Genomic DNA, 60,948 nt, shown 5'->3' with positions numbered 1-60,948 from the left:
TAGCACAATTTCCTTTACACTGTCTCCAATCTTTTGTAAATATCTTTGATTACTTTCTGCAAACGACCTCCTGAATGAGAGGATCACACTGGTATTTCGTTTCAGGCTTAAATGACATTTTATGATGCTGTTAATCCCGTCCATCAATTTGAATATTTAGCTGAATGGTTTGAACTCTACTTGGTGATCTGGGATCCTTCAAGCCAATCTGCACTCTCACTTTCTCCTGATTTGCTTTTAATCCCACTTTGGCTTTGCACCATATAATGGCAGAGGAGTTCAGGCTTTGGGCTAGGCCAGATCCGCCTCCAGCCCTTTAGGGGTTAATGCCATATGTTCAGCATCCTGGATCAGGGAGTCAGAAGTCTATTATGGGATAGGAAGGGAGAAGCTTCCCAGGGATGCTGCTCCTTTGAGAGGCTTCCAAGCAGAAGGGTGGCAGGCGCTGTCCATGGTCCTGGGTCTTTTTGCCAGCATGGCTCCCTCGGCTGTTGATCTGCAGATTTTGTGGTCGCAGGTAGGCGCAAAAGCGACGGACACGTGGCAGAGAAATGAGGAATCATGGGGAAGGTTATCCAGGAACAGACTCTGCCTGTTCAGAAATGCCCTCAGGGAAGAGACGAGGGAATGAGGAACAGAGGACAACCCCCCCCCATTTACATTAAGCAAGGAAAGTAGAAAGGGTTAAATATCTCAGCCAGATTCTGCTTCCATAAATCAGCTGTTCCTCAGAGAAGGGATTATAATACAATACAATAGCAGAGTTGGAAGGGACCTTGAAGGTCTTCTAGTCCAACCCCCTGCCTAGGCAAGAAACCCTATACCATTTCAGACAAATGGCTATCCAACATCTTCTTAAAGACTTCCAGTGTTGGGGCATTCACAACTTCTGGAGGCAACTTCTGTTCCACTGATTAATTGTTCTAACTGTCAGGAAGTTTCTCCTCAGTTCTATGTTGCTTCTCTCCTTGATTAGTTTCCACCCATTGCTTCTTGTTCTACCCTCGGGTGCTTTGGAGAATAGTTTGACTCCCTCTTCCTTGTGGCAACCCCTGAGATATCGGAAGACTGCTATCATGTGTACCAATATCCAACATATGTGGATTTTGAATGCTGAGCATGGCCTGGTCCAAGACTACGCTAAGTGATGGTTTGGCTGCCCAAATTCGGCTTTATTCCCCAGGAAATGTAAGTGGATAGAGAAAGCTTTAGGGTAATTTCATTGCATTTTGGTTACGACCCTCCCGAGTGAAGGGACCCGTGTCAGGTGCAGGAAGGATGCAAGGGGAAGGCTGCGCTGCTCCCAGCCTTTGCCACCCGCCGCGCTTCTGAATGACAGAGAGAGCCAGAAATATTTCCTGCTTAATCCAGGCTCCCATTGTCAAATATTGATTCAATGCAACCCCTTAGCAACCCTTGCTGTCTAAATAGAAGGGCAGGATCAGTGTCAATGCTCAATCGGATATGAAAAATGGTGACGTGGGCATAAGAGGAAATAATGTGATTTTTGCAAGGAGACAAACTCAGCGGTACGGCCACTATTTTTCATATCCCAAAACAAATCGTATCTAAACTGAACTCTGTGTTCCAACTCTCTTATTTAGAATTTGCACAGTCCTCGCCCCTTGGAAAAACACACTCAGGAAAATGCTTTTCTAGGAAATATTGACGAAGAAAAGAATATCACTTTTTCTACTGGCTGTCGAGTGAAGCTCAAATGGGAAATTCAATCTCAGGGCTTCTACCCTTATAAATCTCTTTTTGTTGTGATTCAAAAATGTAATTATGGATCTTGAGTTCAGGGAATCTATGATCTGGAGTGCAGTGAGCTATCATGAGATTTATATATTAGTATAATGTGTGAATCATAATAATGGAGGTTCATTAAAAACAGTTAAACTAATCAAAGGTTAATATCTACAACACACCACAACATCAGTCAAAATTATGTGGCTTTTAGCAATAATCTCAATCAATTAATGCTTACTTTTGGGGGTGACAAAGCATATTTTTGATAGGATTCACACATATTGTAAAGACATGTCTTGCTAACCTAGATTATTTAATAAATATGATGGCTGGATTGGCATAGCACCATTCCTTTTTTGCTTGAGTTGCATTTGATTGTTGCATTTTGAAAAGTTTTTGATCTTGAAAGTTGATATAAAAACATATTAAAGAAAATAAAGACATAAACTATGGCTTACAAACCACAATGTCAAGGTTCATTAAAAAACACACACACAGCCTACGACTAGTACATTATGTGAATCAGGCTTAATCTATCTAGTTCAACATTGACACTGAATGATAATCATTTAGTGACACTTAACCCTGTTTTAATTAGCCATTTAATTGAAAGATTTGTTGACAAGCTTGTGTTTCTGGCAGGGAAGCTCATTTTTCATGCTGCCCTGCTTTCGAACCCACAATTCATTTGTCTTGTTGTTATAAAGATAGTTGCATTAGCCTCAGATAAAAAGCCCCTTAGCCATTTTACAGGTGGGAAGAGGCAACCAGAAGCCATTTTTCCTGGGTTTAATCAGCTTTGAAGGGACCACCAGGTGTTTGGCTGTGCAGCTCTCACCTATGATCCGGGGAGGGGGGGGGGGAGCTGGCCTGTGAGTGTTTTTCCCGAGCGATGCTTACCGTACAGGGCAGCCCCTTCAAAACATACATGTTTAAACAGATGTTTCCCGTCTTTGAAAGCCAAAGCAATTCCTGCCACCGAACACGGTGAACAGATGGAGCTGCCTGCGCTCGACGGCCAGCCAAGAGTGACCTTTTGCATCTCCATCAGCAGAACTGGAATCCTCCGGCCCCGCCAAAGGCTGCTGGGAATGAGCGGAGGTGGAAGGCAGAGATTGGACAAATGAGCCGTCATTTCACGAGGTGGCTTTGGAGAGGCCTCTCTGAGCCTGCAAGTGGGCAAGCAGGAGAGCGGAAGCAGGAAAGTGGCCACTGGATAGGAAAGAAAGGAGGAAGAGGATTGAACAGCTTCTGCTCCTCTGGAGGCAGCACTGCTCTTATTGCAACGCTCTCCCTCAGGAGCCCAGGAAGGGGAGTGTGAGGAAGTTGCAAGAGGAGCATGCATGGCCACCCTCTGGGAGCGCTGGTCAAGGAATGGGATCCAGACCCCAAACGGGCCCTCCGACTTAGTAACGCAGAGGCCCACGAGGCTTTTGCTTTTCCACTGAAGAAAAAGAAGATCAGAACGAGACTCAATAGCAAGAAGGATGAACCGAAAACAAAAGAGAAAAAAGTTTTCACTCCAGATTTCTATCCAGAACATTTGTACAAAGACAACTGATGAAGGTCACTAATAAATGATCCGGTTTGAATTATTTTATCCTTCGTGCAGATAAACCACTGTGTGATCAAGCATGAATCACAGTGTACAGACCACGGTGGCTGTGTTTGCACATTATACCAATTTCCACTTATCTCTGGGGGAGAAGGGTATAAACTGCAACATTTAGTTCCAGAGGCAGCCTGTCCCTAATTTATTGCTCTTGAGCAACAGATCAGCTTTGCCAAAAGGCATCAAGTGATGCGCTTTATATTGCTTTCAAACAGGCAACCCTCCTTATGACCTCTGGAAAGGAGCTCAGGGAGCGGCGGGTGGGGTGGGGGGAGCGAGCCCTCCAAGCATCATCCCTTTTCCCCTGAGTTTCTGAAAGCAGCTTTTCTGGAAACAAGCCGTCTGTTCAAGGAATGCCATGCAGTGTGCTGTGCTGTGGACGAACAGAGTGACTGCATCGGCCACTGATAAAGCCAGCTAACTCACCACGCGGGAGCAGCGGAGAAAGGGAGACAAACAGAACGTTCTCTAGCGTCATCGGCAAGGACAGGGAAAGGAAACCTGCAGGTAGGCAGCCTTTAGGGATAAAAGGCCTGTCTTGTCCATAGTAGAGTCGTCTCTTAAAAATGGATGGCATTTGTTCAAATTCCTCATGATTTCCAGAAGAGAAATTCCAAATTATTTCAAATAAGAAAGGGTTCGTTTTTTCAGTCACAGTACTATTAGGATTGTCTGTGTATTTTGATGGGCAGACAAGTCTAGGTAATTATTCTAGATATTTATCCTCGCTCACAAAACATGCGATTTCTTGAAACAAACACCCTGGGACAGCAGGTGTTTAGGAGCATGGTGAAAGCTCTCACTTAGCCTCCTGGCCTGGGTTCAGATGAGATGTTTAGCCATCACACAGCTCTGGGATTTTTAACCACACTTTCTCTCCATACCCAACCCGTTCATTTGCGCATGTCATCCTTCTCTTTCGGGAGGCCATTCCTTGCCTCTGAAGGAGGAGACCACGATCCCCCAAACTTTATGCAAGGACAAATTGGCTTGACGTTAAGGTCTCATCTGAACGGTCTTCCATTTGTACGTATCTGCTGCAAAAACCAGCCCTTTGGGAAGGGCAGCACCGAAGATTACCCAAACTCTGATCTGCCCCAAGGTGCAAAAGACACGACAATAACCAACAAGGACAGAATTTTGGACGGATGGATTCATTCACAAGCGTCATGGAGCAATTGCTCCTCTGTGTGGACCAGGGTTGGATGGGCTACCCAGGACCAATGCAGGGCCCCCAACTTTGGGTCCGTCTCTTTGTTGCCTTCGTTTCTCCTAAAGACAGGTTCCCCCCAGAGTCCCTGGGAGTGGGGTAGCCTGTTCATTTGAAATAACACTATTATCTTCCCTCCGTGGGGGGGGGGGAGTGTAACTGCCAAACACCCTGGCTGAGAGGCCAGCTGCCGGGATGCCATTCAAGCCACCCTCCCCGGCCCTGTTTGAAAACAAAGTGGCTCTGAAGTAAAAATAGCCCTAAGACGTCAATGGGTTTTCCTCCCCTTTCATCCAGACAGCCGCTGCTCTCATGCCAGGCTCTGAAGGCCAAAGGTCGTCGGAAACGGCTCCCAGACACACGAGGGCCCTCTCAGGTGGGGAGGCTGCTGGGGTCTTGCGAAAGGGACTGGCTCCGGGCAGAGGGCCAGCTTCCTTGCTTTGCCGGCTCTTGCCAGGCCCACATCTGTGAGGCGCTCGGGCATACTGCCCACCCTGGGCGACCCAGAAGGCAGTGCCCGGGCCCAGCCAGGCTAGGAGGGGCTGGGCTGCTTCGGCTTCTGCTGCAGCGGCTGGAGCTCAGGAGCAGCCTCCGCGCAGAGGCGGCAGCGAGGGAGTCCTCCACGTGGGAACGCCTTGCGGGTCGGGCTCCCTTCTTGACCGCCTTGGCGTCGCCGGGCTGCATTTCGGGGCCGCCATCCCCGCCTCGACCTCCCGGGCCCTTCCGAGGCTGACTCGCAGCCCCCAAACTCCCGCGTCTCCAACCTACCCCACCCCCGCCCGCGTTTGACAACCGCGAGTCAGTGCGTTCAGACGACGCGCGTTCCACGTCGGCTGACAGAACCGCCTCCCGGGCGCCCGGGCGAGCCCAAGCCAATCAGGGCGCGGGGAGGGTCGCGCGCCGCCTCGCGCTCTCTGGCGGTGGAATAGGGGGACGCCTGGGCGGGGCAGGACAGCCTGGCCACGCCCAGCCCGTGGATCTCTCTCTCCCCCTCCTTAGGCGCTCGGCCAAAGCGCGAGGTGGGGGGGGGGGTTTCCGTCCTCCCCCCCCCCGCCTTGAAAGCGGGGGCGAGAAAAGGGAGGGAAAACCCGCCGCTTGGGCCGAGAGTGCGCATGCGCGGGAGCGCCGCCATCTGAAGGCGGAGTGGCGTGGCGCGCGCGCGCCTCCTCCCCCTCCCCACTCCAGCCTTCTCGGGCGCGCGCCCAGCTGTCCTTTCCCTCCCGCCCTGCGAGGAAGGCCCGCCGCCGCCGCCGCCGCCTTCGCCATGGTGCTGGAGTCGGTGGTGGCCGACCTGCTGAACCGCTTCCTGGGCTGCTACGTGGAGAACCTGAACAAGTCCCAGCTCAAGCTGGGCATCTGGGGGGGTAAGAGGCCAGGCTCCCGGAGGGGAGGGGCTTGGGAGGCCAGGTGCAGCCCCCGCCCAGGGGCCTCGCAGGCAGCGGGTCGGGAGGGGGGGCAGCCCCGGGGACGCCCCCGCCCCAAGGGAGCCCCTTCTCCCCCCCCTTCTCCAGCTGCCCTTTGGAAGCGCTTCCCCTCCATGCCCCCCTGCAGAAGGAGAGGCGTTTGGCAGACCCCCCCCCCCTTTGCTTTTATCTATTTCAATGCATTCAGTCTGGGCAGGGGGGGTGTTCTATAAAACTGGGGGGGGGACCCCAAAATGAAAACAAAACCAGCTAAAACCTAAAGTCGAACAGACAATAAACCTATGGCTTACTCTTTGGCAACCTGCATCTGATTGCCAAGTCTCGCTTTGTGGCGACAACAGATTCTTGTGACTCCTGGCTGTGTCGCAAGGAGCCGCCTTTCCCTCCTGCAAAAGGCCGTTTCCTTTTCTGGAGGGGAACCATTTGGGCATTTCTGTTTTGGTTGCCCTTTGGGCTTTGACCAAAAGCGGAGTTCCTCCCACTCCAGCAATAATAGCAAACAGAGTACAATACACAACCCCTTATGCCCTATTTCTCACTCCTGTTCTCAAAACTTGGCCCTTTTTCTTGGTTTGTGTTCTTTGAACAATCTGTCGGCCTTAAGTTGTGCTATGTGAGAAGAGTGACGTAGCTTTGCTTTTGAAAATACATGTAGGTCAGTGTTTTGCTCTCATGCTAGATTTCTTCCAAACACTCTGGCTTAAAAGTTAAAAGAATGTTATTATGACATTTACATTTGACTAAAAAAAGAAAGGACATTTTAATGTCATTTGTGTTAGTCAGAAGAGCCTTAGGAGGAAGACTTCTGGCATTTACAGAACTAAAACCAAAGTTGTTGCTTTACTTGAGATACATTTCTCAATGACTGGACAATCCAGTTTTCCCAGTTGCAGTATAATCGGAAACATTTTCTCCACAAGTCACATTGTTGTTTTGCGATTGTTTGCATTGGAAAGTCTCCAATTAGAATACTTATACCTGGAAGGTGGATTTCAGTTGTACTGCATTTACATCACTTCTGAAAAATGAGCCAGGCATTCCTTATTGACTGTTGCTTCTATTTCCTCTTTTGAAAACGGACTCCTGAAAAAAGCCCCTTAAAGTTTCCTTAGGCTCTTGTAAAAAGGATTCTTGCTTTTGTGGAGTCAATTTTGCAGAAAGTGTATTTACTTTCTGGATTGGATTGAAACTTCATTTGGGTTGAAGCCAGACCAGGGGAGGGGCAGGGAAGGGCAAGGAAGAATTGAAGGTTGCCTTGAAAAATCATCTGGCCTGTGGCAACTAAGAACAATGTGCTCAAGTTTGCACACCATGAGGCAGGCAGCCACGAGATAGCAGAGTTATGAAACGATAGGGACCTCGCAGGCTTGAAATCACAATGGATTCTTTCAAGGTTGGCTGGAGGCTTTTCGTGGAGATGTTTTTTTACTTTTGCTTTTAAAATCTGTTTGCCATTGGTTTGAAAATGGTATTAAAAAGATAGGATGTGTTTTGTTACGAAATGGCAGTTTTTCAGGAATGAGACATCCTCTTAATTCTTCCTGTGGGTTTGCGATAAGAGCTAAATACAGAGTGCATGGACAGAGTGCTCCAGAGTTTGCCCTTTCCTTGTAGCTTCCCCTAACTTTTAGCGTGATTAATCAGCATATATAGTTTTCCCCAAAAAAGTTCATCCAGTATTTAATCAAGATAAGCGGCTGATAGCTTTCTCTGCTCTTTGTGGCTGTAGCCTTGATTTAACCTTGCATCTGTGTTGCCTGGCTTCTCTCTTCACCAAAACACATAGAAAGCCCTCCTCTGGGTAGAGATAACTGATACGGGGAGAGCTGTACGCATCGCCTTCTGATTCAGGCTGTCAGAACGAGGGGTAGCGCATAAAATGGAAACATTTTCAGCTCCTTTCTGATCTTCAAGCCAAAAAAGAAAGTATTTTGAGTATGCAGCAGTTTGGTTGCAAGACCCTAACTTTGTGTCTAACTTGTAACTAAGATTAAAAATTGCATTGCTGCTTTTTTGCTTTAAAACCCATGGTGGGTTCCAGAGAACTGCAGCCATTTAAGAAGGAGGGGGGGTTGCCCCTCACCTGCAAGACCACTTTGCTCTGTTCCTCCTTCTATATAATGTTCCTTCTTCCGTTTGGAGAAGCTGAGGCAAGAATTATTTTTAAGCTTGGTAGTGGCAACCTGTGTACTAATGGATCAAGGGATCTGGCAAATAAAATTTGATTTGTGAACAAAAATAAAAATAAAACCCATGGCGGGTATAGCAGGAAGTTGCAGCAAAGCGCATTTCTAGAGATTGGCGCCGAGTCAAATACTACAATAAAATTAAGTGTTAGTCTTTCACAGTAAAATTCTGGTGTTTCTTTCCTGCTCAGATTGGGGAAGTTCTCAACCTATGTAAAAGAGTCTATTCATGCTCTACGTAACTTTCATTTTGCAGATGTGTCTGCATTTTCTCTACAAGATTAAAAACTAAGTAACTGATTAACGTTAACTTTGTTTTTCCTCTGGGTCAATTATTTATTTGTCACTGCTCGTTGATGGCGCCTTCCAAATTTTGTTAGTGTTGCTGCTATTGAAATTAGCATGAGAAAGTTAACACAATTCTTACACTGCCTTGTTCCTTTCATAGTTTTACAACAAGAATGAACAAGGCTGGAAATCAATTGTGTCCAGCACTGCCTATTTCATTCTCTTTCTGTTGCAATCTTTTTTTTTTACACTTGTTTTAGTATTTTAGTTTTTATGTTGTCTCCTAAGACTGACAAGAAGAGAGCAGGCCACAAATATTGACAAATGCACAAATAAGCCAATATTCCATAGTCACTAAATATGCTCAACACTTAGCTGGGGAGGCATTCCACTCCCCTGACTTTTTTTAAACAATGCCTTGCTTTTATTTGTGGATGTTGTCGCTGTGGCTGTGTAAGCATCAGCTTTTCTGATTAGGCAGATATGGTGGGAATGTGGCTCACAGATACCTTGTTTTCTTTCATAGGCAATGTGGCCCTTGATAACCTCCTAATCAAGGAAAATGCTCTGGTAAGCAACCTGGAAGTTATCTTTTTGTTACCTCCATGGATCCAAACTATGATTTACAAACTTGATAAGCACAAGGTCCAATCTGGGTCAGTTCACCAGGACCAGTTCAGTTTTTCCAAGCTTTTGGATTTCTGCTGGAGCCCATCCTCGGGGAAATACTCTCTACCACCAAAATATGTGCTTTGGGCTATGCTAATCTTATATTAATAAGTGTAGTTAACACAGTTTTGATTGGTTTAAGAATCCTGGATTTTGGGGGTCATGCTGTAAGTTTCGTGGTGTTGAAGAGATGCCCCATCCAGATAGTCCTCTTCCCGAGAAGAGCTCCTAGCGCTTTCTTTAGCTTCCCACGTTAGAGGAGCATCCCCCACCCCCACCCCCGTTCATCTTCACCCTGGCCTAATTGATGATCTCTCATCTGTAACGAGACGAGCCAGAGTTGGGAGCAGATTTATGGAACGACTATGTGAGTCATTCCCCCTCCTCCCCCTTGTCCACCACACCCCAGTTGCCCCTCTGAAATACGTCTCCACTCTTGCATGGATAGGAAGGAAAATTCAGCATCCCAACCCCGGGGCTGACTTTTCTTCCCCAGGGATTGCTATAGTAAGGCAGGTTGAAGTGCCTGGTCCCCTTTCCTGCCACCCTGACCTGACCATTAACTTTTACTATGGGCCAATGCTGAAAAAAGTATCTTCTTTTTCTTGCTCAGAGTGAATTGGACGTACCGTTTAGAGTGAAGGCTGGTCAAATAGGTAAGTTCTTCACTCAGAATGATGCTTAGGTGGTTCTGGGCATCCTCTGGGCCTGCACTGGAAAAATACCTGGAGATGGAAGCTAGGCAACATTCAACAGCCACCCATTTAGCAAAACGGGCTTTGTAGATGTAGCTTCAATCAGGAACGCAGCCATTTTACTGTTGTTGGTTTGTTTCCAGGCACAGACCAAGTACAAATCATGGACTAAGGAATAAGGTGCACTTGAATATTGTTCTTACAGGCAGAAGCCAGAGGCTGGTATGGCCGGTCTCTGCTTGCAGCTTATTTAATGTGTTGGCAGAACCAATGAAAGCTAAATGGAGGATACCTTGTTTTTAGATAAGCTTACTCTGAAGATTCCTTGGAAGAATTTGTACGGTGAAGCAGTCGTTGCATCCCTAGAAGGCTTGTATCTTCTTGTTGTCCCCGGGGCAAGTAAGTTTCGTGGCGTAAATTTACATTGCTCCGTGGACCTGTATTGGGTTGGTGTCAAACTCCCTACAAAGGATATATGGCCAATAGAGCCTGCACAAAGCAGAAAGTCCTCAGCTGTTTTGGACGTAGAATGTCATAGCATTTCCCACTTTGAACATTGAGAAGTCTTTGTGCTTTGAAACGTTCTCAAAATGCTTTGTTTTCTACAGCTGTTTTGTACTCAAAATAGAAAAGTGAGTGAAATTTCACTCTCGGAACTAATTTGAAATTAAACATTTTTTAACCTTGAGTTCCTGGTGTCTTTTGCAAAGCATCCAGACAAGGTAAAATGTTAGTTGAAGTAAGCCGATGCGTATCTGAGTCTCTCATCACAGTCCAGGACCTCCTAGGATTAAGTCCTGTGTGTACAGGGGACCTGGCTGCCAGGTGAATCTGCGTAGAATTACATTGTTTGTCTTTCTTTGTTGGTAATCTTACATAAAACATCTTTCCAGAAGGCCATGGTTACCCCTATGTCATTGGTCTTAAGTGTGTGGTTTGGATGAAGAAACTTGTAGGTAGAAGATCAGGAATATCCAATAACAGTTGGATGCTAAGAAATCATACTCAGGTTCCGAGCTTGCCACAAAAATATGATTCTTAATTTCTGTTCTCTGTGGAGATTCTGATAATTATAGTTATGGAACTCAATATCTCAGGAAAGATGGACTGCATAGGTTCATATGAAAAGAGCAGGTTGATGGTCTGATCGAGATATTACCTTGATGCAATATTGAATAAAATATGACTTCCTTGTTGTTGTTTTCCTTGCAGGCATTAAATATGATGCAGAAAAAGAAGAAAAATACCTACAAGATAATAAACAAAAGGAGTTGTCAAGAATTGAAGAAGCCTTACAAAAATCAGCAGAAAAAGGTAGATTATTTTTAAGAGGTGAACATGACTGATGTGTTCAAAGCTACTTCAGAGTCCAAGTGAAGCAGAGCAGTCCTGGAAAACCCCCAAAGGCAAAATAACTGTGTTTTTATTAATTTTACAGAAGAGGGAAGGACGGGAAGATCTCATTTTCCATGCTCTAGAAATATCACCATACTGGGAATTTTCTGCTTTCATTTTCGTCCTTTACATTGTCTTCAGACAGAAGCCCCTTGTCTTGCATAATTAAAAACCAAATGGGGCAGAGGGAATCTCCCTGTAAAGTGGAGCTTTCAACGACAAACATGGTTGTGGGACACAGTTTTGTTTCTTGAATTGCGTAGGCACTCTATTGTCTTAGTGTTCAAAAACATGCATTGGTTCAGCTTGCTTCAGAGTTGCTTCTCTGCTTTTAAATGTCTGCTTTTTGATCATGCTGTCATGTGGATGAAGGCGTGTCTTCAGATCTCATGCATGGCCTGGAGACCATTGTGCCCTCGCCCGGTGGGTATGCATGCTTAAGCACTCTAGTCAGGCAATTGGAGGAGGGAGGTTGAATGGCTGGATGGGCAGATTAGCAGCCTACATCAGGGGTCTCCAAAGTTGGGCTCTTTTTAAGACTTGTGGACTGCAACCCCTAGAATTCCCCAGCCAGCCACGGACTCTCAGTTTCTGATGACAAAATCTTTCTTTCTGATGGGCATTTGGGAACAAGCAATGCTAGTAAAATACCTTCTCAATTCAGATTGAAATTGTTTAAGAATATACTAAGGTTTCAGTTTGAAGTAGCTTTGAGAACTTGTTAGCTAGAAAATTAATCTTGACAACTGAAAAGGTTACTCCATTTCATTTTATCTACACTTACATGAAAAATGTAGAAATGCCTATAATTGCAGTAGATTTTTTTATTGCAGGTGCTTGTGGAAATTTAATTTAGCAGTTCTGATGAAAAATGATATTTTCCTCAGTTATCTTCTTAATATTTTCCCCTTTATTTCTGTTGCTTGCTTTATAAGACTTTCCTAACTTTAATTTATCCTTTTTCTGTAAAATTGCTTACATTATGAAGGACGTAAGTCTAAAAAGACTAAAAAACATTTTAAGAAACCATTTAAAGCTCGTGAGCACTCAAAAGGTAGGTACAATGAGCAGAATTTGCTGAACATTTCTGCTTGCTTGCTTCTGTTTTTTATAAATTGATTTTAATAATTCTGCAGTAATATGTGTGACTTTATCGTTGCCAGTATGGTCTTCATAAGAAATGAATGTAAAGAGAGAGAAACAAAAGGAAAACTAACAAAGCTTTTTCATGGTGTACATTGTACATTGAAAAGAGGGCTGCAGATTTGGAAAAAAAATGTCCTCACAGCACTGGGGAGAAAATGGTTTCTTTAATACACAATTCGGTTGTGTGTTCCATGTTGGCTATTTCTCAAAAAAATATAAAAAGTTTAGCCTGTCTTTGGAGCGTCTTGTATGGTTTAATGAATTAGGTTAAGATCTAAGATCTTCTTTAGACTTTGTTGTGTAGCAAAGAGGAGAAAAAAAGAGGAAATGTTTAGAAGTGATAAAAAGTAAACAGATGATGTTTAATATGATAATTGAAGGAATGAGATGGAAACTAACTTACAAATTATTTCTTAGATAAACCAAAAGAACAGAAGAAAGATACTTTCTTGGAAAAGCTTGCAACTCAAGTCATCAAAAATGTACAAGTCAAAATCACCGGCATCCATATCAAGTACGAAGATGATGTAAGTGGCCTGGAGCCTGTGCAAAACTGGCCAAGAGTAAGAAAAAGCAGCCTCTTATATGAAGGGCTGGGCTGCTTATCTAAGGACCAGGATGGTAGTTTTCATAAACGATGGCCCAAAACGTAAATAAAATATAAAATACATTGTTTCTTGAAGAGGCTGGCAACTTTCCTGTACAAGATTTACAGAAGGTTGTTTTTGCTTCAAAATATGTGAAAAGAAAAGAATTGCAAAACAACTAAATCCTGTATTTTATTTGCTAGCACCCATTTTGGATCTTATGCAGATTTTTTTACGTGCAAATAAACTGCAAATGCAGTTATGCTAAGGTGTTTAATATTCCTTAGGAAGTATTTTCTCCTGTACTTGTAGATCACAGATCCTAAGCGACCGATTTCTTTAGGAATGACTCTGGCAGAGCTCAGCTTGCAGGTAAGGGAAAGGGGGGTTTAGAACTTCCTGGTGGGCTGGCAAAAGAATGGCAAGTTATTTTAGGCTGTGTTTATTTTCACACTGGAAGCCATTCATAAAGACCAATGTTACTGTGGAACCCCCAATGCAGATTTATTAACAGTGGAGGAATTAGTGGGGACGGTTCAAGAGACGTTTCTAGCTGTGAGACTTTGACTAAATAAATCCCTTCCAGATGCGAGAAAAGCTTGACGCCTAAAAAAAGTGTGAAGCCGGTAAGATCAGGTTAATGTCTTTTTTTAAATTTCCAGACCACAAATGAAAACTGGACTCCGTGCATTTTAAACGAGGCTGCGAAGATCATCTACAAGGTACGGCTTGTCCTGGGGTTCAAGCACAGCAATTTCTTTTAGAGGTACCTGGAAAAGCATATTCAGGGACATGAATTTTAATGGCCAGCATGCTTAGTGATGCATCGCGCTTAAGCCTGAAGTGGCAGGGCTTTTGATCTCTTACCCCGTGAATAGTGGTTCCTCGGTGCCTCTTTCTTCCTCATTTCCCCAAAAGCTCAGATACGGGTTTTTGAAAACTGGCTTGTGCTACGGTCTTTTAAAAGCATGTTTTGATGCTCCCTCGGGCAAGCAGAACAACTCCTTAATTGGCTGCCAGCCCCAGAAGTGCTTTTGGCAGCTTGTCTAGATCAAGGCAACGTTCCCCTCAAACAAAATTGTTCTGCCTGGCTTTGTATCCGCCTCGGTAAATGTCTGTCCTTTGATGCGTTTCTGCAAATGCTCCTCTGACTTTGTTGCTGTTTGAGGGGTCCTTGGTGCTCTCTGTTGAAGCCCCTAACCAACGGCATCTTTTCTTTCAGCTTCTGAGCCTTGATTCCCTCAGCGTCTACTGGAATGTGGAGAGTGAAATGTATTACCGCTCTTCCCGCGAGCAAATCTTGGTAATTTAAATCTTATTGTACTTTATGTTTGTGATGTCTTTTCACCGATAAGGTTGATAGAGCAGTAATATAAGATGAGATTAGCCAGCAGCCAAGGACTTCCACTTCAGGGAATTTCCTTTGCATGATGTCATCCCCAAAGCCCACCACTGGCCGGATTTAATGGGCACGCTTGTAAGATGAGAAGCCGGAGTCTTCTTCCTGACCAGTGTTTCTCAGGCTTGGCCTCCTTCAGATGAGAGGACTTCAGTTCCCAGAATGCCTCATGTAGCCTTGAACACTGCCCTAGACAGAGGAAGAATTCAATAAACTTTAACTTCAAATTAGGCAATTTGTCAGTGGGATGGTGGCCCTCAAATATAACGCCTGACATTTTTTCTGCATTGTTTCCTCTAATGAGTTAGTTAGTTTACTTTATTGTCATTGCACTTTGTACAACAAAATTAAATGCGATCTTCAGTGTGCAATGACAGTCCAGCTTGTGGTTGTTAAGGAACCATGTGCAGTCTTTAAGCACAACATCAGGGAGTGGCTGGTTTCCTCATTGATTTGACTTACGGGAAGCTGGCAGTGAAGATCACAAGGGGGGATGATGTGACTGTGGGATGCTGTGACCATTGGGACTGTCTGCCTGTTGCCAAGTGCCCCAATCATGATCCTGTGGCTGTGGGGACCCAGCAAAAGCCACAACTTCCAAGGACCGGCCATAAGTCTTCTTGTTGAGCCCTGTTGTAACTCCGAATGGTTGCTGAAGAAGAAGTCACTAAGTGAGGACTACCTGTATAGTCCAAAGCCCTTCCCTGTCCTTCATGGTTGGCAAAGCATGATGAGACCCCTGACGGCAACCATCGGGCCAACCCCTTGGTGGGCTCCGTAGTGCCCTGGGTCTCTGGCCTGCTGGCAAAACCATCTCTTCATGCTCTTTGAAAGAATGTCGTGTGTGTGTGTGAAACCTTATGATTTCTGCAAGAGGCAAGAGAGAAATGAGACGTTCTGACATGTTCTCCTAATTTAAAAAAAAAAAACCACCAGACCGATCACTGTGTGGACATTTTGCAGCCAAAGAGCAGACGGTGCAGGCTGGGCGTGAATGCCTAGTGAGGGGGATGCACAGTACACGGCTTGCTCTGGAAGGAAAATAACGCCTAGGTTGAGTTACGTCTCTGGCACGAACTCTGCCTCCTTTAAAAGGGGCGAGTTCTCCGCATTGTCACCTGAGCTTCAGCCAGACTATGGTGTCCTTTACGTCCATCACTGAAATACTTGAACGGTTGTGGGTTTCTTGCAAATACAGGAGCGGTTGAAAAAAGGAGTCCCTTCTATGAACCAAGAGCTTCCTGACTATCAGTACAGTAAGTGAGAAGGGGAGAGCCGAAGGGGTAGGGTTGGGTCCATGGGTGGGAAGAGGGGGAAAACCCCAGCCCACCTGTGAGGATGACGCTGGGACTGACACAAAGGATGGGTGGTCTCTGTAGGGACCCACTGAAGGCTGCCACCAGGTGAAGAAAAAGGGGTGTGGGGCGGGTGAGGCTCTCCTGGCCACGGAGTTGTGCGGTGGAGAAGAATTTAGCCCAGGAGCCTCATAGAGACAGGCGGAGAGGATATGATGAAATAAATAGGTCAGACAGAGTGCATGGCGCGTCTGGTGCTGAAGTGAGCCCTTTTGGCACCACCATGCTGTCTGAGCTCACCCATGGGAGCAATAAATGGAGTAGCCTATTTTAATTCAGCAAATTTGCAGGAATGGTTTTATTTCAATTTTTATGGAGGCTAGTTCCTAATTTCTCTCTCTTTCTCTCTCTCTTTGAAAGTATTTAAACCCGTATCGGCTTCTGCAAAACTCTACCTTAACCCTCATGCCGAAGAAGAACTGGAGGCTGCCAAGGTTGACTGCGCCATGGAAGTCCAGAGCATCGCTGTTGAACTCACCAAGCCTCAGGTAGTAGGATGTCCCCAGGTGACGACTTCCGCCAACTCTTCTAGATGAAGGGGCTTTCCCAGGAATCCTGGGCTGCTTACCGTTGTTAGAAACATCTTCCTTGGCAATGCTCACAATTCTGTGCCTCTCTAGTCAAGATTCCTCTTGTGTTTTCTTTTCTTTTCTTCATTTAGTACCTTAGTATGATTGATCTCTTGGAATCCATTGATTACATGGTCCGAAATGCCCCGTATAGAAAATACAGACCCGAAGTACCTCTGCACAGGAATGCCAAACAGTGGTAAGCTGGAGATATTTCTGTGTTGCTTCTGATCTGGTTGCAAGAGTTCTTCAGTGCAGCAAATGGCAGCCATTGTTGAATCCCAAAGGAGAGGGGCCGAAAAGTCCTCCTAAGCAACTGGCATTTTCAAAAGTATTTTAAAATATTTAAGGAAGAATTGTTTTGTCTGCTTTGGCCACAAGAATTAAGGGAAGATTTTGCAGAGGAACAACTAGGAACACAAACTCCTTCGGTTGAGGAAATGCTTAGAAATTCTTGCCTGCAAATATCCTGCCTGCCCAGGTCTTGTTCCTGTTAGTTCAAATTGCTTATTTCCCAGGGCTCAATAGTGTGATTGTTTCTTGCAGGTGGAGGTATGCAGGAAATTGCATTCTTGACCTTCACATCAAGCGATACACACAGATGTGGTCGTGGAATCATATAAAGAGCCACAGGCAACTTCTGAAAAGTTACAAAAGCGTTTACAAAGTTAAACTGACACAAACCAAATTATCAGAGGAAAATCAGAAACAAATCCAGGTAATTGACCCAAGGCTGGAAGGACTGGCCCCTGCGGGAGGAGGAGGAGAAGGGTTGGAGGAAGGTCCTAGAAACTCCATGTCTGCATTTGCTCCACAGGACTTGGAGAAGGCTCTGGATGTTTTCAACATTGTTTTAGCAAGGCAACAAGCCCAAACCGAGGTAGGTCACCCCCGCCCCCCCGGCTCCTCTTATAAGGATTTTAAAATAGTCCATTTTAAACACGGGGTGAGCTTTATACACCTGCTTTAGAACTGGCTGCGCTGACCATCAATAGAAATCCTTCCAGGGCAGGTTCCATTGTCAGCAAAAGTGTTTAGAAGTGTTTCTAAAAACAGCACATTGAGAAGCTGCTTGTAATAGGCCAAGGCAACTTTGTGCTCTTTGCAAAGGATTTCGTTTGAAGGAATCTTGCAATTTTATTTCTTCAGTAGTGATCATAAACTATCTCTTAGTATACATACCCGAGCTTTGCAAAATGGCTGTTTTGGTTATTTTCCATGAAATTTTAGTATTTAGGGGGATGGTTTAGTTTGCATAAAGACTCCGTTTCTTTCTGTTTGGTGAACATGAGGCTGGTGAAAATGCTGAACCTCTGATCCTTTGTCTCTGATTTCTAGGTTGTGAGGTCAGGACAAAAACTCTCCAAGAAATCTGCAGACGGGGAGAAGAAGAGTGGCTGGTTTTCTGGCTTTTGGGGCAGGAAGGAACCCAAGAAGAAAGACGATGAAGAAGACAAGTCGGTCCCTGAAAGTAAGCCTCAGTCTGTCCAGCAGCCCCGAGACCCCCGAGGCGCTGGTTGCAAAGGGCGGAGCATGAAACCCCAGTACCAGCCCAGCCTCAGACCTACCTGAGGGGCAAAGTGCCAGCCCCTCCTTCTGCTCGGAGGGTCCTCCAAGGTAATTCCTTCCACCCTTTCTGCAGCTATCGATGACCTCATGACCCCTGAAGAGAAGGCAAAGCTGTTCACCACCATCGGCTACAGCGACAGTTCCCACAACCTGACTTTGCCCAAAAAGGTAATGGCGCCTTTGGATTAAATCTGGAGCCTCACAGAAGAAGATGAGCTGCTCCATTTTCCGTGGGCGAAGCTTACAAGTGGGCTGCAATTCACCTTTCCCTCCCTGCGTTGGGGAGGGGAGGGGGACCCCGGCTATCGTGTCTGCCTGACGTTTGTGCTGAAAACACCCCATTCAATGCTCTGCCATGCTTCTGTCTCCCGCTTAGTATGTGGCCCACGTGGTCTCCCTGAAGCTCCTCAGCACTTCCTTTACTATCAGAGAGGACAGGGAGGTCCCAGACACCCTCAAAATTCAGATCATCGATTTAAGCACTAAAATCTCGCAGAGGCCGGGCGCACAAGCTCTGAAGTAAGTGCCGGTTGCACAAGTCACTTCCAAGCTCGTTGTGTGAATCTGGGCTCCTTGGTTGATTGAAAGGGAGACTTCCGCGGCGTCACTGATGACAGGCCAGTCTCCTGGGCGCTTCTTAGGTTAAGGCTTGGGCCTTCTTCCTCCTCCTGCATCGGTTGGGCTCTCAGCCGTTGCAGTTGTAATTTTCTCCTCTTTAAGACGGAACCTGGCATCATCGCTTCCTTACAGTTTGAGGAGGGGAAACCAGTTGCCTGTTGATCATTTGCAGGATAGAAGCAAAGCTTGAGCACTGGTACATGACGGGCTTGAGGCAACGGGACGTGGTGCCTTCTCTCGTGGCCTCCATTGGGGCTGCTGAGTCGTCTCTGCTTGAAATCCAGTTTGAGACCAACCCAGAGGACAGCGTGGCTGACCAGAGCCTCTTCCTTCAGTCGCAGCCCGTGGAAATAATCTACGATGCGGTGAGTGAGATTGGTGTGAAATGCTTCTCGGTTCTCAACATTTGAATGTATTTCTGTGTTTGCAGTCCCATGAGAGAGGAAAAAAAGAGATAGGATTGATAACTGTCTTTTCTCAGAGAACAATCAACGCCCTGGTGGAATTCTTCCAAACCAACCGAGGAATGGACCTGGAACGCTTAACCACGGCCACCTTGTCGAAACTGGAAGAAATTAAAGAGAGGACCGCCACAGGTCTGTTTTGGATACCTCAGTGGAACTCCAGATGATTAAGTAGCCCTTTTGGCCCTGTGGGCAAACGTCCAGGGGCAGAGGGCTTTCCCAAGGTGTACTTTAAGCCGAATTCCATTCCGGGGAGGGGAAAGGGGAAGTGCCCACCTCAGCTCCATTCTGTTTCCCACCGTAGGGCTTATGCATATCATCGAAACACGGAAAGTTCTGGACCTCAGGATCAACTTGAAGCCTTCCTATCTTCTGATCCCACAAACCGGCTTCCACCACGAAAAGTCAAACTTGCTTATTTTGGACCTCGGTACTTTCCAGGTAAGTCATGATGACCTTTCTTAAAGATTGAAGGCAAGATAAATTACCGTATTTTTCGGACTATAAGACACAGCAGTGTATAAGATGCACCAAGATTTTGAAGAAGCAAGTTAAAAAAAAACGTTTTTGTCCTCCCTGGCCCCCAGGAGCACTCTGCAGGCTTCAGCAGGGCTGGGGGGAGGCAAAAACCGCCCCCATTTTTGCAAAAAAACAACCATTTTTCCCCCGCAAAAATGGGATGCGGGGGTGGGGCTTCTGGGGGCCAAAAATGGCTGTATTTGGTGTATAAGTCGCACCAACATTTCCACACTCTTTTTTTTGGTGGGGGGGGGGGGAAGGTGCGTTTTATACTCTGAAAAATACAGTAATAAATGAAAGCTTGCTGGAAGAGAGGAATGTGCCCTCTCAGGTGTAACCTATATGAATGCAGCCGTGGGCCAGTTGTGTTTATGGACACATTTGTGAAACCTACGTGGATGGTGGCATGTTAAGCAGCAGAGACACTTATCCTTCAACAGCTGAAGAGCATCAGCCAAGGTCACCACCAGAACTCCAGCAGCTCCTTGGAAGAGATCATGGACAAAGCCTATGACAAATTTGATGTAGAAATCAAGAACGTACAGCTGCTGTTTGGCAGATCAGGTACAATGCCTCTAAATCCAAAGCATTATTGACTGTATATCAAGTGGAAAGCAGTTGACACAAAGGGTACAGTATTCCTTTCGCTACATACACCTCTTGACATTCGGATTTATTTACTTCTTCGGCAGGTAGGCGTACTGAAGTTTCCATATATGTATTTTTTGTGCTATCGCTAGGGCTTACTAGACTTTTATGGAGCCTTGTTATTGATTATCACGCTGGTATTAGCCAAATATTAGCAACTCTCATTGTATTTTAGGGGAAGATTGGAAAAAGGCCCGGTCTGAGCCCGCATCCTTGCTGCACATATTGCGTCCCATGGACATGCGTGTCCAAGTTGCCAAATCTATGGTGGAGAAGGACGTCAGGATGGCAAAGTAACGTAGCAATTTTAAAAGCTGTAAATATGGTCCTTGTTTTTGTGGCGAGGGAGCTGGCCTTTTATTCAGTGTGCTTGCTGCTGCTGCAGACCTCTTAAAATGTTGCTAGAGTGGCATCCTGGGCAGGAGTGGGAATTCATGGCTTGTTTTTTGGGGGGAAGAGTTCTTTTTAATCATGGTCTTTGGCACACTGAAGCTACTGATCAATGCATGAGAAATTTACTTATCCAAATCTTCTCAGGACAAAGTAGCCAGCCAGTCTCCCTGGAGACGTTCTAATGGTCTTTTAAAAAGCTTTCCCAATGTACCTTAGCATTTTTGGGATGTTTCTCAAAATCATTACTTTAGGCCCAATTGAAAGAAAGCCTTTAGCTGGCTGTTCACTTCGTATCCTTGTAGCCAGAGATCAGTGCGTCTGTTTGTAAAAACAAAATGTTGATTACATTTCCTTTGATGCTGCCTCCTGTGCAGTGCGAGCCAATTTCACAGCCCTGCTGGGTTTTGGTGTTGCTGGGGTTTTGTGTGTGTGTGTGTGTTTTCCCTTCTAGATCAAGAGCATAGCAGAGTTTTTAGCAACCTAGTTCTGTTTCTTCTCCGTGTTTTATATCCTTAGGTTTAAAGTGTCAGGCGAGCTTCCTTTGGTTCACCTGAGAATTTCTGATCAGAAGATCAAAGGGATTTTTGAGCTTATTGACAGCATTCCCCTCCCACAGAAATCCAATGTTTCAGTTTCAGCTGCAAAGGTATCAAACTCTTTGTACATTTGGGGAAAGTACAGCCAGTAATTACCATAATTATTGGCATTTCCGAGACACAGAAAGGTCAAAAGTGTAATAAATACTAGTGAAGCAGTCATGCCAGCTGGGCACTGCTGGGGGAACATTCCAGCCTGAAGTGTTGTGATTATATGAAAATATAATCCAGTGGTTTCTCACCGTCTCTCATTCTTTTGCAGGCTCCTGCCATTCCTGTGGTCTCTGAGGGAAGGAAAGACTTCCTTGGGGCCACACTATTGCTGGAAGAATTAGAATCAGGTAAAAAAAAAAAAAAGGAAAAAAGGAAGGACAGCCAAAATTACGGCAAATCCAAGGCAGCTGCTGCATCTGGCTATTTTAGAAGGCACACCTGTGGCTCAGACAACTCTGCCTTAAAACCTTTAAATGGCACATTTAAAAAAAACCAAGTTATGGTAAATGGAAACCCCCTCGGCCTCGCCCCTCCCGCAAATGACTGTACAAACCCAGTTTTATTTAAACATTGATTAATGAATCCATTCCAAGGTGAATATTTTGATGCCCACAGAATGTCCTAATAACTCTTTCTTCCTTAGAATCTGACGATGAATATTTTGATTTCGATGATTATCCCCAACAACCAGAGAAAGTGGTTTCCCCCCCAAAAAAGCAGCTGAAGAATGAAACTAAAACTGTTCAGGAGGAGCTGACAGACCTGCAATTAAAATTTGAAATTAAGGAGGCAAGTGTGGGGGTTTTTTTTCTGCATCACTTAGCGACCGAAGTTTGATTCCTACTTGTGGTCATAAGTTGAGGACTGCCTGTATTTGAAGATGCCCAGATTTCCAAATTCAACAAGCGTCTCTTATTTAGGTGGTTTTGGAACTGACCAAGCAGCTGCAGAGAGAAGAAACAATACTTGTATTTAACGTGCAGCAGCTTGGGATGGAAGCCACTGCTAGGACATTTGACCTGAAAGCTGAGACTTACTTGAGAAAGATTAGCCTGAATTATTATGAAATTCAAGGTAATTTGGTTAATAAGTTAAGCAGTTACACAAATGTACTTTTGGGCAGAGGGTGAGAAAAAATCATGATTTGATTTGTGTTCTTGATAGAAAAATTTCTACCCAAAAAGTCTATAGTCTTAAAAAAACAACAAAGCAAAATTCTTATGGATTTTGTTTAAAAGAGCTAATTGTAGAAAAGGCTTAGTTTAAAAAACCACGTGGGCTTTACATAACCTGTCATTTCTTAGATATCACATATTTCTGCAGGTAAACGGCAGCAAATTCATTTGATCAGTTCATCGGATGTCTCCGGATTAAACCTTTTGAAAGTAGAATATATCAAGGTAAAGACCTTTTTTTAAAAAAAATATGTTACCAAATGATACGTACTGAACTGCATGTGCAAATAATTGCTTTTGTACAATATGAAAATTGTGTTTCAATTTTTAGTCACATATTGATTATATTTCTTCTCAGGCCGATAAAAACAGTCCAAAATTTCAGACAGTTTTTGACAACACCGAACAAAGAATGGAGGTAAGGAAAATTTAAGAAAACTCATCCTAACCTTAATTGTAAATAATGCTGGTTTTGCTGCTAAGGAAGCGCCCTCTACTCCCTGCCAAGACTGTGGATTGGGTGGAAAAGACTAAGCAGGTTTTTATAGCAGTGCCTGACTTTTGAAAAACCCTTCTTTGTGTTGCTGCTCTCAGCCGTATCCAGGAAGGGGTCGCCTCTCTTTGGCCCTCCTTCATTCTGAAATAGCCTGCTGTGTCCTTAGCCTACTAAATCAGACGAAGAAGGGACCTTGAGTCCTTTTCAGCCATCATGGGGTGTCAGATGACAATTGAAAGAAAGTCTAAGAAGAGAGAACCCAATGTCAGGGTTCCAGATATCATCCAAAATTAAATCAGAGTCCAAGGCAAAGCATTCCTCAAAGTTCCAATTGATGAAGAGAGTCATGGCACATCTGGGAAAAGCCAAATCTTAAAGCTTCCCGGTTTTCCCCACCCAGTTGAAAGTTCAAGAGCTTGCATCCCCACACCCACGAGCCCATCACATGGTCCAATCTCCCACTGCCATGAAGACAGATTCCACCAATCCAGTTCCAGTCAGGTGCAGAGGTGCAAAGACAAAGGATGACCTTGGCTTTCTAGAAAGAATTTTGTTATGGCTACATAGCATCTCACTCCGTACAATCCCCCCTCCCCTTTTCCCACAATAGTAAATGCATAGAAGAATAATAGAAAGTGTGGCAGGCCAAAGACCCAACAGAAAAGATGGCTGCAGGCCCGACACCCAAATTACACTTAAGAAAATGGTTGCTTCTCTTGGGGATGTTGGGCTGAGGCCCATTTATGAAATGCACAGGAAAGCCAGGTTGCAGGGGTGCCCTATTTTCCCCTGAACCAACAACGTAATCCTTGGGCATCAAGAAAGTGATTCTGGTGGAGAGGTGGGTGAATGGGGAGAGCTTGCTTTTGAAGAGGTGTCTTTGCCCCCAAACCCCACAGGTGACCTTCTCCTCCCTCCAAGTGGTGCTGCACACCCAGGCTCTTCTCTCTGCTCTGGGGTATCTCATGGCTGTGGCCCCAGCAAGGGAGAAGCAGCCACCAGCCCTGCAGAGACGGGAAGAGACCCAGAGGACGGAGTCTACGTGGAAAGAAGGTAACGGGCAGCCATATTTGGGTGGTGTTTTCTCCCTTTCAGGGTGGCCTGGAATAGGTCTATATCTTGTTGATTTATTTAAAAATATCTCTCTCTACAGTGGCAAAAACGAGCAAGGACAAGGATGTGTTTCATTTCAAATTCTTTGCCAAGATGGAGGCCTTCTGTTTGAACGTTTGTGATGAGAAGAACAATATTGCTGAAATAAAAGTTCAAGGTAATGGGAAAATGCCTGCTTTATTCAGTTCTTCCAAGCTGTCAAGAACATTCTCTGAGCTTGAATTATTGAAATAAATCCCATCTGTTGGAGGACTTTGAGTTCACTCGTTTCTGATTTCTCAATTCTGATCTTGTGTAGCGGAAGACCAGTTAAATAGATGCACTTCTGGTGGTTTGAAATGAAGGGGGGGGGGGAGGCAGTTGGGCATAAACCTGGGCACTTCAAGTGGTCCACAAAGACAGGACAGAATGAGATTAGTTCCTTGGCTTTTGGCCCAATATATTCAGTGGCTCAGATTTTAGAAATATTTCAAAAGCCGCTTCAAAATGTGCTTTTGGAATTTGAATAACATAGTAAAGGTTAGTCTATTTAGTTAAGCTCTGAGATTTCATTTCTATGGTTCTTAGCAAATGATGAACCATTTTTCCCCCCTTTCAGGCCTCGACTCCTTCCTTTTTCTGCAGTCCAGTCAAACTATTCTCTTTGCTCGGCTGAAAGACATTGTTGTTATTGATGTTGACTCGAGGACAATTCATAAAAAGGTACAGTTACTCATTTGATTGCAAGTCAAAATTCTGACTTTTTAGCTTCCAGGATGGCTCTCTTGTATTTTGTACCAAGAGACGCCCCACGAGGGCATCCGGGAAGTTCCTTCTCCAGGGGTTTTGGAAGAAACAGCCTGTGCGAACTTGGTCCGAGTCCATTTGTGTCTTCTTCATGTCCACCTTGGCTTCAGAGCTTCTGCCTTTAAGAACCAGCGAGGGCTCTGTGTGCTTGTCGAGCATTGCACATCTTTTGGATACCCATCTAGAAACTACCAATCCAGCCCTTGATACTTTTGCTTGCCCACCTTCTAGGCGGTTTCCATAGTCGGCGATGAAGTCTTCAGTTTCAACCTTGCCTTATACCCGGAGGCCACTGAGGGAGAAGCTTACACAGATATGTCCAAAGTGGATGGAACCGTGGCTCTCAAAGTGGGCTGCATTCAGATCATCTATCTACACAAATTCCTCATGACACTCCTGGTAAGACTGGGAGGAGGAGTTGTTCTGTTTTTCACAGGGCCTGGAAGGAAGTCTTTATATTGGGACGCAAAGAACCTCCCTCTCCTCTCTCTCTCTCTCTCTCTCATACGGGGAACAAGAAGCTAAAAAATGCATCACTTAAATATCACCGTTAAGTAACGGTCCACTGCTTCCTCGGCCCATTCCTGACCTGCGAACCTCTTGCTTTGTCACAGAATTTCCTCAGCAACTTCCAAATCGCCACCGAGGCCTTGAGTGCCGCTACGGTGCAGGCCGCCGAGAAGGCCGCCACCAGCATGAGGGACTTCGCCCAGAGGAGTTTCCGCCTCGCCATGGACATCAACCTGAAGGCCCCCGTCATCGTCATCCCGCAGTCTTCCGTCTCTTGCAATGCTGTGGTCTTTGACCTTGGGCTGATTAAAGTACAAAACCAGTTCAGCCTGGTGCCGGTGGAGGATTGCTCACTGCCTCCCATCGTGGATAAAATGGAGGTACACCTCACCCAGCTGAAGCTGTCCAGGTAAATCGGGTTCCTCTTCACCCGTGAAGCGCAGTGTGATTGGGGAGGATTCCGTTACGTTAACCCCCACCATCATTGTGTGACTTCCTCTAGGACAGTCTTGCAGCGAGGGGCTTCGCAGCCTGACATTCAAATTTTGCGCCCCATTAATCTGGACCTTTCGGTCAACCGCAACCTGGCCGGGATGTGGTACCACAAAATACCCCTGGTGGAAGTCCGAGGTTACCTTGATACCATCAGCGTAAGTTAATTTCTCTTCTCTTGTGCAGCCGGTGAGTTTCTCCCAGGGTCCCCATAGAGCAGAGGTCTTCAAACTTGGCAACTTTAAGACTTGCGGACTTCAACTCCCAGAATTCTCCAGCCAGCTCTACTCTCCCCCCACCCCCCCCGCTCCCCAAGCTGGCTTTGTTCCCATTCATTTTGGGGGGGGGGGGGCAGGGAGAATCCTTCCTTGTACATTCCTCGTTCTATGAGGCCTTCTTGGCTTCTGACCTCTTCCGTGCTCTTGATTAATTCCAGTATGAAGAGCGGCGCCTTTTCTGACCTACATCCTCATCAGGGTTTGCTGATCTGTCCCTCACTTAGAGGCCCCCTTTGAGACTACGATGATTTGGGGGTGTGTGTGGGGGGGTAACCTTGTCATCCTGGCTTTTGCTGAGGCTTAGCCCCTCCCAAATGAGGCCTTTTGGGATATTGAAGGAGGAGGTGTCTGACCAGGAAGAACCACAGAGAGGAGTTTTAGATGGGATGATAGTTATATTGTCTCCACTGCAGTGGTGAAATTCAATTTTTTTCCCTACGGGTTCTGTGGGCGTGGCTTGGTGGGCGTGGCTTGGTGGGCGTGGCTTGGTGGGCATGGCAGGGGAAAGGATGCTGCAAAATCCCCATTCCCTCCCCACTCCGGGTCCAGCCAGAGGTGGCATTTGCCGGGTCTCTGGACTACTCAAAATTTCTGCTACCGGTTCTCCAGAACCTGTCAGAACCTGCTGGATTTCACCCCTGCACCAGTGGCTCCCATAATGGTCTTGAGTGGAACCTCCACTCTGCCCTGTTTACGACAGAAGCACAGCAAAGGGGAGTGGGGCGGTGAATGATAGAAGCTAAGGAGGGTCTCGCCCAAAAGGCGGATGAACGTAGCTGTGCATTCGACGGGCAGGGTTGGGGCTAGTCCCCCTTGTTCCGTGGCAGCTCATTCAGCCTGAAGAAACGTAACCTCCCCCCCAAATGCCCCCTTTCTAGATTATCCTGAGTCAGGAGGATTTAAACGTCCTGCTTAAAGTTATGAGTGAAAACCTGGCTGAAGCAGACAAAACAGACCCTGGGGCACAACCAACAGCCTCGACGGAAGGTAGGACATCTTTGGGTGGGTCCCTGTTCCCAGTTGAGTAGCTGGAGCATTCCCCCCCCCCCTCAGGGAGTTGAGGAGGGAGCTCATCTGGGGTTGTTCTTCCGTGGACAGACAGGCAGATGGCAGCAGACTGAAAGGGGCTCTGATGGGGAGGGAGGGGCTCATGGCCTGATCCAGGCTCACAGCTCATGACTTAAACTCATAAAGAAGCCCTGGTTTGAACGCCTTTAAACGGAAGTCCCTTGTTTTGGAATGCGCAGGCAAGGTGAAAGAAACGGTGCCGTCGGCTGGAACCCCAAAGTCCATCCTCTCGGAAGAAGCCCTGAAGGACGATAGGACCAGCCTCCTGCTGAACTTTGAAATAAACAAGGTAGGCAACTTATGACGCTCTGCCTCGATTCAGTTGTATTTACCCACCGATCCTCCTTTTGATTGATTTGTTTGTTTTAAATACCGCTTATTTGCTTGGCAGTGGAGCATTCCACTTCTGAATCGGCCTGCAGCAGCAGCAGCAGCAGCAACAGCTTAAGCCTAAGTCAGACCCAAGGTATCCCGTTTCCTGAATAAGTGCTGGCAAGGACAGCCTTATTTGCTCTCCTTCCTCCGGCCAGAAGAACCGGTTATTGTTGGTGGTCCACCCGTCGGTTTATTCCCAGCGGGCTTTCCTCCTTTCTCTGGAGGGCCTCTTCCTGCCCTTCTAGCTGATGCCAACAGCTGAACTTGGCAAAGCTGGTGCTTTGCCCTCCTGTGGGCAGGAGGGCTGAAAAGAAATGGGGGAGTAGGTTAGCACCCCACTTGCCAGGCTCATCCTGGCTGGTGAGAAATGGTGGGGTGTCTCAGGACTCCTGATTCGGAGCCAGCTGGATGGTGCCTCCATCAGGACAAGTCAGGGTCATGACTTGCTCTGTTCTGATTAAAGGCTCTGTGGATTCCAGGATTTTTGGCATCTTCTGACAGACCTGAATTCTCGTTTCTTCCTAGAGCACACCCCTCTCCTTGAAGATGGTTTGGCAAAATGGCAAATGTAGATAGACAACTGGAATATGAACGGCTGGTGTATTTTTATGTGCCCATGCTATATTTCATATACTTTCTTTTCCCTCTTTCAGGTCTTAGTTACATTAACGAAGCAAGTGGAAAAGCAAAGCTTTCCTTTATACAGGCTCACAGTATTAAAACTTGGAAGTGAAGGGAGAATTAAAATGCACAATATGACTTTTACAGCATATCTTCAGAAAGTCCAGATGAATTGCCTTGAATTCACTGGTAAGTCGTATTTAATGAAGGATTTAACAAATGAATGTAACTCAGATTACACACAGGTTTTTAGAGGACAATGTTAAGCTGCAGATCACATTTTTCTCAATATTTCAATTTTGTGTTCTGAATTTTTATTCTTCGTTGTGCAAAGCCCTGTTTGAGTTTTAAGCATTCTAGAGAGTCTTGTTTAACTTGCTATTTTTCCATAAAGACTCCCATTCTCCTCCTTAGGCGGGAGGACTTCATCAAGCTTATGAAACATCTATTTTCTGTATATTTGGGGTAATTTCCGAGTCTCTGAAATTCCACCGATTATTCTTTCGAGGAAGATTGCACCCTCTTTGCTGTATTCACCCACTTCTCCTTGCTTAGGAACTCTGTTGTCAGTGAGTGGCTTTGACTTACAACAGTTTAAGTATGAATTGTATTCTTTCTACAGATTCCAAAGGAGATCCATTAAATATTATTAGTTCTTCAGATGAATCTGGCAAGCATCTTCTAAAGATGGAATACGTTAAGGTTAAGCACTTCTTTAAAACTAAAAATTACTGCGGGGTATTATGAGTGGATGCTTAAAACAAAAATGGCAGTGTATTTTACACAGAGAATCAAAGTGAAATAAAGCAAATTAATGTATGTTACAAAAAGCCGAATTGAATCTCAGTTGCTAGAAGTTTCTGCTAGAAGGCTGGATTGTGTGGGGGTCTCTCTGTCAGTTGCATGCAGAGGGGGACTCGCCTCTTATTCCTACATGAGGAAGGCAACACATCTTCCTTCCCCCTTTTTCTCTCTTGGGAATTGAACTCTGCTCATTGGTCCCTTCTGCGGCATGTCTGGGGGGGGGGGGACATGGTGTGGGGCTTACTCTACTGAGGTAGCAGTTGGCAGAAGTAGGTAGATGTTGAACCCAGGGCCGCCTGCAGGACACAGTAAAAAATGACAGTGGCGGGATCGGACCAAGAGGAGCTTTGATGGCAATGCCGTGTCCCACGCCTTGCGTGTGTCAAGCGCACGGCCCTGCCGTAACATAACAGTCTGCGTGAACACGCGTGTGCTTTGCTACTGTTTTGCCATCTGCTGCAAACTGAACTTGTGTTTCTCGTTTAGGCCGATGTTGATGGTCCTCACTTTGACACCGTTTACAACCGAACAAAACAGTTGCTGAATGTGAGCATTGTCCATAAGAGCCTGGTCTTAGCTACCCAGGGGAGGGTGTCCTTTGGAGAACAAATGCTAGTTGAACTAAAATAGCCCAGATTCCAATTGGATTGTTAAGCCCAATAACTCACATTTATCCCACATGGGCTGAGGGGCCTTTTTAAATGGTAAAAACCTGTTTTCATGTGAGAGGCCCCTCCTTCATTTACCTCCTTTTCCCCCCCCCAGGTATCCTTTTCTTCGTTAGACTTACTTTTGCACACCGAAGCCTTGCTTTCTATCATGAATTTTTTCACATCTGCCTCAAGTGGAATCATGCCAGCTGAGAAGGAAGCTGATGTAGAGCGACCATCAGAAGACTCCAAAATAGCTGTTGCAAAATCAGGTATCGGAGGGTTGATATCCCTCCCTCCCTCCCTCCCTCCCTCTCTCCGCCAATCCTATTTAATACTGAGGAACCAAGGCGATCCCTTTTGACCATGCTGAGCCAATTAAATCCATTAATTTAAGAAGCCTTTTGAATTTCCAAGTTTCTTTGCATGGGTTTGAAGCAGAAGGAGGGGGGGTCACAAAACCTCGTTCACTGCTCCAAGACCAGGGAGGAGGAGGAGGAAGAAGAAGAGCGAGGAGCACGGCTGGAGGAAATAGCCCACCACGCTGACCGATCTCTTTTTGCCCCTCAGATGCTGCTCCCCCTGCAGCCATCTCTGATGACGTGTTTGACCTGAAGCTCACTGCCAAACTGAATGCCTTTAACATTTTGGTCTGCAACCAGAAAGCTAATATTGCAGATATACGAATTCAAGGTAAGCGCATTTGAAATAATCCACGGGAATTAAAAAGAAAAAAAGCAGTATTCAGCTGCCCTCCTTCCCAGTTACTTAACCCTGCTATTGCTGTAGGATGGAATTCTTCTCCTCGTTCAGTCCTTGGGTCAAATACGTTTCCTATAGCAGCAAGAGAGGAGAACTAGTAATAGATTAAGTGTAAATTCCCTAAGAAAAATCCCAGTGCCCAAACTTCAATCAAAAATGGAAGACATCCCCTTTTATTTTTGTCCTCCTTCCCCCCCAGGCATGGAGGCCTGTGTGTTTACAACCACAAAGCAGACTGAAGTCTTTGCCCGGCTTCGAGATTTCATCATAACCAACGTCGATCCGGAAACGGTTCATAAAAAGGTGAGCGTGGCATTGGGAGGCCTTGGAATGAGCCTCATGGACCAGTTTGGCAGAGTTAGGAACAGAAGAGACGGTCAGAGGGGGGAAAAGCACATCTGAGTGCACTGAGTGTAGAATTGCACACTCTGGCCTGTTCACACGTCGCCTTTCCCCCTCGAGATGGAGAAACTGAATTGGGGGCAGGGAGGGGGGCCTGGTGGAGCTGGACACTTCTGAGGGGCAGGGGCTGACACCCCAGGGACCCTTTTTTTCTTGCTGAGGGGAGGGCAGGGCAGACCCCGATGGATGAGATCGAAGAAAGAGGTAATCGTGGCACATGTGATCTTTGCAGACAGTCTCGATAGTGGGAGACGAAGTCTTCCGCTTCACGATGACCCTTTATTCCGATGCCACCGAAGGAGAGGCCTACATGGACATGTCCAAGGTTGATGGCAAAATGTCTCTGAAAGTGGGCTGCGTTCAGATCGTCTACGTGCACAAATTCTTCATGACGCTTCTGGTAAGAGAACCGTTCTTTTCTGTCAACTTACATCGGCCTTCTCTAACCTTGAACACTTGTAAGATGCGTAGACTTCAATTCCCAGAATTCGCTTCATCGCTCAGATCCGGAAGATGAAGGGAATTCTGGGAGTTGAAGTCCAGGCATCTTAAAGTTGCTAAAGTGGAGAAACAGTGGCTGACCCTGCAGTTCTCAAATGTGTAGGCCCAAAATCCCGGTCTCCTCACCAAGGATAGAAAAGAACAGCATCGGTCCGGCAGTGCAGAGCTTGGTCATTACTTCTTCTTCCTTTACATTGTGACATTAGAGAATGAGATGGTTGGAAAGTTTACACAATTAATACTTATTTTCACTTTTTTTTTAAACTCACCTGGGGGATCCATTTTCACTTTTCTTTCTTGACCTCCCAACAGCGGGGCTGCTTAATTAGCCTTGTAATTCTGTCCTTGCTTAGCATTTTCTCAACCACTTCCAAATGGCCAAGGAGGCGCTGAGCGCGGCTACAGTTCAAGCGGCAGAAAAGGCCGCCTCCAGCATGAAGGATTTTGCTCAGAAGAGCTTTCGCCTCTCGATGGACATCAACCTGAAAGCTCCCGTCATCCTGATCCCTCAGTCTTCCGTGTCCAATGATGTCTTGATAGCCGATCTTGGCTTAATCAGAGTTTGGAACGAATTCACCCTGGTCTCTGGGGAGAAGAAGACGCCTCCTCCCGTGATTGACAAGATGGATATCCAACTCACCCAGTTGAAGATCTCCAGGTATGAATGTTTTGAGCCTCTTTCCCCTCCAGATCAGCAGACAGATGGCTGCCCATTGAGGGTGTTCCTTGCTTGTTGCTGTGGGGTTTCTCCTGGCAGTGGGAACACTTTTCTGCAGCAGAGAAGTCTGTCAGGGTTCCAAATAGCATCCAAAATTAAATCGGAGTCCGAGGCAAAGCATTCCTCAAAGTTCCAATTTATTAGAAGAGCCATGTTGGCACATCTGGGAAAACCTGAATCTGAAAGCTTCCCGGTTTTCCCCACCCCGTTGAAAGTTCAAGATCTTGCATCCCCACACCCACAAGTCCATCCCATGGTCCAATCATCCACTGCCACGAAGACAGATTCCTCCCATCCAGTTCCGGTCAGGTGCAGAGGTTCAAAGACAAAGGATGACCTTGGCTTTCTAGAAAGAATGTTGTTATGGCTACATATCATCTAACTCCTTACAATCCTCCCCCCTCCCATTTTCCCACAATAGAAAATGCACAGCAGAATAATAGAAAGTGTGGCAGGCCAAAGACCTACAAGAAAAGATGGCTGCAGGCCTGACAAAGCCATTCCTTGAAGGCTTGACAAGAGACCCTGCCCGTCCCTGTGAAGTGGTCTGAAGCGCAACCGCTGTCTTTAGCCATCTTCCTCCACCTTTGGTTATGAATGCAAGCATAAACCAGAGCAAGTGGCAGTTCTAAGCAAGCCATCTTACATTTCTTTCCCCATCAGACACAGGGAGGGCTTCCGAAGGGCTTAGTCAGGACAGGCCCCCTCTATTGGGCTAAATTGTTTTGGGGCAAAGCAGGAACCAGGAACCAAAGCAGACTTCCCTCCATGGAAAGGCCCCTGTGGGGGGGGGGGGGGTGTTGTATTAGAGCAGGCGTTGTCCAAACTTTGGCAACTTTTAAGACTTGTGGACTTCAACTCCCAGAATTCCCCAGCCAGCATCCCAAGTAAGTGAGCTTTAGGCCTTGAAGGGCTATTCCCAGGGAAGCTATGCGCTGCCGGCAGGAGGGGCTGCTTTACCCAGGGAGCCACCTGGTGACTTTCCGCCCGTCCCCCTTTCATTTGTAGGACGGTGGTGGGCAGCAGCCCTCAGGCAGAGATCAAGATTTTGCAGCCGGTCAACCTACAGCTCTCAGTTCAGAGGAACTTGGCCTCCGATTGGTATCTGCAGATTCCAGGGATCACCATCCAAGGAGACTTAAAGGCCATGCTGGTAAGGTCATGGATAGAAGCTCTGGATTATAGCAATCGCTTGGGTTCCCATAGAGGCTACACTGGTTTTGCCCTTGAAGGGGGCTTTGATTTTCCACTTAGGCTTATCTCCACTTCCAACTTCTTTACATAAGGTTTTTCCCCCCTTCTGGGTGGAAGCATTCCTGCCTGTTGTGAACACAGTAGAAAACCAACAATTTCTGCCTTTTCTGACGGTGCCACAATCACTCTGTACATATATCTTTGCTACTGGGCACTGGCTAATGCATGCAGACCCATCAGAGTGACAGGCAGGTATTTCCTACCTATACCAGCAACGAAATGCATTCCCACCCCCACCTCTCCCGAGAGTCTGCCACCTGGCTGGTGGAGGTGCTTTAACTGTTGTGGGAAGATCTTTTGCCAGCCTAAGATTGAGCTTTACTATTTGCATCAGGTTGGGGGGGGGAGGCCAAATGGGCAGCGTTGCCGGAGGAAAGCAGTTTAATAAAAGATTCTTCTCTTTGCAGTTCTCACTCAGTCAGGACGACTTGACTTTGCTCATGAACATTTTGCTGGAGAATCTGAGTGAAGCTGCTGCAGATCCCAAAGCCACACCCTCAACCTTGCCAGATGCTCAGGCGTTTAAAAAGCCCGAAGCTGAAGCTGTGGCTGGCCTTGAGGAAGGTACTTTAAACTTTTTTAAACTTTAAACTTTTATGTGATTTCTAGACCGCCCCTCTCCCAGAAGGGACTCGTCCTGAGCATTTAATTCAAAGACTTGCAAAATGCATCACTTATTTGTTACCACCATCAGGACAAAGTAGTACTGGGAAGCACTGGGGAAAACAGGTTTGGGGTGTTAGCTACAAACCGGGAGTCTTTGGACATGAAAGTGGCTGGGTGGCTTTGGGGCAGCCACCCTGTCCCGGACAACCTCACAGGGTTGTCGTTATGTATAAGAGAAGAGAGCACTAGATGGGGACGGCACCTGGAATTCAGCAAAAAGCAAAGGTGGAATAAAAAGAGGTGGCCTAAGGTGTGCTGGTCTTGGGCTCTAACAAAGCTTCCATTTGTGAAATCAGATCAAACGGGGTTGGCATTGAATGGAAGAGAATGCTCTCAAGTACCAGTCCTCAGACAAGCGGTAGTCACGGCTGCTTTCAAGCCCCTTTCTCGTTTCTCAATCATCCAGGAAGCCCTGAGATTCCTGCAGAGGAAGCCCTTGGGGAAGCCCAGCTGAAGAAAAGTGTGGCCGTGATGTTTCATTTCAACTTTGAATCGCTCTCCGTTGTTCTCTACAATGCCGATAAGAACCAGGTTGGTGACAATATTCTTGAAAGCCAATTTCCTTGGGACCCCGAGATACAGCGTTACAAAAAAAATATCACAGGCCAAGGAGATCTGTGTGGTCCAAAAAAGGAGAGATTGTTCCAAAAACACGTGAAATTTTATCTTTAGAGCTTGTTAGCCATTTGTGTGTGCCTCTTCATATATGTGTACACTCACTCACACACACAATGTCTACTCATAAAGTTGCCAAAGGTGCATACCTTTGACTAGAGTCGGATCTCAGATTACTCAGCAGGCTTGTGAGGCGTGCACCTCATTGGTGAATGTGATTTATGACACAGACTGAGGGGAGGGAAGAAACGGGGGCAATGGGGTATTGCCGAAATAATGTTCCTAATAAATGACTGGATTTCTTTTGAAACTTGGCTCGAGGCTCATGAATTAATTAGGGCATCTTTTGAAACCTGACACACACACACACTGTTGATATGGCCTCTAGCCTTCCCTGCGCCATTCCAATTCCTGCCCCCCTCTCCCCTTCTCACTTCTGATATTTTGGGGGCTTTTCTCTGTTGACAACCTGGGCATTCCCCAATGTCAAAGTCTTAAGACTTTTTTCTTGAGATTTTTTCTATGTTCATTGAATTTGGTTGTTTTAATAGAAAAAAAGTTCATCCGTGTTCTTTCTCCGTTCAGCTAGAAAGGCCCAAACTAGGAGATGTGTGTGGAGTCTCTGAGCTGTGAGGCTTAATCCCTTTATCTCGGCCATTTTTATATCTCGTAGAAACCTCAGCTTTCGCTTCACAACAGCCATTTACGCCTTGGAGAACTGGGGCTGCATTTCATGAGGTCATCAGGACAGATGTTTTCGGACGGCTCTCTGGATGTCAGCACTAAGATGGAAACATGCACCTTGGATGATCTCAGGGAAGGGGTGGAGAAGGCAACTGCAAGGTCAGCTGTCCAGCAGTCATTGGAACACACCACCTCTCTGCCATGGGTGCCACCGGCACGTTGCTTAACACGCATGGTCAGCCGTGAAACAAAATCTTGTGCCGGGGAGATTTGGGATTTGTTTCAAGGTCTGTTGAATCCGAGGCCTTGCAGAGGGTGGCCTTCTCAGCGGAAATTCTAGGAATCGGGGTAATCGGAGGGTACAAAACTGGATTAACCTATTCCAAGTTCTTCCCTCCTAAATTCAACCATCTTGCCTAGGAATGCATTTCTGTTTTGCAGAATGCTGGCCAGAAGGGATGGCAAAGCCGATAGTGTCATGATTGATATCCACTACAAGCAAGATAAAAACGGGACCGACATCGTAGCTGTCTTGGATCAGCTGTATTTGTGTGCCAGCATGGAGTTCTTGCTGACAGTGGCCGACTTCTTCATTCAGTCCATGCCTGCAGCCGGACCGGCGGAAAGACCAGCCCAGTTCCCTTTGAAGGCGGCTTCCCAGGGAAAGCCTAAGCCCGAGAAAGGTCAGCGGACGGGAGGAGTCCGGCACAGCCGCTTTGAGTATCTGTAACGCTTACTCACTGGGCAGTTTTGTGCTCTTGGGGCCACTGGCTTTATTTTCAGTTTGGGCTGGATGTGCTGCTGCTCCATGGTCAGAGCAGAGAGGCCAAGGCAGGGTTGCTTTATGCTTATTAGCCATGGGGAGGATGGTGTGTGCTGTTGCTCTGTTGTGATTTCATAGAGCCACAAACCGAATTTAAACTTTTACAGCTGCAGCTGCGCCATCAAACTTGTCGGTGGTAGCGCACATCTTGGATCCAGAAATTGTGTTTGTGGCCAACTTGAGCAAGGCCGATGCGCCAGCCTTGGCAGCTTCCTTCCAGGGCAGCTTCATGCTGTCGGGCGGCTCCGAGGCCCAGCAGATGACGGCTCGGGTGCTGGACCTCAGGGTGCTGGCCTGCCCCTTCCTCTTGGGGACGGCAAAGGAGAACGTCACCACGGTGAGCCCCATGGTGGGATCTTCCCCTTTGCAGGGGGCTTCATTCCCGCCCCTAGGAAGGGGGCATTGACCCCAGTATTCTGCTGGTGTTCTTCTAGGTGGTGCAGCCATGCTCTTTAACTGTGGAAGCCACCATGGATACTTCTGGAGTGCAAAGCGTGGATGTGAACATGGACACCTTGGTTGTGAAAGTTAGTAACAAATTGCTCACCCTGATGCTTAGGTATGGTTCTAGAAAAATCGGCAGCTGAGGTGAGATCTACAGTGTCGAGTGGGAACTCCACTCTTCCAGGGAGGATCCCTGCAATACACACACAGTCCTGAGCCTCTGCCTTCTGGTCCCCCATAGTGAAAATATTGGTTTGATTTTATAAGGAAAAATCTCACCCTCACTCTGAATTTATATGTAAATAGCAGCTCCTCAATGCAAGCTGATATGTTCAACGCCCTTGATTTAGTCCAGACTTTGACTGTGAAGGCCGGATCCAGTGGGCAGGGAATTGTGGAGGTTGAAGTCTACACCTCTGAAAGTGGTCAAGTTTGAAAATCCCTGCTCCACAATTACTGCCTGTATTGTAAGTGAATCGCTCAGCTCTCGTCTCCTTTTTCATTTTCAAGGTGTCACCAATCATTCTCAACACTGTTATGACTATCCTGGCTGCTATGAAGCGACCGGCCAAGGAGGAGGAATCCGGAGGGAGCCCTTGCAATCCTGTGGACCTCTGGAGCGTCAAGGCCGTGGACGAGTGCCAGAGTTGGTTCCTGGGCGTCGACATGGCCACGGAAGCCACGGAAGCCTTGCTAGCCAGCGAGCAGAGCGAAAAAAAGGAACATTTTCTGGTGGTGGTGAAATCGGTTCAAGTCACCCTGGAGTGCGGCTTGGGACATCGTACCGTCCCTTTACTGTTAGCAGAATCTGCATTTTCTGGAACGGTGAAAAATTGGTCTTCTCTCATGTCAGCCCAAGCTGATGTGACGCTGGAGGTACGTAAATAGGGCCGGTCCCTCGGTATTTGTCCCTTGACCTTGTCACAGGCTTCCATGACCCTTGAGTTTAGTCGGGAAGAGAAAGCTCCGCGTGCTTTAGCGTTGTGTTCCCTCCTGCACCCCAGGTGAATTATTACAATGAAAACCACGCGCTCTGGGAACCTCTGATAGAACAAGTGGATAGAGAAGGACGTCGCTGGAACTTAAAGCTGGAAGTAAGCAATCCTTTAATGTTCCTTTTTGCCCATTTGTATTTTTTCCATCCTTTGGGGGAATTGCTGGTCTGGAACTTCATGAGGCAAGGGGATAGCCGCGTTTCCTCTCCTTGTTTCAGGACCAGGTACAGAATTAACATTAATTCAGTGTAAGCACTTATGCAAATGTTTTCGCTAATGTTCGAATAGCTGAAGAAAAAACGTATTGTTCCGCATTGTGTTTAATACTAAAACACCACATATTAAATGTATTGAAGCCAGTGCTTCCCAAACTTTTTCCTTCATCACCCAAAACAATTCATCCAAAAGTCCTGTTTACACGTTGTAAATAAAACACCAACTGCGCAGAAAAACACGTGGGCTTGTTTGCCACCACCCAAAGAAAAATCACTTTTACGCCATTCGGGTAATTTGCTTGGGTTTAGGAAATACTGATTTAAGCATTAGGAACTTCTAAAATAAGAAGTTGCTTCCCTTTAAATTTGCCTCATCTTGCTATTTTCCTTCCTCTAAGACTAAAGGAACTCTTTGCCTGCATTTATAGTTCTTCCTTTTCTTTTGGGGAAATAAGGACGTTCACAATTTGGGTATAATGCTGCCTTTATTCTAGACCTCTGATGGCGAATCTATAGCATGCCTGCCAGAGGTGGCACGCAGAACCCTCTCTGTGGGCATGCGCACCGTTGCCAGCTACTCTTCTGGTTTCTGACACCCTGACCAGCTGGTCTTTGAGGGCGCCGGAGTGTCGGAAAACGGCCTGAAAAGCAGCCAAAAAAGGCCCCAAACCCAGGTCATTTGGGGGGCTTTGGGGACCGTTTTCAGGCCATTTTGCCCCCAAAAACGCCCCAAAAAATGACCCCAAGACCAGCCTGAAAAATGGTGTGAAATAGCCAAAAAATGGGCCAAAAAGCAGGCTATTTTTCAGGGCAAAAGGGCCCCAAAAGACAGGCAAAATCAGGCATGTGCAGGGCGGTCAGCTGATCTTCGAGTTTCTGATGCTCCGAGACGCACACTTGCACACACATTCCGGTTTTGGCACTCGGTGCCGAAAAGTTTCACCATCTGTGTTCTAGACATTCATAGGCCAAAGGACGAATTACTGTCCAAAGCAAACCTGGGACCCCAAACTGGGCCTTTCCTGGGGTTCCGAGGGTCATTTATTGGCCTTTCCCCCCCTCTTCCTCCTTAGATGAAGACTAACCCCGAGCAGGACAGAGCTCTCTTGCCAGGAGATGACTTCATTTTCCTCCCTGAAGCCCAGCAGCTGATCTCTATCTCTTCCAAAGACACCATGAATATCACCGTATCCAAATGTTGCTTAACGGTCCTTAATAATCTAGCCAAGGTAAGTTGGATCGGGTGGGGGAAGGAACCCTCCCCCTCCTACGGTTCAGACAGAATTCTCCCACCTTTCACTTCCTTTGACTGGTCTTTCATCACCGTTCTCCAAGTAGTAAACCTGGGCTTTGTTGCTAGGGCTTCTCGGAAGGAACCGCTTCCACTTACGACGTCACTTTGAAAGACCGGGCTCCCTTCACGGTCAGAAACGCTCTGGGGATCCCCGTCAGGGTCCAGGCTTGCAGGAGCCTCCAGGCCGTGGGGTTTCCTAGAAGCGAGAGCACCCACGAGATCGGGCTTGGCCAGAGCCTAGAACTGGAATGTGCCACCTCGGAGTCCCTGGACAAAAGGAGGCTCAGCATCCTCCGTCGCCAAGACAGCTCTCTGCTAACCCTGAGCTTTGGTAAGGAACTGCAGCCGCTCATTGCTATGAGGCCATGTTTCTTCATCCTTTTTTCCATTTTATTTTCCCCCCACTCTTAAGCACTTTTTATGCGTAGTGTATTTGCTGTCAAGCGCCAGAGAAACCAGGAGCTTCAGGAGCACTTCGAATGAGCATAAAGGTTGATTGCATGCTTAAGCTCCTTACAAAAAACTGAGCTACTAACAGCGAAGGGAAATGAGCGGGAATTAAGGAAGCATTTAAGGATGGGCTGGACTCAGCTCTCTTGCGGACGGGCAGGGATTCATCAAACTTTTTAGTCATTTGACCCCTCCCTCGGGCTCAGCCTGGTCATCTCCTACATCTCAGTTATATTTGTAGGGGTTTATATTACAGTATATATTTTCTGTTATTTTAAAAAAGGGAATAATCAGTCAAATATACTGAGCTTTGGGGAGGTGAAAGAAGCATTTCCAAATGATCGAGAAAGATTTTCAGACAATAACTTTTTAAACGCTTCCTTTGGTTTATCACAGTCCTGTGACAATAAATATTTTATTTTCCTTGTAAGCAGATCAAGTTATGTACAGTAGCTGTAAGCTTCTGGAGCCTGAATTATAGTTGAGTTGTAAACTGATTTTATGCTTTGTAAGAAGCAAAGGTGAAGGGACAACATAAAGAAAATTGTTTTGATGCCAAACAGGGCCTGAAGGCTACAGTGAGGTCTCAGCCGTTCCCATCGCCAAGCCAGGGCGGAGGCTCCACGGTGTGAGAGCGCCCCAGAGCAGCTCCTCCAACTCGGTCGTGGTGCAGATAGACGCAGAAGAAGGGAACAAAGTGATCACCCTGCGCTCCCCTCTCCAGGTAAGTCACGTCTTGTGATCCTACTTCGGTGTGTGAAGCCTTGCACACCTTGAGCGTGCAGCACCGATCCCATGTGGAAAACCACACCCTACTGGCAGGCGAGGTACTGTATAGCATCAGGGAGAAAACCCCCCTCCCTTCTAGCACTGATGATGTTCCCTAGTCGGGCCATGAAATGTCTGCAAGAAAACTACCAAGCTTAGAGACCGTCAAGAACTCTACAGTTCTACCCTGAACGACAGAAATTCTTTCTCTGCTATTGGAACCATGAATCTATTCACGTATTATTCACATTCTCTTTTCCATTTCAGATTAAAAACCACTTCTCTGTCCCATTTATAATCTACAAATTTGCTAAGGATATTAAACAGCTGAGGCCTTTAGGTGTGTCTCTTCCAGAAGAGGAATTTCATGTTCCATTGGATTCATATCGGTAAATATTTCGCTCATTCAGATACTTAAGCAGTTCTATTTATTGCAAAGGATTCCAAGGATTTGCATTGCTTTTTTCCTCCAACGTCTTCTGCTTTCTGTGATTGGTTTCTTAGATGTCAGCTGTTTGTTCAGCCAACAGGCGTCTTGAAGGGACAATATGAGCCATCCACAACCTACATATCTTGGCAAGAAGAACTGCACAGGAGTAGTGAAGTTACCTGTATGCTTCAATGCCCAGCCACCGATACCAGTTTCCTGCCACTCCGCTTGAAATCCACGGCCGTGCCCGATGAGCTCAACTTCATCGCAACTCACAAGGAGGACTGGGAGCCGGCCTACATTATTCATTTCTACCCCACACTTACTCTGCAGAATCTTCTGCCTTACTCTCTGCAATACATCCTCGAGGTACCTTAGTCAAGGGGGGCTGTGATGCAATTCAAAAAAGCCCAGGGGATTTCAGCATTCAGTACATTCCCCCCCCCCTTGTTTTTTTTTTTTTTTTTTTTTGGCAACACCTCAAATTTTCTCTTTGTTCCACAACTCTACTTACTGATACTGAACTTTGCCCCGGTGGCTTTTAGCGCTCTCCATCCTCTTGAAAGAGAAATCATTTTGAGAAGCATTTTAAACACATGGTGATGAACTTTTTTTTAAAAAGCCCCAGGTTCAGTGTATTCTGGGTTACAGGCAGCACCTGAGGCAGTCTGGGTGGGCGCAGAAGAAGGGGTTCATGAACTGTTGTGTCTGAGGCAAATGTAGACCGCCTAGCCCAGGGGTCTCCCAACCTTGGCAACTTCATGACTTGTGGACTTCAACTCCCAGAATTCCAGGCTTAAAGTTGCCAAGGTTGGAGGTCCACTTCTTTGTCAGCAACTTTCACAGGTGTGGACTACAACTCCCAGAGTTCCCCCAACCAGCGTGGGAACTGAGGTCTACCCCTCTGAGAGTTGCTGAGGTTGGGAAAGGCAGGTCTAGCTGAACTGGAGCATCTCTGCTAGGAATTGGGCCACGCTCTCAAAATTCTGCCGTGATGGAGAATTCCTGTTCCCGTTTGTTTTTCATGCTCTGCCTGGAAACATGACGGTACTTCCGCACTGTTACAGACATGTCCCCAAGTTGTTTTTACAATATTTGAACTGCGCATTGCAAACATCCAGGGTCTAATTGTGCCTCTATGTCCCGAGAAGGGCTTTCCCTCCACCCCCTTGCCCCCCCCCCCGGTCCTTCTCGGCCCTTGATGGCTTTCGATGCTCTCCGCAGGGCACCGCAAAGGCCCACGAGCTGCACGAAGGGAGCACTGCCGATGTTCTCCACTCGAGACTCAGCGGGGAGGTCATGGAGCTGACGGTGGTCAAATACCAGGGCAGAGACTGGAGCGGGCGCTTTCGTGTCCACGATGACCTGCCGGAGTTCTTCCCTGTCTGCTTCACCTCACATTCTGCCGAAGTGGCTACGTTGGATATTTACCTTCACGTCAAGAAATCCAGCACCCACACCACCCTCTCGGCGTATAGTCCCTACTGGATCATCAACAAGACTTCCCGGGTTCTCCAGTACCGCGCCGAGGACGTTCATGTGAAACACCCAGCAGACTTTCGGGACACCGTCTTATTCTCCTTCAAGAAAAAGAATATTTTCAGTAAAAACAAGGTAGGAGGCCGACTTGCCTGAAGAAGAGGCAGCTCTGGTGATTCCCCCTAATAGCCTCTTTTGCAATTTGGAAAGGTTGGTCTCAGCCTGCTCCTAAAAATTGCCTGTTTCCCTTGGCTAATAGCCCCCCCCCCCCCCCCCCCGTTTTTGAAGAAGCTCAAATATATTTAATCAGCTGGGTATTGATTCACCCTCTAGACAGTACTGGACTAAATGTTTCCTAATTAGTTTTATAGCTTTATTTTTTGTTATTTGGTTTTACTAATTCTCACTTGATTGCAGATTTCCCCCTCATTTTTCTTAATAGGAAATAGGAGCAATTTGAATGCTGCTTTGAATGGATCTCAATTTTCTTTGTTTATGCCTGCAGCTATCCGTGTATGGATCCATTCTCTCTCCCCCACTGCCACCTCAGCGGTGAATTAAAGTTTTTGTCTCTTATCTTTTCGGGCGGTCAAGAACGTGTGAGATCTGGTTTCTTGCGATTTTCTACACTTACTCTGATTTTCAGAAAGAAGCTCTTTGTTTTCTGTCCTCCCTTGTTGTCTAGATCCAGCTGTGCATCTCCACCAGTACATGGTCAAACAGTTTCTCCCTGGACACGGTGGGAAGTTCTGGATGTGTGAAGTGTCCAGCCGGCAACATGGATTTTCTGGTACTGTTGGATTTCTGCCCTTCCTTTCTCCCTGCTTTGACAAATTGCCCTTGTTTGTTCCAGCCGTAGGCTTGTTGCCCTGTTCTCCTCCCAGTGGCTGGGATGGGGTGGATCCTTGGCCTGGGGAATCCGACTCCCTCCTCCTGGCAGTGCACAACCGAAGCCATCCCTTAGACCAGCACAAAGGCAAAACTTTTCTAAACCATGTTTAAATGCACATTCTGCTGAGTCTTCTTGAAATATAAACGGTAACCTCATTCCGCAGGTTGGCGTTACTATTCAAATGAGCAGCTTCAACCTGACTCGGATCGTCACTCTGACGCCATTCTACACCATCACAAACTCCTCTTCTTTGGAGCTGGAATTCGGAGAAATAGGAGCTGACGGGTCGTTTCCTACTAATAAATGGAATTACTTCTCGCCCTCAGAGGTAGCGTTCGAAGGCCGAGTCGGTCAGTTTAGCTGTCTTGCTCTCAGTGTCCCTTTTTCTGAAACAAGGGCTTGTTAAGAGCTTATAGTTGTAAAACGTAGTTGCGATGTTAGTTGTCCAGTGGCCAGCAGCACTTGGAAGGAGCTCTCTTGTTAAGAGTGATCATTGCTTATTATTGATTTAATCCGATCTGTTGGAACACTAAAGAGCACATTCCGACGGAGCTCAAAGTGGTAAATAATTGATCACCAAACTTCACAACCTTCCTCTACAGCTAATGTGGAATCTCCAGAGGGCGCCAGGTTGGAGAACGTGCCAACTCCAACTTCTTACAAGACATTAATCAAAACAATTGGCCTACCTGTTTCTTTATCTACTACCCCCGTTCCCTTTTTGTCTGCTAGTGTGTTGCATTTTGGCCTGAAAGTCCGTCTGGCAAGCTCTGCATCCGAGTGAGCGGCTCCGAACAATTTTCCAAGCCCTTCTTCTACAACCGACAGGACAACGGGACGTTGCTGAGCCTGGAAAAAATGGTAAGATGGCAGATAAGCTTCTTCTCCTCTTTGAAGGCACTGAAAGCAACCTGGGGCCCTGGCATGCCTGTCCCCCTGACCTTGCAGGTGGGAGCCATGGTCAAGGGCAACGGCAGGGCGAGGCTTCCTGCCACTTCTGGAGCTGCAGTGAAACTGCAGGGCATCACTTCTGTTCCTCCCCACAGAATACGGGTATCCTGGTGAGCGTCAGCGTGGCCGAGCATTCCACAGTTATCAACTTCTCCGGTTATTACGAGGGGGCTGCCCCTGCGTTGGTCATCAATCAGACTTCGTGGGCAACTCTGAAGTACCAGCAGAGGTAGGTGCCCATGTCTTGAGCAAGAGGCGCTGCTGCTGGAGAGCACGGGGCATCCCAGGGCTTTCCCATTGGTGTCTTTTAATCCATGCAGCGGCCTGCAGGAAGTGATGGAACTGAAGCCGAAGGAAGTCAGATTGTTTGTTTGGGCAGATCCTGCAGGGACGAGAAAATTAAGTTGGAACTATGCACAAAACACCGGTGAACTGGATCTTCTCAAGGTAATCTTTGAAAAAACCTGTCAATCTAGCAGTCTCAGTCTTTGCATGCTCCTCCCTCCCTCCCTCCCTCCCTCCCTCCCTCCCTCCCTCCCTCCCTCCCTCCCTCCCTCCCTCCTGCTGGAAATATTATTTAATTTTTGAATCCTAAAGCCTCCTGCTCAATATATTCATTTGGGCAGCTGATTATTTTAGAGCCCAGCAACCCCTTTTCAGCAATATTTATGTTACTTTCTTCAATCCCTTTTCTTTGCTAATCAGCCAAAGACTATTTTTAAAGCTAAATTAAAGGATTCACTGAGGGATGCGGTGGCTCAGCGGCTAAGACGCTGAGCTTGTCGATCAGAAAGGTCGGCAGTTTGATGGTTCGAATCCCTAGCGCCGCATAATGGAGTGAGCTTCTGCCAACCTAGCAGTTCAAAAGCATGTAAAAAATGCAAGTAGAAAAATAGGAACCACCTTTGGTGGGAAGGGAACAGCCTTCTCTGCGCCTTCGGCATTGAGTCATGCCGGCCACATGACCACAGAGACGTCTTTGGACAGCGCTGGCCCTTCGGCTTTGAAACGGAGATGAGCACCGCCCCCTGGAGTCGGGAGTGACTAGCACATGTGTGCGAGGGGAACCTTTACCTTTTAAAGGATTCACTACTTTAACAAAAGGGTTTCCATTTTGCTGCTTACCGTCCTCCTCCTTGCCAATTCAGGACGAGTGTGGGCAGTTTCCGTACAACGCCAACACCCCCATCCACTGGGTCTCTTTCCTGGATGGGCGGCAGAGGGTCCTGCTGTTCACGGAGGACGTGGCTTTGGTGTCCAAAGCAAGGCAGGCCGAGGAGATGGAGCAGCCTGACCAGGAAATAAGCATCGCTCTTCAGGGCCTCGGCCTTTCACTGGTCAACAACACCAGGAAGCAGGAGATCTCTTACCTGGGCATCACCAGGTAACGTTGGTTGGCGGGGGGTGGGGGGTGGGGGGTGGGGTTTGCAGGTAACGCTTTTGGTGCAAAGCTTTAGTTGGTCGTATTTCCCTAATCAAATGCCCGTTTTGGATTCTTTTAATATAAAAAAGAAAAAGCTGCTGAAGACGGATTTGGGAGGTTTTTCTTTGGCATTCGGTCTCAGTCACATTGCAAAGAAGCAGCAGCATCATCAGTTTAGAAATTAAATAATTAAGAGATATTTCCTTTCACGAAGTGTATTTGCCTCTAAGGATTTTGCATCTGATTCTCCCTTTCCCCTTTGCAGTTCAGGCATCGTCTGGGAACTGAAACCAAAGCAAAGGTGGAAGCCCTTCAACCAGAAGCACATCAACCTCTTGGAACAGGTTTATCAAAGGCATATCTCTGCGCAGAGCAAGGAGCCTTCCGGCTGGATTAAAATCAACAACAATTTTGAGGTAGGCTGAAGCCACAGGTGGAGGCCACGTCCTCCACGTGGCAGAAGTACAGCTGAGGCAGAGGTGCTTGGCAAAATCTCTTCTTTGTGACTCTCCACTCCCTTCCAGAAGTGAGAAACACCTCCAGCCCGTTCTAGAGTTGTGGGATCCTAGGTGCTCCCTGAGCTTGGTGGTCTCCTTGCAGACATTTCATTATCGGACTAGGTAACACCATCAGTGCTAGGCTAATGCTAGTTTTTGAGTCCAGGGCAGGGCATTTGAGCGTTGAGAAACACTGTTTCAGATTCTGGACGGCCAAGAGCATATTTCAGCATTTAAGGTTTGTTGAATAGCTTCGAATCAAGATGATTGACATTTGAGCTCCTGAACAATGCCTGACTTTGGGCCTTGAAGCCAAGCAAAATAGTCCACGGCTGGGTTAGTCAAGGTGTAGTTTTCAGAGGGGCAAGGGGAAATCTGGTGTCTTTGTCACTGTTGTTGTGTTTGTCACAACGAGAAGTGACAGACACAATAACAGGGAGACAGTTTGAGAGGAAGAAGATTTTCACTGTTTCATTTCAGGAGTTGCATTTTGGGCTGAAATATCCCTGTATCCTGGGTCGTGAAGCGAGGGGCAATGCATAATAGCAGTTCTGTAGCTCTGCTTTCTATTTCCAGATAAACTTTGATAAGGTGCCAATGGAAATGCGCCTTCCATTCAAATGCATAATCAAGCGAGACTTCCTGTCGGCCATCCAAATTGAATTCAAGCAGTCCGCGCATCAAAAGAGCTTACGGGCTCAGTTATACTGGCTGCAGGTAGGTGCCTTTGCTCTTGGAGAAGGCTAATCTCTCCCCCCCCCCCCCAGGGATTAAGAGGCTGGGTTTCCGAAAGATGATCGCCCCCAGGCCCTTATCGCTGTGCTTATCCAGGGTTGGCTCCTAGAAATCCACTTGGTGGAGTTCCTGAAAGAGAAAGGACAATCAAAAATGTTACAGCTGCGTTTTGTAAGAAACATTAACATCACAATTTCCTCCTCAGCAAATCCTCTTAGGTTTTCCTCTTAATCTGGTGTCACAACTCTACCGTCTTTCCAATCCGTTGGCATTTTAGCTAAATAGAGGCTGGCACATCCCGCCTGCAAAGTTCCTCGTTTAGAAATAACAGCTAGACTGGCAGGCTGGTTGATGCCCTCCCTACATCCCTGTTCTCCTCCCTTGAAGGTGGACAACCAACTCCCCGGTTCCATGTTCCCCGTGGTGTTTCACCCTGTGGCTCCTCCCAAATCCATCGCACTCGATTCAGGTGAGATGAATTTCAAGCACCAATTGACCCACAACCCCTTGGGGTATCCAACCTGGATAACCTTTAAGACCAGCCGGCTGGGGAATTCTGGGAGTTGAAGTCCAAAGGATTTAAAGTTGCCAAGGTTGGACATTCCTGAATTAAGCAAAACAGGCAAAACAAGCATTCAATTCATCTCTCTCTCTCTCTCTTTCTTTGACTTAGAACCGAAACCTTTCATTGACGTCAGCATCATCATTCGATTCAATGAATACAGCAAAGTGTTGCAGTTCAAGTAAGTCAATTATATTCAGCCGTGTCTGAAACAGGCATTGTATCTGTCTGGCTCCCAATGAAACAACGGCCGTGTTCTTCCCATTCAGAGAAAAGGTAAAAGAGTCCAGGGATTCTGTAGGTGTAGCTTTTGGCGTAACGTTTCAAGATGACTTCCTCCACAGTTCCCTCTAGAAGATGTGGGGTCTGACGGCAGGTCCTGGCAGATAAAATCCGGGGGCCCTTCCCGCTCCCCCCATTCCAGAGTTGCTCTGCTGCAGGTTTCCTGGGTCAGTTCTGATTTCCTTCTGCCAGGTATTTCATGGTTCTGGTCCAGGAAATGGCCTTGAAGGTGGATCAGGGATTCCTAGCAGCTGTGATTGACCTCTTCACTCCAGCCACAGACCCAGAAGCCGAGAAGCAGAAGGTAGTTGTTGTCTCTACTTGGGAGGGATGTATTAAAAACTGGAGGAATTAAAAAGAAAAAGGGAACCCTCCCCCCTTTGAAAAAAGCACAAGCAAGGGTTACTGAAAGGCTTGAAGATAATATTAACCGAAGAAGCTTCAGTAAACAGATGTGAAAATGTGTAATGTTTGTGCTTGAACCCAATTGAGGATACCTGTTCAGACTTATTTCTGTTTTAACAGGCCGGGTTGATACAGAAAGATATCGATGCTCTTAACACGGAGTTGATGGAATCCTCCTTGACGGACGTGTCCACTCTTAGTTTCTTTGAGCACTTCCACATTTCTCCACTGAAGGTATCTTACCATAGAACAGCAGTTCCTCCCCCAAAGGTCACCCCTGGCGCAAGGCAGCCCCAGGGCACCTGAAAGGGGCGAAGCATTTGCCCCAATGCCTCTCGGCTATTGATGTCAGAGCGTTGAGGTTTGCACTTCGGCCCAAGTGCCAAGGCTTCAGCGCCAAGAGCACTTATTCCCTCTAGTGAGCACCGCCTGAGACCCCCCCCTCCTCTGAGGAGAACCACAGAGCCCCTTCCTCATTTTCCTGTTTTACATCCTTACGTGAGCCCAGCAGGGAGAAAATGGCTTTGTGGCATTCTGCCTCTGCTTCCATATATGGTAAAGTTTAATTTCTTTCTCCATTAGCTAGCTAACTAGATGGAAGAAAACATCTCTTGGGTTAATTTGGAATAATTTGTGGAACCGGCCTTAAATTCTGTTTTTTTTTTTTTTTTTACACTTTTGAGCCTAAAGGCTTCTTTTAGAGGACCAAAAATTCCATAATTTGCTTTTCATTATCACGGCCCTAATAGAAGGCATTATTTCTAGTTCTATTTCTCCCTGTCCCCCAATATTTTAAAAATGCCTTTTTTATCAGACGGCTTTGCATTTAAATTTCTTAAGTTCTGTGCAGAAATGCTAAATTGAAAATTCAGCAGAACGTTCCTTGCGGAATTCTTTGATCCCCTCCTCAATTTAATAAAATGCAAACAGGATCCAGAGCCAGCTTTGAAATAAGGTTGATATTTAACTTTTCGAAAGGAGACTGTACGAATGAATGAATATGACTATGAGACACTTGCCAGAATTTAAAAAGCTGTCAAAAATGAGTTAACTGAAAACTCAATAATTGTTTTTTTTCAAGGAGGTATTTAAATGAATCCTAAATTCAGCAAAGCTTAATAACTAACCGTGGCTCTCTTGGGATTGTCATTCAGTTGCTAAGTCATATCCAGTTCTTTGTGGCCCATGGACCACAGCATGCCAGCCCCTCCCCCCCTCCACTGTCTCCCGGAGTTTCCCCAAACTCATGCTTATTGGGTCGATGACCCTACCTGGCCCTCTCCTCCTCCTCTGCCGTCCCTTCTCTCCTTCCGCCTTTCCCAGCACCAGGGCCTTCTCCAAGGAGCCCTCTCTTCTCATTAAGGGGGCAAAGCATTTCAGCTTCAACGGCTCTCTCAGGCTCTGCTTTCTCTCTTGCCAGCTCCACTTAAGCCTTTCCTTGGGCTCTGGCACCGACGCGTCCGAGTCCGGCCAGGGAGACATGATCGCCATCCATTCTGTCAATCTGCTCCTGAAGAGCATCGGAGCCACTCTGACCGATGTGGATGACCTCATCTTCAAGTAAGGGGCTTTGGGGTTCGTCTCCGGAGGTTCCTGGCAGTAGAAGCAGCCCAGGGACTTCCAGGGGACTTGGACCGTGACGCGCATCCAGTGGGACAATGGGTCAGGGACTCCGCAGGCATGGATTCCTGCCTTTCCTGGGCTTTGTGCTGCTCCTGTCAGTCCAGATTTGGAGCAGCAAAAAGACCCACTTGATAAATATGGATTGAAAAATCCACATGCCGCAACATCACAATTACACTGCCTTCCAAGGCAAAAGATACAAACTCCATTGAAATCAAGTCCCAAACCGCAAGAGGGATCGGATTTCATAATGTATCTATCCACAAAGGTAATAGCTTTTCTAAAAGGCAGCCACGAAGATCTCAGGCAGGAGTTTAGGTCCCTGCAGAGGAAGGAAGGCCTGGGAAGGACAGACAGGGCTGTCCCAGAGAGGCAGAGACGCCTGAGCCAGGGGCCCCTTGTCAATCACGCCTTAGAGGAGGACGTTCTGCATCGCTTCCCATTTCCTTGCCATCACGTGTGCCAACCTGGGTTTTGTTAGCAGGGAAAGGACCATCACCCACACAAAGGTCACACTTGCTCTTAAGTGGTGAGGAAGGCCAAGCCTGAACATTGATTTCGACCACCCATCTGCTTTGCTGGGTGGCTTGTCAGCTCTGCTGGGTTTCAATAGAAGGGGACGCAGGTCGCTTGCTCCACAAGGGTGTCCTGCAGAGTAGATCCTGTAAGATCCTTTAAATGCAGAGGACGATGGGTTTCCAAGCAATGGGCCACCGTTCTTCTTCACGAGGCTGTTTATCTGCTGCTTTCAGGCTTGCTTTCTTCGAAATCAGATATCAGTTTTACAAAAGAAATGAATTGCTGTGGAGAGTCATCGGCCATTACAGAGGGCAAGTAAGTAGTCCCGGTCCTTTGCCCCCCCCCCTCTTGCATAAGCCCCCTCAGCAAGTGCAGCCTGGAGCCATTGCGGTTTCTCTCCTGGTTAAGTGCTCCTCCTCTTGACCTAGGAATCCCTTCTCCTTTTGCTCCCCTCCTCTCCTGCTTCCAGGACAGGTCATTTCAAAGACTCATTTTTTGTATTATTTTTTGCTTGTCTCTTTAAAGTTCCTGAAGCAGATGTACATCCTTGTGTTGGGGCTGGATGTCCTGGGCAACCCCTTCGGCTTAATCAGAGGCCTTTCGGAAGGGGTGGAGGCCCTGTTCTACGAGCCCTTCCAGGTAGGGCCTTAGAGCATTGTGGAGCGATGATTAAAAGCAGGAAACCTTGGAACAAGGTCCCACCGTCCCACCCGACCAAATCCTCCTGCCCAAGTGCATTTTTAAGAAAGGCCTATTTTGGATGGAAGCCCTGAAGACTAATAAACCCCGGGGGTGGGGGGGAGGGGGATATCTGTGAAATCTCGGCTCTCGTTCATGACTCCCTTCAGGGCTGCTGCCAGTGTGCGATAAGACTCAGGATATGGAGGCTCCTTCCCGCCCCCTGGCTTTTCCATGGGTGCTCCAGCAAGGGGCATGTGCTAGTGGCCATGTAGTTTTAAGTAACTCATTTCAAGGGTTCAGCTGCCGCCCGAGCCCCCCACAGCCACGACTGGCCAGGGTGCTGGATGCCCACTGAACGCTTAGCTTTGCTCTCAAAGTCTGCTTGGGGTCTGCTTCTCCGTAGGGAGCTGTCCAGGGGCCCGAAGAGTTTGCCGAGGGGTTTGTGATTGGTGTGAGGAGTCTTCTTGGCCACACTGTCGGTAGGTGGGGCACCTTGGGTGGGTGGAGGAGCTTCCTTGAGATGCTCTCCATCGGCGTCCCTGAACTCCCCTTGGCTCGCAGGGGGTGCAGCAGGCGTGGTGTCCCGCATCACCGGCTCGGTCGGAAAAGGCCTGGCTGCCATCACCATGGATAAGGAGTTCCAGCAGAAGAGACGAGAGGAGATGGGCCGCCAGCCAAAGGACTTTGGGGACAGCCTGGCCAAAGGTGGAAAGGGCTTTCTGAGGGTAGGCTGTTTTTTTAGATACTGCTTGGAATTCTGGGTTTTTACCCCCTACTGCAGGGGTGTCCAAACTTGGGAACTTTAAGACTTGTGGACGTCAACTCCCAGAATTCCCCAGCCACCCCTGGACACCCCTGGACACCTACTGCATTAGATGGACTCCACCTCCAGTCCGTGCTATGTTTGTGGTGTTTGGGGTCTGTTTCATTTTCTCCTGCTAGTGAACAAAAACCAAAAACCAGACAGCCTACCAAAACAACAGAAACAGAACTATTAATTACGTGCAGTAACGTTGTGTTTTGATATCGTTTTCAAGTGTTAGGTGTTTCCTAGACATTTTGGGGACAAGATGTACCCTCCCTCTCTGTGTCCCTTGTGCGTGCGTGGGTGAGGGCGGCGGGAGAGCCCGCTTGAAGGTGGGGAATGAGTTTCCCCAGAGAGCAAGCTGGGGATCCCTGGGTACAGTCACCTTCAGGGCCCCCTTTTCAGGAGCAATAGGAGGGATGAAAGGGTGCAGTGATGTAGAATGCAATCAGGATTTTTGACCCTACAGCATTTTGCAATTTTTTCTATGGACCAGAGTTTTCCAAACAGGTCAGAAACATGAAGCTGGGTTGGAATTCCTAGGCCTTGTTTGCCTTCTTCTGTCCAGCAAGCCAGTGGCCCAGAAAACCTCCTGCCACCAGAACCTGGCAAAAGTTACAGCCGGTTCTTGGATAATCTCCTGCCACGCAGAGCTTTTGAAGCATCCACTCTCTGGGGTTTAGGCCGATTCCAGCCAGATCAGCTGGATTCATGCTGAGGAATTCCTAGAATTGACATGCAACCTTCTCATAGCTAATAGGACACCCTATTTTTCCCAAATTACTTTGGGAAGTAATGAAAAGTGGAATACAGTCCTGTTTTTCACAGACCGGGTCCTGTGTCTTAGCTGTCTTTATTATCAGAATTTCTGGTTCTGATGAATTGTCTTCAGATGAAAGTTTGAGTAGGCCGAACCCCTTTTAGCCGTGAACTCAAAAGTTTCCCCAAAGTGGAGGGTTGGGGCGAAATGAATGGGAAACTTTGCCATTCCAACTTGCAGCTCCATCTTTTCCCCCCTGCTTTCTTTAAGGGAGTTGTTGGCGGAGTAACTGGGATGGTCACAAAACCTGTAGAAGGTAAGTGAACTGGAGTTAATTCTCACAGAATTCAGTCAAGACGCATATAAATACGACAGCAATTTTAGTAACTGCTTGGCTGCATGTTCCGTTTAAATGTCCCTGATTCGAATCACCTGAAGGATGAAGTCAGGACACGGAGTGAAGCCTGAAGCCAGAGCTCAGAACGCTAAAGAGTGAAATGTTAAGGAGAAAACCAGCGCTTAAATTAAAAATTGAATGAAATTAAAATGCTTTGAATTTAGTGGCACTGTTGGCAGTCAGGAAATGCCACCCTGTTTTTCTCCCCCTTGATCCTGAAAGGTGCCAAGAAGGAGGGAGCAGCTGGCTTCTTCAAGGGCATCGGGAAGGGACTGGTGGGAGTGGTCGCCCGCCCAACCGGGGGCATCATTGACATGGCCAGCAGTACCTTCCAAGGGATCCAGAGGTGAGCCCAGCGGCTGTCTGGGGGGTGGGGGTCGCTTCCCAGGCCTCCTTCCCCAGAAGGAGACCAAGGCAGCCTCCCTTAGAAACCGGCACGTGAGAACTTGACCCGGGTGAGAAGGGGAAGATGGGCACACACGAGCCCCACGCAGCAGGGTGCCTTCGGCTGCTCCCTGAAACAGTTTCTGGAGCGGAGTCCCCTCTGGAATGGGCCGTAGAAGAATCCCAGGGAACGGATCTTTCCAGAAGGCCCCCTCACTAGAAAGGATTTGCCTCTCCTCACAGGGCAGCCGAGTCAACCGAAGAAGTCTCCAGCCTGCGCCCCCCTCGCCTCATTCGCGAAGACGGCATCATTCGGCCCTACGACCGAGGGGAGGCCGAGGGTTGTGACTTGTTTGAGGTACAGCCTTTGCACCTAGCTGCTGCCTAGAGGTGCCTCTGTGTGTGTGTGTCTGTGTCTGTGTGTGTGTGTGTGTGTGTGTGCATGAAGGGTAAGTGCAAGCGGTTTCTGTTGCTTTTGTGGAGGTTTGACTGTGGGGAGCCCTTGATGAAATTGTCCCCCCCCCTTGTTGTGTGATCTTTGACCTGCATCCCACACCCCTTTCTAATCTTCTTCTTCTTCTTCTCTCCCTTTCTCCTTCCATGCATGCCCAATCCTGGCTGGACCAACGGAATCACCCGTTACGTTTCTTCTTTCCTGATTAACTTAGCCATCTTTATCTGCCTTGGTTTGATTTAAACGTAAAAGACTTAATTCCAGAAACCTTCACTGGTTGGGCCTTGTTATCCCTGAGCCTTTGCATATTGTTCATACCAACTTTGGATAGTCTTCATTTTGAATGTCGGGGCAACTATTTCTTCATGCCAAGAGTAGTGAGCTGCTAAGAAAGGGGGCTCTGGGTAGGAAGAGCGGGGCAGGAGAGGGGGCCAGGAGAGAAAGGCCTCCCCTTGTGGGGAGGAGACCCTTCTTCCTAAATGGTTTCTACCGGAGACCAAAGACATTTTTGTGAGAGTTATTTTGGAGCTTCATTTTGTGATATGCAAAGAGGAGGGTCGTTGCCTGAGGGCCTGAGCATAAGCGTCTCCTTCTGCACAGCCTTCCCCAGGCAGGTGGTGAAATGGGCACTGCGCTTGGTACACTTGTGCGCAATGTTGCAAACATAAGTGCAAAAAAGTCAGCACAGACACCGTGATGTCCTGACCCACGTTTTTAGCCTCAGCATGGATAAAAGCAGGCAGCTGTTTTGCCCTGGTTGGATATTTTGGGGGTCTTCCTGGGGACCCTAAGTCAGAAACCCCTGTGATTTGTAGTTTGACAATCCATCTTCCATCAAAATCTGACTGGAAGATATTTTCTGCTGGAATGTCTGGTAGGGAATCTGACCTTTTCCAACTATTTGTAGTTTAGACAGGGGGAACCTGAAGAGTCCTGTCCAGGTGAGGCAGTTGATTCTCTTCCAACAGTAACACCTGTGCCTTGATGCTGAAAAGGAAGGGTGTGCTCAGAAGCATGTATTTATTTTAACGTTTTTACAAGCGTATCTGTTTCCTTTCAATGCACAGTTTTGCTACATGGATTTAAAGATGACAAATTAATTTGGGAGACAGTGTATCCTTATTGCAGATGTTTTGGGGGATAACGAAACAATGGGAACGCATCTCCCCCGGGAAATATGTGCTAAATCTGATGACTATTGAGAGCGAGGGTTACACGCAGCGCAGCAGAGGGAGAGCAATGGTCCCCTGCCCCCCTCTTCTCTTTCCCTCTCAATGCTTTTCTCCCCCAAATAAAGCGAGTTCTTGGTAATATTTCCCACTTCCTGTTAGAGTTCAGTTTGTGATGTTGCAGAAATGTGTACATAATAATGCTATTAACTGGTGAATTAAAATTTTGCTTTTCGTACCTAAACTTGTGAGAACCTTTTTTTTGGAAGGTGGGTGACAGTTGTGTCCTCTGCCACTTTCCCTGCGAATTGGGCTCCTGTTTCAAGAAGGGGCCAATGCTCTCCAGTTGCCTTTGGGCTAGAGAGAGCTTCAGCTGCTGTTTTCCTCAGCCAAGACACCCAGCTGCAGAGGGAAGGGGAGGGGGCAATTGGGCTTCACCCCCTGTTTCCTCCGAGGGCCACCTTTGAACTTCATGGGAGACTTTTGTTCTTCTCTCGTCAGCCCATGCGGCTGCTCCCTTCACCTTGCCGTGCCCTGCTCTCTGTTGGCTCAGGACAGGAGCCTCCAGGGAGTCTCCCTTGAGGCTCCACTTCACTCTGCCTTTGCTGCATCTTAGATGGGGCTCCATGAGCAGCACCTTTGGGGGAGGGAGGCCAGTCCAGGACAAGCCAGCCGTGCCTCATGTAAGAGTTTAAATATTGCAGCTCTGATCTCATCCAAAGCATTTTTACTTCCTCTCCAGAACTCCCACATCAAGAAGCTGGAGGCCGAGAGTTTCCAGCACTATTGTCCAGTCACAGGAAGAGGAAAGGCCTACCTTGTGGTCACCAGCAGGTAAGGGCCAGGCCAGCAAACCGGAAGGAGTTTCTCCCTGCTCCTCCTGGAATTTAACCATCGAGGGAGCCTCATACTTAAAGATGCTCTGCCCCAACGTATTCTCTCGTCATCACCTTATTGAAGGAGATGGCAGACGCGTTGGCTCTGCAAAGAGTTGGCTGAGTAGACCCCAACAGAAGCTTTTGTTGACAGTAGTGGAAGGATGCCTGGAAATCATTGCAAAGCGGGATTGTGCTTAGCCATGAAGATGAGCCTCTCCACAAGTAGAATCGGGGCTTTCCTGGGGGGGGGGGAGAGGGGGGAGGGTATTTCTACATTTATTCATTAGTGGAACAGAGATGGTTTCATTCAGGTTCAAAGGCCTTAGCCTCAGACCCATTGTGGATGGTTCCTTCTGAAAGGGAAGTCCTAAAACACCTTTCGGTCACTCTAGGAGAGTCATCTTAATGAAAGAAGTGGAGATCCTAGGTCACATGACCACAGACTGGGATTACTTATATGAAGATTTTACACGTCCCCCTTGGGCAGAGGAGAACCTGCTGCAAATCTTCGTTAAGGTAAGAGATCTTCTGATCTCCACTAAGAAGTTTGACCAATGCATAACAGCTGTTATTAATCAGCAAACTAGCTTGCTAGAGCAATGCAAAGCCCAGAACCAAAACCTCCTCTGCTCTATTTCAAGGATATATTTTAAATTAGCCTTGCGGTTATTGGTTTTGTTAGTTAGATAAATGCTGCCTCTCCTTTTGTGAGATAAGTAATAATTTTACTCTTGGAAATAATAAGGCTCAATCTGACTTTGTTCTGAAAGAGAGACCAAAGTGTTCTCTCATCTTCATCAATAGAAGACATGGCTGGAAAAATACGGTCCTTTGCGCCCTAATCAAGGTCTTCTGGGCAAAAATAACAGAGGGGTGAACTTCGAGTGCGAAGGTTTTTCCAAGGTGAAATCAGGCAAACGCAGAGATTCCTTCTGGCTTGTTTTCTGATACGTAGATGAATATTTTAAGTGTTTTGTGCCGTTTCTAACAGGACAAAGGGATACTGCCCTTCCCCAAAAAGGAGAGTTCGGGACAAGAATTAATAAGGAAAATTCGACTGCCGGACGCGGCGGCCGCAAAGGTAAGGCCACCCTGAAGGATTCAGCCGGGGCCTACGCTGGACGCTGACTGTCCTGGGTCTTTGCCTGTGAACGGTTATTGCACAACTTCCCGGGTGACCCAATTTGTACCTTGCGGTCTTGCCTCAGGTGAGGACATTAAGGCCCCGTTCGGTCTGCAGCCTTTCGAGGGCAGTTTCCAGGGGAATCAGTTGTTCCACCTTCCAGACTGAAGAATTAGTTTTGGCTGAATTAGAATAGGAGGAGAAAAACGTCCTTTTTGGTGCCTGAGGGATGAGCCTTCCCTCCCTGGGTCAGTGTCCTGGTCACTTTCTTAGCCCCGAGGGCATGGTTTGGCACAAAACCGGACATAAATGCCAGCTTTCAGCAAAACTGACAGAAACCATGGCCACGTGACTGAGTCACTGCAAATGGCCGTAAGTGTGGCCCAGTTGCCAAGCGCCTGACGCGCGGGTCATGTGACCCTGGAGGTGGTGGTGGGGAGGCGAGCCCCGGAACTGTGAGTTGGAATTGCAGATACTCCCCAGGTGGGTCCGTTGGCGCTTTGGACAGTCGCTAAGATCTACGTGTAACACTTCATTGTGCCCCCTTTTGGTCAAAGGTGGCAGTGGCAGTGCAGAGGTGGGTTTTCCCCTCTTTTTTTCTTCTAATCGCTGCGTTCTTCCGCTTTGCAGAGAACATGTCAAGCCATTGATGCGGCCGAAGCCAGCAGGCACCAGCAGACCCTGGTGAAGCAGGCCTCTCTGAAAAGGAGCACATCCAGGACGTGACTGGGGCATGGAGGGTCTTCGCAGGCTCTGCCCCTCCCTTTAGGAAATGTCTTTGGGGGACAATCCGTGCCTGGCCTCAGCTTTATTCTCTCTAGATTTCAGTCGGTTGTGGGCGTGCTTTTAGGAAACCTGGACAATCGAGACCCCAGAGAAAGAAATCCCCAGTTTCCTTCTGCTTTCAGTCCCCTTTTAATAAATGAATCAAAATTCCTTTCTACTGCCTCTGACAGAAAATAGATTTTTCCGTGACCCTCCTATCCGGTCTAGCCAGAGGGAGGTTTCTGTCATGCAGAAGACCAGCTTTTCCTTACTGTCCAGGGACTAGTGGGTGATAGCCATGCAGTGGTAATCAGGGACAGACCTCCTTTCTTCATGCCGGTCAGTAAAGAATGCCTAATTATGTTCATCGCTCTTATTTAGATTTATGTGATACAGAAATGAACGTTTGGCTTGGAAGATAAATTCTCTTGTGAAATGGTCTGCGCATTTCCACCAGATTCTCTGGTGACAATATGTACACCAGAATAAATACCTAGGCTTAAGAGAACGAGCCGACCTGGGGTCCTGGCACATTCCATTTCACACTACCAAACGCAACGGCTGAAGGCCCACCGCCCTCAGCCCCCTTATCTCTCCTCCAGTGGAGTTTAAGTTGGGGTTCAGCAGCACTCAGGCACTCGCCCCAGGTGGCTCAGCCCCTCTGACTCCATCTGGACTGTTCCTGCCAAAGTCCTCTTTGGAGGCAACCCAGTAAATCAGGTGGGCTGCCATGCAGGCATTTCTGCTCCACCCTCAGTATTTCCTAGGCCCAATGATTTGTGTTTGGGGTTGGGGGGAAATGTTCTCTTTTTGCACACTTGTTTTAGGTGGCACCTTCATACTCACAACATGCTAGTATTAGCATCAACATGGCCTTAACTGGTTAATGATATGATTAGCTCCGTTTATAATCTCAGCACATCCTATTTACACCCCAGAATAATCCTTCAGTGCCAAAGAGTTTGCAACGAACAAGATACCTATTTATATGTCAGCAGTTACAGTCCGATTACGCCAGAGTCACTGCCCCAAGCAAAAACACAAACTGTTATTTACAAAATAGCAGGACCAATGCCTAAATAATCTTAGGCTCTAGTGTAGGACTTTAAATGAGGCAGAAACTATTATGGCCAGATCAGAGTTAAGCAGATAGACATCTTCAAGCTTACCTAGTTCACTCAGGGACTTTGGCTGTCGGTCACATAAAATGTACTATTTTCTGTGTTTACTTTTGTTACGTATACTGCCAAATAAAAATATTTTATATGCAACTCTTTCTGTGATGCCATCGAAGAATGCTAATGGTGCTTGCACAATTCACTCCTTCTGCAAAGGGACGTGTGGTTGAGAGTCACCAGTCAAACCCTCGGAAATCGGGCTTTATTGCTTTCCACAAGAGGGTAGCATTTCCTCATTTTTACAGCGGATACTTCAACCTTTCTTCTGTGTGCTAAGAACAAGTTGCATAAAGCCACAAGGCCTGTGTGTAGTAGTTACAAAACTTCACTTCTTGTGACTGCACACGGATGTACCTGGAACATGGAATGGGATGGCCTGGAAAAAACTAGAAAAATTGGGGGGAAAACAGTTTTTTTCCAAATGGCTTTGGGGAAAAAAGGAAAAAACTCTGTTTCCCCCCCCCCCCATTTTCTGGGGTCCCCACCCCCGAGGCCTTCCCATGTGTGCTTTCTCCAGAAGAGTGTTTGATGGCTTTAAAAATCTTAGCACCAATATGTCAGAATTGTTTGGTTTTATTGCCAGACTTTTGTGGACAAGTTTAAAGGCTGAAAAATAATGCATGGTGCATTACTGAATCAAACTTAGAAGCTGTACAAACATTTTACGGGAGGAAGGAAGGAAAGAATGGAACATCATTGGGGCAATGGAGATGGATTTTGCTTTTATAAGACAGATCTTTAACTCCCCTGATGAAACGGATCAGTGATAAGATGATAGAATTTGTAAAGCTGGCAAGCAAATGAAAAGTAAATGAATCCCGGCATCTATTTTGACTTGTAACTAACTTTAGAAAGAATTCATGCTCTTAGCCATGCTAGCTGGCTCAATGGCACCGTCTGAATGCCGGCTGTTTTCCACTGTTGAAAGACAAGCCCACCTATGTGAGTTCTCAGGGGCTCCTGCCGAGAGACTGAGGTGGATAAAGTTCAAGGCCCTGGATGCTGTTTGAGGACTAAGTTCCTTGGAACCACAGGTCCACAGCCCTCCTCGCCCCCAAGGCTGTGGAAACCGGGTGACCCCATTTGAGACACCTGAGCAATTGCACACTTGGTGCCCTGGACAAGAAGGCCCAGCACGGTTTGCAGACGGCAACGGGATGCTTGGTGTGACTGCACTCCTCTCTGAGCCCCTCTCCCTTCGTAGAAGCTGCTCTTGGAGGCCTCTCCACATCTCAAGTGCTCATAAATATTCAGAGGAAGTGGCGTGAGACCACGGGGTCCGGAAAAGTGAGTCTGAACGCTGGCGCAGCAGCCGGGGGACCCTCCGTGCATTTTCATCAGGTGCGGAAATAGATGTTTTACTTCATATGAAATGCAAAGTACCAGAGAACCACTTAGGCAGGTCTTTGGGATGTTTGCCTGGCCATGCAGCCTGAGCGTGCTGCCAGGGAGAAGGGGCCAAAGGAAGCCGAGGACGATCTCCTCTGTTAGCCTGTGGAGAGAGAGACAACCTTGGATTGGCTAGAGCCCCTGCGGGCTTCTTCAGCAATCAGTCTATTAGTCTCTGAACTGCCCCAAGATGCTCCAGCGCCCCCTGTCTTCTGAAACGGAGGGGAGGGGAAACGGGTCAGGCAGCTGAATATTCATAACACCAGCTCTTCTTCAGGAGGAGGTCTGCCTTTCCAAGGTGTACAGGTAGAGACCGTCAGGTAATTAGTTGCCTAATGTATTATGCATGCTTTTTGGCATCCAGCAGGTGAGCTGCACACTCACCGCGGAGTCTTCCAGGTCGCTGCTGTTTTGATTGAAGAGACCGGGGGGGGGAGGGGGGAGTACAGGCTGGGAGGCTCTTTCACAAGAGTTCTGGAACTGGAAATACATTTTAAAAAGTTTTCAGCCCCGTCATCGTTTAAAATCCAGGGATAGAAATTGTTTCGTATGTTAAATAAATAAATAAATAAATATTTATTTCTTAGCCGCACCCTCTCCCGAAGGACTCGGGGCGGCGTACAATGAAACATATGAAATAAATATGTGGACAAAACAAACATATAACAGAGACATATACCGAGACATACACAAGGAGGAGGTCGGCTGATGAATAAAAAACAATTAGAATACAGTGATTAAAAAACCCCTAAATAATTAAATATAATTAAAATACCCAATTAAAAACCCGTCAGGAGCGATATGGTTAGATCAAAGTTGAGCCAGGCCAGCTACTTGGAATAGGTGGGTCTTAAGCTTAATACGAAATGTCAAAAAAGTTTTACATCCTTTTCTGAAGAAATTTATGAGCGATAATTAATAACCTTACATTTATACCTGTTTATATGCCATGCCTCCCACCAATCAATATCTAGCATAGTTTCTTCAGCGGTTCTCTATAAACCTCCCAGACAGAAATAATTTTGGGGAATGTAAGGCAGGCAAGGGGGAAGGCAGAGTTCGGATGTGTGTGTGTTGCAAAGTGTATGTGATGCAGAAGGCTGCATCAAATTAAAAATGCATT

The 60,948-nt window shown here is 47.1% G+C and overlaps 1 protein-coding gene across 1 annotated transcript; it reads left to right on the top strand.

The window, feature by feature from the left end:
* The first annotated feature begins 5,768 nt into the window (after positions 1 to 5,768).
* VPS13C (vacuolar protein sorting 13 homolog C) lies at positions 5,769 to 58,529 on the top strand. Its single transcript, XM_081965251.1, has 83 exons — positions 5,769 to 5,935; positions 8,996 to 9,039; positions 9,752 to 9,794; positions 10,137 to 10,232; positions 11,046 to 11,147; positions 12,792 to 12,901; positions 13,274 to 13,333; positions 13,624 to 13,683; positions 14,184 to 14,264; positions 15,559 to 15,616; positions 16,076 to 16,203; positions 16,377 to 16,483; positions 16,831 to 17,002; positions 17,102 to 17,164; positions 17,623 to 17,755; positions 17,927 to 18,021; positions 18,230 to 18,372; positions 18,644 to 18,836; positions 18,953 to 19,067; positions 19,240 to 19,376; positions 19,895 to 20,018; positions 20,278 to 20,395; positions 21,012 to 21,141; positions 21,354 to 21,432; positions 21,729 to 21,874; positions 22,006 to 22,159; positions 22,409 to 22,485; positions 22,619 to 22,678; positions 23,656 to 23,809; positions 23,910 to 24,026; positions 24,468 to 24,571; positions 24,887 to 25,054; positions 25,270 to 25,574; positions 25,668 to 25,815; positions 26,814 to 26,922; positions 27,183 to 27,292; positions 28,032 to 28,188; positions 28,622 to 28,701; positions 29,290 to 29,349; positions 29,569 to 29,725; positions 30,024 to 30,146; positions 30,415 to 30,518; positions 30,850 to 31,017; positions 31,472 to 31,776; positions 32,845 to 32,989; positions 33,498 to 33,654; positions 34,163 to 34,287; positions 35,045 to 35,214; positions 35,497 to 35,738; positions 35,986 to 36,215; positions 36,313 to 36,405; positions 36,833 to 37,198; positions 37,327 to 37,416; positions 38,606 to 38,761; positions 38,893 to 39,157; positions 39,840 to 40,000; positions 40,312 to 40,433; positions 40,549 to 40,843; positions 41,699 to 42,088; positions 42,639 to 42,743; positions 43,009 to 43,173; positions 43,578 to 43,706; positions 43,892 to 44,025; positions 44,117 to 44,243; positions 44,945 to 45,180; positions 45,485 to 45,635; positions 46,293 to 46,433; positions 46,839 to 46,920; positions 47,125 to 47,194; positions 47,488 to 47,599; positions 47,821 to 47,934; positions 49,121 to 49,260; positions 50,076 to 50,157; positions 50,368 to 50,481; positions 50,927 to 51,002; positions 51,085 to 51,248; positions 52,359 to 52,404; positions 52,708 to 52,831; positions 53,113 to 53,227; positions 55,235 to 55,326; positions 55,763 to 55,886; positions 56,362 to 56,451; positions 57,124 to 58,529. Exons 1-83 carry the CDS (start codon positions 5,836 to 5,838, stop codon positions 57,217 to 57,219), a joined length of 11,133 nt encoding a protein of 3,710 aa, XP_081821377.1. The 5' UTR covers positions 5,769 to 5,835; the 3' UTR covers positions 57,220 to 58,529.
* The last annotated feature ends 2,419 nt before the right edge of the window (positions 58,530 to 60,948 follow it).

The sequence above is a fragment of the Natrix helvetica genome (genome assembly GCF_964273705.1).
Source record: "Natrix helvetica genome assembly, chromosome: 12".
NCBI lineage: Eukaryota > Metazoa > Chordata > Lepidosauria > Squamata > Natricidae > Natrix > Natrix helvetica.
Note: the sequence above shows the minus strand (reverse complement) of the source record. Positions and strands in the feature narration are given on the sequence as shown.

Bases quoted from the DNA above. Each gene is read 5' to 3' on its own strand.
- VPS13C (XM_081965251.1), top strand. From the start codon at position 5,836: ATGGTGCTGGAGTCGGTGGTGGCCGACCTGCTGAACCGCTTCCTGGGC. The intron at 17,165-17,622 runs GTAGGTCACCCC...TCTGATTTCTAG, and splicing joins GGCAACAAGCCCAAACCGAG to GTTGTGAGGTCAGGACAAAA. The intron at 35,215-35,496 runs GTCAGCTGTCCA...TCTGTTTTGCAG, and splicing joins GTGGAGAAGGCAACTGCAAG to AATGCTGGCCAGAAGGGATG.